This window comes from Lepisosteus platostomus, chromosome 5 (genome assembly GCF_059453375.1).
Source record: "Lepisosteus platostomus isolate fLepPlt1 chromosome 5, fLepPlt1.hap1, whole genome shotgun sequence".
In the NCBI taxonomy this organism is placed as follows: domain Eukaryota; kingdom Metazoa; phylum Chordata; class Actinopteri; order Semionotiformes; family Lepisosteidae; genus Lepisosteus; species Lepisosteus platostomus.
The window spans coordinates 36,528,240-36,600,328 of NC_142615.1; the positions used below are offsets into that span (position 1 = coordinate 36,528,240).

General features: G+C 43.3%; 1 protein-coding gene, 1 long non-coding RNA gene and 1 other non-coding gene across 5 annotated transcripts; 2 read left to right on the forward strand and 1 right to left on the reverse strand.

The window, feature by feature from the left end:
- Positions 1-12,833: 12,833 nt before the first annotated feature.
- On the forward strand, positions 12,834-22,427 carry LOC148666009 (uncharacterized). The gene is made up of 3 exons (XR_015936588.1): positions 12,834-12,973; positions 19,757-19,816; positions 20,418-22,427. It is a non-coding gene; the product is annotated as an uncharacterized LOC148666009 (long non-coding RNA).
- Positions 22,428-31,099: 8,672 nt separating this feature from the next.
- On the forward strand, positions 31,100-38,567 carry LOC148666010 (E3 ubiquitin-protein ligase TRIM16-like). Of its 3 annotated transcripts, none has more exons than XM_088631661.1 (6): positions 31,100-31,782; positions 34,004-34,087; positions 34,972-35,205; positions 35,356-35,515; positions 35,911-35,970; positions 37,531-38,567. In XM_088631661.1, the coding sequence occupies exons 1-6, from the start codon at positions 31,192-31,194 to the stop codon at positions 38,052-38,054; spliced, it is 1,653 nt and encodes a 550-aa protein (XP_088487787.1). In that variant the 5' UTR covers positions 31,100-31,191; the 3' UTR covers positions 38,055-38,567. The 3 variants fall into 3 exon arrangements, with proteins under 3 accessions (XP_088487787.1, XP_088487786.1, XP_088487788.1); XM_088631660.1 differs by having other exon boundaries at positions 31,101-31,782; positions 34,001-34,087; XM_088631662.1 differs by lacking the exon at positions 35,911-35,970 and having other exon boundaries at positions 31,101-31,782; positions 34,001-34,087.
- Positions 38,568-62,995: 24,428 nt separating this feature from the next.
- On the reverse strand, positions 62,996-63,068 carry trnaf-gaa (transfer RNA phenylalanine (anticodon GAA)). Its single transcript has one exon. It is a non-coding gene; the product is annotated as a tRNA-Phe (tRNA).
- Positions 63,069-72,089: the final 9,021 nt, after the last annotated feature.

Below are 72,089 nucleotides of genomic sequence, written 5' to 3' on the forward strand. Positions count from 1 at the left end.
CCTATCCTGTACAGAATTTGAGCTGTCGCCAGAAAACGCATGGTTTTAAATCCCTATCACTGCTGAAGGACAATCTTTTTCCAATTAAGAATTTATGTTGTGTACTCTTTAGACTTTTAATAATTTTAAACTGTGTATTACAGCATGTTAATCATTAAACATTAAAAAGTTGGTATATTTTATAAAAGCAAGGTTGCTCAGTTGGACAAAAGTACACAACATACCACCTTTATCATAAATATTTTAATTATGCAGAAATATTTTATGCATCAAAGTCTTTACAGAAGATATTACTAATAGTATTAATAACGAACGACCTTGGACAAGCTGTAAACTCAAAGTATTACAGTGGTCCACTTTCTTTGTAACTGTCTTTGTAAATGAAAAGACCTTATTTTACATTGACAAAAAGTAACACCACGATACTGTACACCACCATAAACGATATTAATTCAGGAACATAAACTTATAGTGTAAACTGTATATGGCTGGTATTGGTAGTTTAAAGAAAAAATACACACCAGTATTCCACTTTCTAAACATTTTAAGCATCAAAGTCTTACATGTGGTAAGATTTTACCACGTTTCGGAAACGTTTTTACATGCTCCTTCTGACCATATTAAGTTTCTATACTTTGTGAAAAGTCATAATATATTAACATTTTCTGTGAATGCCCTCGTTATCGGAGTAAACAAAAGCATACTTTTAGAATTTGATTAATAGGGAATATAATATGGAATCACGTACCTAAAGAAATTAATAACGATATAATTATATTTATGTACTGTAGCTCAAATAGTAGTATAATACACTTTCTATGGATACATGTGCTTCTACGCACCGCAGAAACACATCCACAAGTAACATTACCTAGCTAAGAGAGGACATTGGCTAGCCAATATGATAAATACAGTGGAAAAAAGCAATTGGGAAAATAAGACCTGCTGATCTGTTATACATACCAGGAAGAGAACAGAATATGATTTTTTTTCTGTTCGAAACATGTGTTGTCTTTATGAAATTCATGTATTTTAAACGTTTAATTAAGAAGAAAAAAACTTACAGAAAGATACTAAGCTGATCACGAGATAGAAAGATCACCCGTTTTTCCCGCATAAAAAGTGGCTATTAACTGGGTGAACTGTTATTAACTGGAGTGAACTGGGTGAAAACTCATAAAATGAACATGAAACAAAACAAAAAATAAAAATAAGATACAATCTACAGACATATTACAGACATTTACAACAAAGACATATCATAAAACATTTACATATACTGTTAATTTATTACTTTAAATATATACTTTAAATTATTGTAAATATATGACAAATATATTACTTTATTTTATATAGCATCTTTAAAAGTGGCATCTGAAAGCAATACAGATTCTGGCTGTCAAATTCTGAACATATTGGATATTGCTCAGTGTAGCTTTAATACCACAGTGAACAGGATAATTCTAGAAAAAAAGCCTTTCTTGATTTCTCTAATTCCTAGTTTCTCCAATTCCCTTTAAAAGAAACTATTATTCCACAATGCAGAGTACTACATGGCTGGTATTTACATATGATATTTTGTGATTTAAACAAATTAACACAAGCAGTTTTTGAGGATTTAAGTGTTGGCTGAGTTATTGCAGGATGTAAGACTAGAGATGTAGGTAGGGAAAATATAATTTGGGGGAAGGTTGAGGAATACACCGATAACAAGATCACCTCCTAATAGGGTTAGACATACTTTTGACAAAATTACAGTAGAAGTTATAGACTGCAGAGGAAGATGATGAAGTTAACAGACTGTATGTTTGCATAGATACTGAAACGAGGATTGTATTTTAGAATGTGTGTAGTTGCTAGCATTGAACTGTGTGTTGGATGCACATGAATTGAAGGAATGGGCAAACATAGCTGCTGCTGATCCACAGAGCCAGCATCTTAAGATGTTTATATATTAGAGGCAATTTGTTAAATAACTAACTAGGTATAGAAACTGATGTGCAAGAGAGGTGGAAATGCTTTTTCCTTAAGCCAGCAATATAAAATTATTTATCCTCAGTGAGATGCTGCCACCTCATAGTGGGTTTCTAACACTGTGTATAGTTCCATCCACACAGTGCCTTTACTTTCATCCATTTTCTAATCTCTTTGGATCCTATCCCAGCAAGCAACGGATGCAAGGCAGAATACACCCTGGACGTAGCGCCTGTCCATTACAGGAAAGTCAAACAGACACAAACACACACACGCCAGGGCCAGTTTTCCCATAAGCCAATTAACCTACCAGTATGTTTTGGACTGCAAGAGGAAATCATTTCACACATATGGAGAAAACCCACGGAAATCAGAGAGAGCATGCAAACTCCACACACACAGGATGGCAGGAATTGAACTTAGGGCCCCAGTGCTGCAAGATAGCAACACTAACCACATTACCACCATTAGAAATGGCTGCATGGCTAAGTTATCTTTCTAATTCACAGGTTTGCATGCATAATTTAATTTTGAAAACCACTGAGACATCTGGTACTATTGTTGTATTTATTGAAAAAAACATACAAAAAGCATGCTAACAACTGTGCCATCCTATTCCTTAGTTAATACATTTTATTTTTTATAAACAGTTAACATTGTTAGCAAAATATTTTGAATTATATTTTACCCTATTTTTTCTTTAATTTTGTATTTTAATTATTTTCTGATAGTCTGATTTAATGTATATTTGAACAATGAAAATATCTTTTTACAAGATGCAGGGAAAAATGCAACAATTTATTACAGTGCTAAATTTAATATTATTGATTACTAATAGTAAAACAACTTTCAACGTACACAAAGATCCCCAATTCAATTGCAGCCTAAATGTTAGGCATGTTTTTTGCCTTATCTGTCTGCTGCTAAATAATAATGCCCGGCTTTTCAATAGCAGCAGACAGCTCAGCTAAACAGGGAAACAAACAATTATCTGCTGTCTGCTGCTGAGGCTGGGAGAGAAAATCACACCTGGCCTTTCAATGGAATTGCATTAATTGTGTTAATTTTCAGTATTTTATATTGTGTTCGATTCAAGTGAAGAAACATTTCCTAGATATTAGCTCATCAGTATAGTAGAAGTTTATCTGTACGATTGTCGGGACAGACAACTTACTGCACTATAGCTTTGGTAAAGAAATGGACTATGGCCAAAATCAAGAAGACTCTCTCACACCAAATGAAAAGAAATGGGAAGTCAACAAGAGACATTGTAAAGCATTTTGCTTCCATGGACATCTTTGTTTGTGAAAGCGCAGTGAGACGACATTAAAAGGGGAAAGAAGGCAAAGGGAGCACTTTGGATCAAGGCACCGTTTCTTTCAGGACAATGATCCAAAACACAGCAGCAAAGGTGAGGATTAAAGCAAAGGGAGTAAAATGAGTGAACACTCCAGCTGAATCCCCAGATTTAAATCCAATAGAGATGGTATGGCATTCCCTGAAAGACTATATTTGGAAAAAGGCAAAACCTAGCAAAAACTGAGAACTGATCATTGAGATTTACAAGTTCTGGGAGGAAGAACTGACAGAACAAAGTTGCAACAATTTTATTGACAGACTGTTTCGTGTTCTTCCTAAGATTGTTGAGCACAGTGGGGGACATTCATGAATGTGATTTCACAGATGCTTTTGTACTGTCTTGCATTGGCAGATTGAGAATCAATAAAAGTATTTAATTAACATGTGTTTGCGATTTTAATCAAAATTTGGGTAATGGGGACTCTCTATTATAAACGTAAATTTTGGGTTTAAAGCCCAAAAATAAATATACAATAATAAATAACATGTTCTACCTTGACCTTTTTATTAAGCAAAAGACAAAAAGCAGGGCAATGACTTTCTCTGCAAGCTAGTTGAAGAAGTAAGTAGGCGACTCAACGCTCGAAGCCCAGCAGCAACAATAATTAATACAGTGTGTATTCTCCTGTCATGGCATAAAATAGTACAATGCAGAGTACATAACGTGGTTATGTATTGGGAATGTTTGCAAATGTTGAGATAATTGTGCACCATATGTTTTGGGGAGCACATTCGTTTTCGATCAGGTAATTGCACATTTCTGCTGCCGTAGAGTGTTTTGGAATCGATATGCTCTCCCCGCATCGTTATCGACAATGAAAATGTCTGTGGAATAGGCATACTGTATAAATGATAAATTGGAATATATGGATATAATTATATCGTTATCAGTTTCTTTAGATATACGATTCCATATTATATTCCCTATTAATCAAACTCTTATGCATTCTTTTACTGTGAAACGAGCATAAGCATTCGCAGAAAAGGTTAAAACATTATAACTTTTTACAAAGTATATAAACATAATAAAGTCAGAAGGAACACGTAAAAACTTTTCCAAAATAACCACAGTATGTAACTGAATGAAAGACTTTGATGATTAAAATGTTTAGGAAGAAAGTGGAATACTGGTGTGTATTTTTTATTTAAACTTCCAATACCAACCATATACAGTTTACATAATATTTTTATGTTCATAAATTAAAATTGTTTATGACCTTTAGATGCATTATGCTCCTCTTCTTTTTATGCTCAGCTACTAAAATGTCCCTTTAGTTGTAAAATTGCATATACATATTCAATACTATGTGGATTAAAACATGCACAGTAAAGAGATTAAATTATGAAATCGTTTCGCTAACAACCAATGCACCACAAGTGCCCCTGTTGGTCATTTTGGCCACCCAAATCACATACTGTGGGTAAATGTGGGTAATTACGGGCGGTACAAGGTTGTGCATTTTGAATGCCTGCATCTGTAGTGTTCCTGTCTTCTTTGGACAGCCATGACTCTTTGATTCCAATTTCAATGGCCATGCTGTGGTCACTGAGCCTGTCCTATCCAGGCAGTCACATCTCTCCGTGTCCAGTTTCTATGTCCATGCTGTGGTCACTGAGTTAGTCTTCTCTGGACATTCAGGTCTGTCTGTGTCCAGTTTCTTAGGCCACAATGTGGTCAATGAGCCTGTGTTCTCTGCACAGCCAAGTCTGTCTGTGTCCAGTCTCTATGGCCAGCCTGTGATCACTGAGCCTATCCTTTCTGGGCAGTCAGTTCTGTGTCCAGTTTGTATGGCCAGGCTGCTGTCACTGAGCCTGTCCTCTCTGCACAGCCATGTCTGTATGTATCTATTTTTATGTCCAGTTTGTGTTCTCTGAGTTTGTCCTGTCTGGACAGTCATGTCTCTCTGAGTCCAGTTTTTATGTCCAGGTCACTGAGTTTGTCCTCTCTGGACATTCTGGTTTATCTGTGTCCAGTCTCTATGGCCAGTCTGCTGTCACTGAGCCTATCCTCTCTGCACAGCCATTTCTGTTTGTGTCCAGTTTCTACGTCCAGTTTGTGTTCTCTGAGTTTGTCCTGTCTGGACAGTCAGGTCTGCCTGTGTCCAGGTTCAATGGCCAGACTGTGGTCACTGAGCCTGTCCTCTCTGGACAGTCATGTCTCTCTGTGTCCAGTTTCCATGTCCAGGCTGTGGTCACTGAGCCTGTACTCTCTGGACAGTCATGTCTCTCTGTGTCTAGTTTCTGAGACCAGACTGTGGTCAATGAGCCTGTCTTCTCTGCACAGCCAGGTCTGTCTCTGTCCAGTCTCTATGGCCAGGCTGTTGTCACTGAGCCTGTCCTCTCTGCACAGCCATGTCTGTTTGTGTCCAGTGTCTATGGAAAGGCTGTGGTCACTGAGCCTGTTCTATCTGAACAGCTAGGACTGTATGCGTCCAATTTCTACATCCAGTTTGTGGTCTCTGAGTTTGTCCTCTCTGGACAGTGAGGTCTGCCTGTGTCCAGTTTCTATGTCCAGGCTGTGTTCACTGAGCCTGTTCTTTTGGTGCACTCAGATCTGCCTGTGTCCATTTTCTATTTCCAGGCTGTGGTCACTGAGCCTGTCCTCTCTGGATAGCTGGATCTATCAGGTCTTGTCAGTGTCTGTTTCTCATTATTTTCTCTTTCACTGGTAATATATCTTAACTGTGACTTTTTCCTACACTGACAGGCTGAAGGAACTGAATCCCTGTCTTAAGGAATATTGTTCACTGACAGCCTAAATACGCTTAATCTCTTTAGACTTGAACAGAAAATACTATAAGTACATCTTATACAAGAACTTCAAAAGCACTGAGACAGTCAACTTCGTCAATTTCTTCACAACAAACAACGACACACAAACCTGAGGCTGCCTGCAACACATTTAAAACTAAGAGGAGGTAGGTTTTTTTAACGGCAATAGTTGGCACCATGACATGAATACAGTAAGAACGAAATGTCAAAATTTGACATGATCTGTTATCCTATTACTGCTTTGCATCCTATGTTAATTTATCATTAATGCTGATTAATTTACTGTGGGGTTTACCATATTTTACATTTCTACTGACATCACGTACAAATCTATCAGTGGATTTTGACCTTTAAATCTTTACTAAAAGATCTGGTTTTCTAAAACAGTGACCTTAACATTGAGATTTTTAAAAGCAAACAATGGTATCTGTCTGCCTTTTCACACCATAGCTAATTTTATAATCAAAAGAGTAGCTAAACTGAAACAAAAATTAAATGTAAAAGCACCATAAATTGAATGGTATAAAACTTAATGCATTTCTTGTATTTTAAAATAAGGAGTGATTCAATTGTCTTTGCACTTGTGCTGTAATAAGAAATAATGTTGAGATATTTTATGAGTGAAAATACTTACTAAATAAATATAATACATTGTATGTTATTTCCCATTCCAGGCATTACAGTAAATGCTCTGTAACCTGTTCTCTTCTGTTTTAAAGAAGAAATATTGTGTCTAGAAAGCTGCTAATAGTAATTAAAACAATGTTATAATTACTGATATACATTTAGTTCATATATAGTTGCTAATTATATATATATAATTAGTATTATCAGCAATAGCTACAAAATACTGTAAAAAGTATGATGATTAATTCTTATTTTATATGTAACACATACAGTTAAATTAAATACATTTGTGAATATAAAATGTATAGTTGCATGTTGTGTAATATTTTGATATCCTGCTATTAAGTTAAATTCGTATTATCTTTAAGTTTTGCAGTTGGAATTTAACACCTGAGTTCTTCTAGAGCTGCAACACACAAATCATTTCACAGACAATTTACTGAAACTGTACACATTCAAATATATTAAATCATTGTCTGCGTTAATTTAAATTCAGAACACTACACAAAGATCAAATTCTGCATTAACTGTATTAGTATCCGTAAATGAAAGCATAGCGAGTAGAACATCAGAATTTCCTAAAACTAGCAATATTCTAGCAATATGAGTCACACTCAGAAAATCAAAATGGAAATAAACAAAGTATGTCTTGAAACATACATAAAAGCAACATCTGTCTTATCTGCTGTCACTGTTTCATATAATGTGGACTTTCACCCTGATTCTCTATTTAATTTTACTTCAATAATTTAAGAGGCTTTACCCAAAAGCACACAGACAGTAATACATCAAATGTATCCTAAAAAAATGGAACACCAACCACCTATGACACAGCCTCTGGAGATCCTCATCCTGACTGCCTGTTACAGAATCAGTGCCTCCTTCTGACCAAGCTCAGAGGACAAATACTGTAGTAGTGGAACACTTACTGGAAAGACAGAAGATGGACAGGCAGCTCTCCATTGTCGTCAGGATAGAGCGCAGCTGAGACCCCTGTCTTCACCCTGAGCCCACAGGGCAACTGAGCTGCTGCTCCGTACCCCAGACCCCCAGTAACAACGCAGCCCCCCACCCCGCCAATCACACACAGCAGTTCCTTTTCAGATTGACAGCAGGAACCTCTCACACAGGCGGGACGCCAATCAGACAGGGCCCTTTCAATCTTCTCCATATATATCACAGCCACATCACTGTTTCCTCTCCCTGAAGACACTCCCAGCAGTGCTGAAGAGAGGAGAGGCAGGAGCAGCTCTGTGTCTCACTGGAGGAAACACAGATACAGATACAGACAGCAGGGCTGCAGGTGCTACAGGGGCAGGAAGAGCTCAGATATTAACACTGAAAAATCTTTGCAGTTGTAGACAAGTATTATAATTGTAAATCAGAATCAAGATAATCAATTATGTATATATGGTCCTGTGATTCTTGCTGTCTGTGTCTGGCAATGTCCAGTGACTGGTGTCCTGAATATAGTCCTGCGTCTCTTGCTGACTGTGTCTGGCAATGTCCAGTGACTGGTGTCCTGAATATAGTCCTGTGTCTCTTGCTGTCTATGTTAGGCAGTGTCCAATGAATGGTGTCCTGCAGTGAGTCTTCTGGTCCTGGTCAAGGACAGTGTGAGGAGAGCCTGTCCTCAAGATGGCAGTGAGGTCACTCAGGTTAGCACAGGAATACAGAGACAAGGTGGACTGAATAAGAACTGGCTATCCTGTGGCTATGAGCAGAGCCCAACAATTTAAATAAAAAAGAAAGAAAAGCCCAGCAGTGACTGTCCCCTCTATACGGAGCCTGGTGGACAGCAGCTCTTCCAGTTGAGTCCCTCAGACCCTGAGTCTGTCCCTGAGCAGCTCCAGTCCACACACATGTTCCAGCCCCTCCAGCTGTGGTCCCAGTGTCTCTCTCTGTGGAGCTGACTGTTTGATTGAGACTCTGTAACAGCACAGTGGAGCTGAACTGATACTGATACCCTGATACACCCACAGGCTGAAAACAGTGAGGACACAGCTCACCAACCTCCTTATTATTATTAGTGGTAGTAGCAGTAGTGTCATTGGCAGCAGTATTAGTAGCAGTAAGAGTCCTACTTCCAGCAGTAATAATAGTAGTACTAGAAGCTTTAGTAACATTAGTAGTTGCAGTAGGAGTAGCAGTAAAAGCTTATCAGTTGCTGTTGTATCAGTGGCAGTAGTAGTAGTAGCTGTAGTAGCAGTAGTAATAGCAGAAGCATTAGCAGTAGTAACAGTAGTAGTATTAGTAGTTATGCTGTATTTAAACTCTTTAGTTCAACAATTTAGTAGAGTTGTGTTGCAGCTTCGCTATAATAACTGCAGCAGCAGGGGCAGAAGAGCAGGAGTCAGTTTCAAAAGTCAGAGAAACAACAAAATGAGAAAATAGTCCTTGTTAATACACCCAGGCTGAACAGTGAGAACACAGTTCACCCCCTCCTTATTAATAGTAGCACTGACAGCAGTAGTAGAAGTTACAAGAAGGTACCTGCAGCAGTACCCACAGTAGTACTAGTAGCTTTATTAGCATTGGTAGTAGCACCAGTAGCAGCTGTCATAGGTGTAGTAGCAGTAGTAGCTGAAGTAATAGTAGCAGTACTAGCAGTAGTAGTAGTAATAGCAGCAGTAGTATTTGTTGCAGATTAACCATAATAACTGCAGAAGCAGTATTAAAGTATTAAAAAACAACAAAATGATTAACTAGAAACAATCAGTCCTTGTTAATACAGCCGAACAGCTGTGATTTAAGCCATCAATCCCTGTTAGGCCAGGATGAAATTCATATAATGAAATTTCATATAATGACATGACAACATAATTTTACAGAGGGACATATTATTTCAGTAAAACTGCACTATCTCTTCACTCCCCTGTCCTTAGGAAATGGGCCTGTTTCATCAGAGCTTTACTGGAACTGCTGGTCAGACTGCAGTGAGTCTGTGGTTTGTGCTCCTCTGAGCTCTTCCAGCACAGGAAGCCAGGCTGTACTGTGAGGCTGTGGGTGTCACTGTGATGTGGCAGCTGAGAGCTGAGCTGTACAGGAAGACACACACAGGAGAGCCCAGTGTTCAGAGCTCCAGTGCTGTACAGGGACACACAGGGAGCCCAATGTTCAGAGCTCCAGTGCTATACAGTGTGACACGTCCTCTCCCCACACAACTCTCTCGGTGTGTCTCTCAGGGTTGAACAGGAGGGGCTGTTCCTGTCAGAATGGAGGCTGACTCTCAGAGGCAGCTGAGAGCTGAGCAGGGAGACACACAGTGCAGCTCCTTATTAGTAGTAGTGGTAGTAGCAGTAGTGTCAGTGGCAGCAGTATTAGTAGCAGTAGCAGTACTACTAGTAGCTTTAGATACATTAGTAGTAGCTGTAAAATGTTATTAGTTGCAGTTGTATCAGTGGCAGCAGTACTAGTAGCTGTAGTAGCAGTAGTAGCACTAAACCATGAGCAATAGTAACAGTAGTAGTAGTTATGCTGTATTTAAAATCTTTAGTTCAACAATATAGTAGAGCTTTGTTGCAGCTTCACTATAATAATTGCAGCAGCAGGAGCAGAAGAGCAGGAGTTAGTTTCAAAGTCGGAAAAACAACAAAAAGAAAACATCAGTAATTGTTAATAGACCAAGGCTGAACAGTGAGCACACAGCTCACATCCTTCTTATTAATAGTAGTAGAAGTAGTAGCAGTGGCAGCAGTAGTAGCAGCAACAGTAGTACCTGCAGCAGTAGTAACAGTAGTACTAGTACCTTTAGAAGCATTAGTAGTGGCAGTAAAATATTACTAGTTGCCATTGTATCTGTAGCAGCAATGGTAGTACTGTAGCTGTCATAGTTGTAGTAGCAGTAGTAAGTGTAGTAATAGTAGCAGTATTTGCAGTAGTAGTAATAGCAGCAGTAGTATTTGTTGCAGCTTCACCATAATAACTACAGGAGCAGGAGTCTGTTTCAAAGTATTAAAAAACAACAAAATGATTAACTAGAAATAATCAGTCCTTGTTAATACAACCAAACAGCTGTGATTTAAGGCCACAATTCCTGCTGGGCTAGCATGAAAACTTTTCATATCATGACATGACAGCATATTTTTACAGAGGGACATATTATTTTCAGTAAAACTGCTCTTTCAGTAAAGACTCCCCTGTCTTTAGAAAATGGGCCTGTTTCATCAGAGCTTTACTGGAACTGCAGGTCAGCAATGAGTCTATGGTTTGTGCTGTGATGTGCAGTGCACTGTGATGAGGCGGCTGAGAGCTGTACAGGAAGACACACGGGGGAGACCAGTGTTCAGATCTTTAGTGCTGTACAGAGACACACAGGGAGTCCAGTCAGAGCTCTATTGCTGTACAGTGAGGCACACAGGGGAGTGCAGTGCTCAGAGCTCTACAGGGTGACAGGTCTTCTCCCCACACAGGTCTCTCAGTGTGTCTCTCAGGGCTGAACAGGAGGGGCTGTTGTTGTCAGAATGGAGGCTGACTCTCAGAGCTCCAGTGTCAGTATGAGGAGAAGCTCTCAGACCTGAGTGCTGCTAGAGCCTCTGAGTCTGAGTGGCCATGAGCACTGAGCTCCTCAGCAGCTGAGGAAAGCCTCCTGTCTCCTGTGGTCACAGTGTGGTTGAACACCTGCACTGTCTCTCTCGCTGTGTATGCTCTTATCTGTCTATCTCTCTCTCCTCTTCTCTCACTCTGACAGTCTGTGCAAAATATCTGAAGGGGATGTAACATCACATGACAAAGGATAAACATTCTCTGAGGTAGAATAAAAAAACAATCCCTTCTCAGTCAGATTCACAGCTCAGACTCACACACAGAACTCTGGGTCCCTCAGTACTTTACCCAAACTCCTCCGTACTGAACAGACAGTAGCTCATCTTCATACTTTTCTCTGTCCTGACAATCCAGAACCAGAGGACATTCAGACAATCAGTGCTGCTACATGAATAATATCAGATAGAACAGCCTGGACTCAAGTCACATCTTCCCCTTTTCTCCTTCCTCCCAGCCCTCTTAGAGACAGAGCAGAGCTCATGGTTCTCCTCTCTGTGAACTGGGCTGAAGGGTCACTCATCTGGCAGCTGTGGGCTCTGTTCCAGGTCAGAAGCTAGAAGCTTCTATTAACCCTTTCCAGGACCCCCAGCCCTTCAGTATTACTGTCTTGATTCATTGTCTTTACTGTAAGTCAGCCTCCAAACCTCTGTCAGAAGTGTTTGACTGACAATTGAGCAAAATGTGATTATCTCTTATTATTACTGTAACGCATACGGCCTCCATTGCAAGAGCTGAGCTGGCTTACTGCCCTTCCCTGTGAATAGCAGGGGCCGCAGCCGCTGGGCTGAAGGGAAATTTCTCTTTAGCTCAAGAGGCTGGGTCCCTGTTGAGTGACGCTGGAGGCCCAGGTTCGAGTCCCCCATGGTGGGGGGCCGACCTGATGGGGCAGTGGCGAGGGTGCACACGTGAATCCCGTAGTGTTACATTATTTTTACTTATTTAATGAACAGCAGTATTGCCACTCTTATCAGTGTATTATGATTCTCGGCAGCAACAGACCGATGGTCGTGTCTACAATAGTGACCAATTGACCAGTCTGTAGCTCTGAGCAGTGAGACTCAGATCACACAGAAGACCTATCTGTGTGTGATTCCTCACTAGCCCTGGGATTCAGCTGTTATCGCACGTCTCTCACAGAGAGTCTTATAAATATACAGTTAAAGAGAGTTTGATAAAAGTTATACAATTAATTAAATCATCAAACCGGCTGAGGAACTGAGAGCTCGAGTGGAAAAATAACCAGGAGATTTACTTAAACCTTCTGGATCAGGAGTCTGATCCTCCTGGCTTCTATTCTGTGGAGGTTCGTGTTAAACGCTTTAACGCGCTTATTACAGAGACTTGCGCTCTTTGTCTTTTACAGGAGTATGCTTTATAACGCGTTAGTCTGTAGTAAACTATTTTTTTCTGTTTTCATCAATTTGATTTCTCGGTTTGTCACTTCTCCTTCTACATCTCTTTTTTGGAGATGTTATATCTGTAAGAAAAGCCCCCCGGGCTCCGCACGGGAGTCTCCTCCAGCGGAGAAAGAGCCCTGTGACGTCACAGACACGAGCCAGAGCGCCGGGATCAGAGAGCGAGAACGTGGAAGGCGCGAGGAGCGCACGGAGGAGAGTTATTGATCACCTATCTATCGACAATCAATTAATTCAACTGAAGAACCATAGAATAAACGAATAATTTCGCCGATTGGTGAGTATTGATTCTTTTCCCGTTCTTGACCCTGTTTTAAATATCAAAAACAGTCAATACAGCTTGTATCAATCAATTACCACAGTGCGTTTAGTGTTAATAATGTTCAATCCGGAATTAAAGAATGATTATTCAAATTATTATTTAGGTAATTGTATCCTAGAGCTATAAAATTATATTCCAAGTTGATACATTTATGTAAATAACAGTTTAAATGCATGTTTCCGCTGTTTACAAATTATAAGTATGGTAACCACGGCGACAGGCGCCACGTCACTGTGCCCGGGTAGGTGTCTCACCTTCGTCTCAAAGAGTGTATTACTAATACTAATACTAGTGTCTTCATGTTAATATTAGTGAGAGTACAATCAGTAGTTTTAATATTAATGCTAGTGTTCATGTGAGTATTAATGGCGCTACTGAGTTTTAATGCCAGTATTCATCTTAATATTAGTGATAATTATAGTTACTGTTAGAGTACACTAGTTAGAATACACTAGTAGTCATGTTAGTTTTAGTAATAGCATTACTGTTATTATTAGTATTATTAGTGTAGTAGTAGTTTGTGTCAGTGTTAATGATAGTGTAAGTCATACTGGACAGTTCTTTCTGGGCCCTTTCCAGACGACACGATCAGGAGGAAACACTGGGGGAAAAGTCATGCAGGAGACGGGAATGGAGACGGGGGCGTGTCCTTGGTGTGCAGGTGTCCAGGGGTAGTGAGTCCGGGGTGAACAATCCATGAAGAAATCCAAATGGGTAATTCAAGACGGTCCACGGCCAGGCAATCCATCCGGGGGAAAAAGAACGGGACCCGGGTCGGAACCAGCGGGGGGGATCAGGAACAGAAAGTTCATCATCACGGAGCCAGACGCAGGAGGACCCGGGCTCTCACGAAACGGGATTCAATGAACAGCCTCGAATGACATCTGTGTCTGGCTTTTAAGGTGGAACTGAAGAGGGCGCGGAATAAGGAACAGGTGTGGGTAATGGGACAGAACGAGGAAGGGCTGGAGAGCCCTTAACAGGAGGAGTAGCGATCGTGACACATACTGATAGTACTACTGTTGTTATTAATGGAATTTGTGTTAGTGTTAGTGTTAGTGTTAGTTTTAGTGTATCTGTAGGTAAGAATGTATGTGGTGCCTGTCAGTGTGTGGGTGTGTGTATCTGTGAGTTTGTGGTGATTGTGTGGGTGTGTGTCTGTGCATGTGTGATGTCTGTGAACATATGGGTATGTGTGAGTGTGTGGTAATTGTTAGTGTGTGGGTGTGTGTCTGTGAGTATGCATAGTGTCTGTGTGTCTATGTGAGTATTAATGGCGATAGCACTACTGATAATTTTAGTTTTAATGCTAGTATTCATGTTAATATTAATGAGAAATAAGAGTATATCTATTAGTTTTACTAATAATACTAGTATTCATGTGAGAATTAGTGATGATAGAGGTACTTTTAATTTTAATTTTAACACTAGTATTCATGTTAGTGTCAGAATATTAACATTAGTTTTTGTGATATCATTACTGTTATTATTAGTATTATGTGTGTAGTAGTTTGTGTTATTTTTAGTAATAATGATAGTTTAAGTCTTAGTAATAGTGTTACTGTTGTAATATTAGCAGTTTTTATGTTAGGGTTATAGTTTAACTGTAGGTAAGAGTTCATGTGGTGTCTGTCAGTGTGTGGGTGTGTACTGTATCTTTGAGTATGTACAGATGCAGCCATTCAAAATGGGTGAGGTATTTCGCGGCATACCCCGGTGGGTGTGTCACAGTATCACGCGGTATCACGCATTTCACGTGTATCACGTGACTAACCGCCAGGGGGAGCTTAACCTCTCATGTACAGCATTTGAGCCTTTAATTTTGAACTGTGTATTACAGCATGTTAATCATCAGTCATTAAAATGTTGGTATATTTTATGAAAGCAAGATTGCTCAGTTGGACAAAAGTACACAACCTACCTTTATCAGAAATATTTATGCATCAAAGCCTTTACTGAAGATATTACTAATAGTATTAATAATGGATGACTTTGGACAAGCTGTATACTCAAAGTATAATTTCTTTAGCACATTTGTACAAGCACTTGGAATCTGTCCAAGCCATACTTTGTCAGGCATTTTGTTTTACTTCAACGGGGCATAAAAACTTCCTTGCTTTTAACAGGGCGTTTCATAATTTCTAGCTACGAAAATGATTTAAAATGCGACACCTATCATTCAACTAGAGCTTAAAATATCACAAGGAAAAATACACACCGGTATTCCATTTCTCCCTAAACATTGTAAGCTTCGAAGTCTTTAACTAACGTGATACCGGAGTCAACAAGCATACTTTTAGAATTTGATTAAAAGGGAATATAATATGGAATCGCGTATCTAAAGAATTTAATAACGGTATGATTATATCCGTGTACTGCGGCAGGGCTGTGTAGGGCTGTTTCGCCTGCCTGATCATGCGAGCTCTCTTGTAGCCTACTGGTCTAGGTGCGTGACTACCAACTGGCAGGTTGTGTGTTTGAATCCAGCTGGTGCTGGACTTTTATTTTAACAAACATTTCTTCGAAAAAATAGGTAAGCGATATTATGGACAATCAATTGACTTTTATATTTCAAAATATCGCAACATGATCGATATTTGCGATATTTTGAACATATCTTCCCTTCTGACAGCGGTTCCTGCTTCTATTGTGTGTGTGTGTGCAACAGTAAATTTTTATAGAGAAATGGAGGCTGGACAGTATGCGTTACAATATAAACATTTATATTGATTTAAATCATGTTCTGATTTAAATCGCAAACGCGTGTTTAATTATATGTTTTTTAATCATGATCAGGCTAATGCATTTCTACATTTTCTGTATGAACCAGCTTAGAGGTTCATACAGAAAGACAGCTTGTGTTTAAATTGAGTGTAAGGTAATTTATGCTTCTAAAGTCATGGTCAGTATTGTTGTACTGTGCTGTACTGTGTCACTATTTTATAGCGTTTTTATTGCGTTATTAAATCCGGTGGCGCTGTGTTAGTTTCCTGACTCACATTATTTAAACTGCGACACTGATCATTCATCTCTAAATAAACTTTATTTTATATAGCGTTTTAAGCGAATAGGTAATTAGATTGCTCATAAACCTAATCACTTTTTTTACATAAACACAGCGTGATTGCTCTCTGAAAATGCTTTTCCTTTATTTTTAAAGTAGGCTCAGATTTCAACTATAGATCGTATTATTATAAACTTTCTTGGAAAAATGTATTTTATGTAAACCATGTTTGCTATTAATTCATTTAGGGCTAAAATACGTTCATTGTCTTCTAATCGAGTTGAGTTGACATTGGAAGCCTGCCACACCCGGACCGTTAAACCAACGCATTAGCACGTCAAAGCCCATTGAGCCAGTATTGGCTTTAGTATCCCCCCCTTCTCCCCTCAATTCAATTCAATTCAAGGTGTTTTATTTGCATGACAGATGGGTACAAGCAGTGTTGGGTACTGTATGTATATTGTAACGCTTACGGCAGACAGGCACTGTGTAGGAGCCGACGCACCAGAGCAGCGCCTGCAATTTTTATATTTATAACTTAGTTTTTAAAATTAGTCAAGCAATACGAAGCATCTCCTTTTACTTAGTGCCTGAGCATACTGCAACGCGTGTGAAGCCCATAAACGATATTAATTTTGGAACTTAAACATACAGTATATGGCTGGTCTCGGTACTTTAAAGAAAAACATACACACCAGTATTCCATTTCTCCCTAAACATTGTAAGCTTCGAAGTCTTTAACTAACGTGATACCGGAGTCAACAAGCATACTTTTAGAATTTGATCAAAAGGGAATATAATATGGAATCGCGTATCTCCAGAATTTAAAGACCAGACAATCGCAAACTCGTTTTCAATAAAATTATTTTATTCATTCAGCAGTTTGTGAGAGGGACATCCAGCAGGGAGAGACACACACACCGGTTTTCATTGACAACATTGTTTTTTTTTCAATTCCTCTTGTCTAACAGGAATGTTTTGTTTGTGGACAGACTGTTAGACAAGAGGAAAAGACCGCCTCCTTCTACGAAGCATTTCGTTGATCCGATCACGAATTCTTTTCCAGTCGTACGCAGCAAGGGTTGAGAATCTCCGATTCACCATCGTACTAATGGTTTCCCAGAGATTGCAAGGCAAGGCACTTTTGCCTCTGGACCCATCGAAATTTACAGACGTGGTCCACCCCCAGTAAATTTCAAAAGTCACAAGATTTCGAAACACGAGGGCGGCGTAGCGGTCGGCTCTTGCTTTCCCGTCTATGCCGATGCACTGCAAGTACAACCCCCCCTCCATCTCCTGGGTGATGGGTAGCAGTTGGACATCTGGGAGAATTATTCGTCCCACTGGCGTCTGTGAATTCCGCTGTGCTTCCTGGGGGGAGATAGCCGGCGGGGACAGCATCAACAGATTCCTGCGCGGTGGTGAACTGAGAGGCTGGGATGGAGTGTCCTGAGGCGGTGTGTGCTCTGCGGGGGGCAAATGACTTGTATGTACTTGATATCTCTAATCAATCCACGGGTCCCAGCACAAAACAAAAGTAAAACGCATACCGTTTCGCGCTTCTTATTAGTTGCTCAAAAGTAATTTGACCGTATGAAATGCATAATATAAACCTAGAAACATATACGTGAGCAGTACTTAAGCACTGTAGTATCGGTGTTAAGACATACCTCTCAAATACTGTAAATCAAGTTAAAAATATCTCAAGACCGATTCTGGTCATAATGAAACCATGCAAGGGAGTTTTTATGTCCGTTGCAGTTCTTTTGCAACATGAATATAATTATATCGTTATTAATTTCTTGAGATACGCGATTCCATATTATATTCCCTTTTAATCAAATTCTAAAAGTATGCTTGTTGACTCCGGTATCACGTTAGTTAAAGACTTCGAAGCTTACAATGTTTAGGGAGAAATGGAATACCGGTGTGTATTTTTTTCTTTAATGTACCGAGACCAGCCATATACTGTATGTTTATGTTAAGATTTCCCTTCAGTGGTAAAATTAGATTTGAATATTCAATACTTAAATGGGCACAGTTAAGACATTAAATATACATATTGTATACAGTACAGTTTGCATACGGTAATATGTTTATGTTACGCGATTAAAAAATAAATAAATAAAACTGGAAGGCCCAGCACCACCATTATGTTTATATGGTTGTTTTTGTTGGTTGGTTGTTATTATGGCTATTAATAATACGATCTATAGTTGAAATCTGAGCCTAAATAAAAAGAAAAAGCAAGTGATTAGGTTCATGAGCAATCTAATTACTTATTCGTTTATAACGCTATATAAAATAAAGTTTATTATTAATTTGCTGGACAGAGCGGTGAACATTATAATGCATAAGACAAAGATAACGATCCTGATCAGTTTAGAAATCTGTGTACGCTGTAAGGTTTTTACTTCTTAAACTTTTAAAATACACGTTTTGAATAGAAAGAAATCCTCTTCCTGGTAGTGTGTATAGCACACCAGCACGTCTTTTTTCTCCAATCAGAGGGGTGTCAGATAGTGTCAGCCAATCACCATTCTGCGTTGGGTAGCAACGGGTGACTGTTCTCAGGCGGAAGATGTAAACAGCTTAATGTTCGTGTTAAATCATTTTTTTTTAATTCAATTAAACGGGCACAGTTAAGACATTAAATATACATATACATACTGTATACAGTACAGTTTGCATACGGTAATATGTTTATGTTACGCGATTAAAAAATAAATAAAAATGAAAAGTCCAGCACCAGCTGGATTCAAACACACAACCTGCCAGTTGGTAGTCATGCACCTAGACCAGTAGGCTACAAGACAGCTTGCATGGTCAGGTAGGCGAAACAGCCCTACACAGCCCTGCCGCAGTACACGGATATAATCATACCGTTATTAAATTCTTTAGATACGCGATTCCATATTATATTCCCTTTTGATCAAATTCTAAAAGTATGCTTGTTGACTCCGGTATCACGTTAGTTAAAGACTTCGAAGCTTACAATGTTTAGGGAGAAATGGAATACTGGTGTGTATTTTTTTCTTTAAAGTACCAAGACCAGCTATATACTGTATGTTTACGTTCCAAAATTAATATCGTTTATGGCCTTCACACGCGTTACAGTATGCTCCTATTCTTTTTATGCTCAGCTACTAAGATTTCCCTTCAGTGGTAAAATTCAATATCTACAACGGGCACAGTAAAGACGTTTACAGTAAGTCTTTCTACAACAGACCAACGGACCACGAGTGCCCCTGTCGGTCAACCAATCATGCACCGCGGTATCGCGTGTCATCATACCTACGGTATCTGTACCGTGGAGTCTGTACCGCGCACTTTGAATGGCTGCATCTGTACAGGGTCTATGTGTGTGTCTGTGAATGTGTGTGTGCACGTGTGTGGGTGTGTGTATGAGTGTCTGATTGTGTGTATAAATGTGTATGATGTCCGTGAGTGTGTGTAGTGTATCTGTGCGTGGATGTGTGTAAGTGTGTGGGTGTATATCTGTCAGTATTTGTGAATGTGTGTGGAAGTGGACTTGGACTCCAATGTTGTGTCTGACAAAAACCCATCGCAGTAGCAGGGCTCTGCCGTCCTTTCTTGGGGAAGAGAAGACTGTATCTGACAGTGTGTACATCTGTGTGTGTGTTAGTGTGTGGGAATGTGTGTCTGTGAGTCTGTGTGCTTTTGAGTCTGGTGCAGACCGTGTTTGTAACAGAACTGTGTCTGTTGTCCCCACTTCAGGAGGTAACAGGTGACTCAGCCAACACAGGTTGCGGAGCCAGACCCAAGACCCCAAGAGCAGTGAGTCTGCATTATTATTCTTATTTTTCTTATTATTATTATTAGAAGTGAGAGGGTGTGTGTGTGTGAGTGAGTGAGTGTGTGAGACAAGGGGTCTCAAACTCCATTCCTGAGGGTCTGGTGTTTCTCTTGGTTTCCTGTCCAGAGGTCTTGGTTACAAAGTTGATCTAACTGTTTCATTAAACAAAAATGATTCTAATACCTTTATCCAGGCCTAAATATTAAACTGTACCTTGAATGTTTTGAGTTAAGTTTTCAACAGTGTGAGACATTAAAATATATTATTGAACACATTATTTCCACCTCTTAATAAGAACATAATTAGCTTAATTGGTTAATTGGCTAGCCCAAGTTCGAAAGAAATCCTGAATATGGCCCTCCCTGGACTGGAACTGGGCTTGAGACTCCTGTACTAGCAGACCTGGCCTCTCGTCAGGTCTTGGCAGGGATGTTGGGGATCATGAAGACAGATAGCTGAAGGCTGGACACTGCTTCTGGATCGAAGACGAGAGGCCACTGTGTAGGGTCATTTTGGCACATGATGATGATGATGAAGGTGTGTTTGTGTGACTGGCTGGTAACTGTGTTTCCTGCTCCCCAGCACTGCCGAGAGAAACTCACTCAAGGTGAGAGAGGAATGGTTGAGCAGAGAGAGGAGTGTCGCACTGAGGCCTGGGGCAGATTCCAGAGGAACATGAGGATTGGCTTCAACAACATGGCTAGTCAGCTTGTTTCACACCCACACTCTCCTCTGTGTAAAATAGTGCCTCCTGCCCTTTAGTTTTAAATGCTCTTCAGTTCAAGTTGTTGTGCTCACAACATGTGTTAAGGAGCATGTAACAGGTTTATTCCATGCTGAAAAGAGAAGAAAGAAAACAATGTTTCGACCGTGGAGCCTTAAGGAGATTGACCTCCTCCCAGTAGGCCCTCATCATTCCCTGTGATCTGACCTGCAACTGTGGTGTCATCGTCAAACTTGATGATGGAGTTGGTGTTGTGTTTGGCCTTACAGTCATGGGTGTAGAGGAAGGACTAAGTAATGGACTAAGCACACACCCCTCGGGGACCCCAGTGTTTGGAGTTAGTGTACTGGAGGTGTGATTTCCAAGCCTGACAATCTGTGGATCTGTTGGGCCAGTAGGCAAATTGGAATGGGTCCACTGTGTCTGGAATTGTGTCCTCAATGTGCCCCATGACCAGCCTCTCAAAGCACTTCATCATAACAGGGGTTAGTGTCACCGGGCAGTAGATGATGGTGGTTGTCTTGTAGCAAGTGGGGACTACAGCTTGGGCCAGGGACATGTTGAAAATGTTTGTGAATGCACCTGCCAGTTGATTGGCGCCTGCTCTGAGGACACGACTGGGTATGCTGTCAGGTCCTGCAGCCTTGCGTGTGTTCACTTTTAGCAGAGATCTCCTCACCTCATCTGCAGACAGCGAAAGCAGCTGGTCAGCCGTGGAGGGTGAAGCTCTGTTGAATGGTTCTGTGTTGCTGGCTTCAAACCGAGCCTGAAAGGTGTTGAGTTCGTTAGGCAGGGAGGCATCAGATGGGCAGATGCACAGATGTTCTTCCTTTTGTAGTTTGTGAGGGCCTGTATATCTTGCCACATGCACCGTGGGTCATTAGTGCTGAAGTGTTCCTTTAATTCCTGTTTGAGTGTGTTTTTTGCAATACTCTTCTTTAGATTAATCAGAATCAGTTTGCTGGTTGCTTGCTTGTATATAAGGTTGATTAACCCTGTATCCGGGGCTCAGCATTGTCAGATTTGTAACATCTCCAGTGTCAGCTTGTACAGTCGGACCTGCTCCAGCACTTAAGCTTTCGGTTTCTTGGTTGTGGATCTTTGGCATAGACTCTTGGGTTTTCCTGGTTCCAGATGTCTTCATGAATCCTATTCCATGTTCCTAGGTTCAAAGTTCCTGGTATTCCGGATCCTGGTTTACCCAGTGGGAATGGCCATGTATCCAGTTCCTGGTGACAGGTGCCTTCGTATGGAGAAGCTTGGACTCTGTATTTGGCTTATGTCATAATCGCACAAGTATGGTTTTGGAGCGACTCAGTGTTTTGTCTTATGCCTGTGTAGCGGCGAGGCTTAATAATAAGGCAGAATTAAGTGTTTCTGAGCTTCCCAAATGAGGCCCCATTTCTCTGTTCATCTCTGTGGTGCAGCCACAGAGAAACTATTCATGCAAGATGTTTTCTTTTGATAAGGACAGCTCCCACAGGGGGATGCACTTAGCTAAGCCTGGCTATCATGATCAATGGTCATCCATTGGCGCCTATCTGTTTAGGGAGTGCCAGTTGGACATCTGGACTGCATTACTAAGTGTCAGGACTAAGTGACTCATATCTCACCTTGATCAACCAATCAGGGACCGGTAGGGCCGAGTAACCCACGTGGGACTCTGATGCCCATGGAACTTTCAGCCAATCAATGAGCTGAAGTTCCTCCAGGTAAAAACAGGCAACACAGAGAGCCTGAGAGATTCAGATTCAGATTCAGATTCAGATTCAACAATTCTAAAGGGAATTCAAAGGAGAATTCCAGGGCAGGACGGCCCAGGAGCAGAAGGCTCCCAAGGGCAGGACATTCTCGCAGCACGCCTCCTGACCATCCTGAGACTCAGCCCGGAGAACCACGGAACGACCAGTGTGTCCGAGTGCCAGAACTTTCCTTTGTTCTAAGAGTCTAGAGTGGAGGTTGCCAGAGAGTAACACGCAGCAGGCCTCGTGAACAGGTCGGAACTGTGGACAGCTGAATCACTATTCAGAACTAGCTCTTCATCAGGAACGAACCGGTCCTCTTCTTGACTTGCTGGGACCCACAGTCATCTTTTCTCCTGTGCACAAACTTAACTAGCAGGCCAGTGAGCATCAGCAGCACACCGTCGCAAGCCGCACAGCACAGCCTGGCACCGAGCCAGAGAGCGCGGATTGGACAGCAACAGCCTGCAACTGTTTCTTTGTGCCCGCAGGAGATCTGAATCCCCAAAGATTGGATGAGTATTCAACTTCAATGCAGCTCGAGAATTCAATTGTTATCCAAACCAGTTGATATCAATTTAATTCCTAAGAGTTATGTACTTGTTTGAGTATCTAATGTAGAAGTTGTAACCAAGTTCACTTTACGAAACGGTCTTAATGAATGATATACTGAACGTATGTCCTCTTGATATATGTAACTCTTTGTAACTGATCGAATATACCTTTTGTATTCTGATAACCCTCTCGATAAGATCTGTTAGATTTACATGCATATTTTATGTATTAATAAATGTATCCTCGTGTATTAGTACCTGTGTGTGCGCGTTGTTTGAGTTATGTCGCATGGTTGGATTCTAAAGCCATCAAAAGAATCAACTTTGTGATTTACTGCTACAATTAATAATTGTCTCAGTAAATGCCCAAACCCTACAAAACTGGTGCCTTCAGAGAGCCACTATGATTACATATTTGGCGTCCCTGAACCGGTTTTCCCTACATTATTTGGCGTCCCTGGGTGGGCTTCATCTACATTATTTGGCGTCCCTGGCACGGGCGTGGCAAGACTGAAATGAGTCAACCAAGCGGAATAATTCAATATAAAACGCCGCGGGTTTCATACACGACAATACAGTGTGCTGAAAGCCGAAAGGAAAAAAGTTCCCCTTGCTCTTTAAGCAGTGCTTGATTGTTTTGTGATCTTTTGCGATCTACAGGGTTGATTGCATACTTGATCTTGTGGTTTTCTGTGGTAAAACTGTGATTTCGTACTTAAAAGTAATACTCTTTAAGTTTAACGATGGTTGCTAAAAGGTCTGAATTCGAGTCGCTATTAAGCACTCTCTCTAGCAACGACAAGTCTGACCACGATCTCTTCCATATCTCCGTCAGCGGAGAAGCTAGGAGAATAAATCTCCATTCTCTGAGAGAGCTAGCGAAGGACATAGAGAGATTTGACCCCGCAGTGTCAGAGAATAATATCGAGAGTTATATTCAAGACCTCAGGTATAACCTGCAGTACCTGCCAAACGCCACAGAACAGGAGAAAGTGTTTCTGGTCAGGAAAAATACCAGCAGAGCCGTACATGAGTGGATGGCTAGGCAGATGAAAGAAGTCTGTAATGATTTTGAGGAGCTGTGTCAAGCACTTATCGAAGAATACAGTGCGTTTATTGACCCGACTGCTGCGATAGCCGCCGCTCTTAACATTAAGCACGAGAGAGCAGAGTCCCCTCGCGAATATTACGAGAGACTTAGACGAACTTATTTTGCAGGGCGAAATGATGAGGGTTGCGAAGAGAACACACATTTCAAGGGTTTATTCATTGCGAATCTCCACCCATCAGTCAGAAAGATGATCTTAATGCATACAGATGCACAGACCATGAAAATGACTGATTTTAAGAGATTCGTGCAGAAAGCCTGGGAGTATGATGTCCAAAGTCGCTCTGAGCAAAAAGCTGCTAAAGCGACTGTGTTCGCCGTCAGAGCCAGCAGGGTTAATTCCCCCCTGCTCGAAGGAGCACAGGCTCCTGAGCTGGCTAAGCCCCGTTCCAAAGCACTCACACAGGACCGCACCCAGCGTCCTAAGTGCCATGAGAACACCGGGGGAGGGAAAGGGCTAGAAAAAGCTGAACAAAAGGATTCAGTAGCCGCCCGCCTGGCCAGGCTTGAACAAGCTTTATTAGGACAGAGACAACCGCTCCCCAAGGCTGCCGGAAGCGTGAATGAGCTGATACTCTCCACTGGAGGAGGCGGAGATCCGCCCCCTCTCCCTCCCTCAGTCTATCTGATTGAGCGGAAGGGTTCCTGCCTGGATGAGGTCAGCCACTCCCAAGTGAGTGCTGACTCCACCCCTGAAGTCACAGAGCAGGCAGTAAAACGCAGAGGAAAAGCAAGAAGCTTTTACCTCAAGGCTGCCATGGGAGATGTCTTACCCAGTGAGACACTGATTGACACTGAGGTTGAAAGGTGTTTGATGTCACACGGCAAGCTCAAACGGGTAGAAAAAGAAAAGGGCATGCGACTCAGAGAGGAACCTTTGGTGGATCACCAGAAAGGCAAGGTGTGGAAACAGGTCAAGGCTCCTAAGCCTTCTGTACAGAAGGAAAGGGGGGCCAAGAGGCAGACTGTGCTCACACAGTGTCCACCAAACACAGAAGCCTATGTGGAGATTCCTTCTGTTCCCTCTGGACAAGAAATAAAAATATTTTCTTGTTCCCCGGATATACAGGGAAGTCGTGTCCCGGCTGAGGTCACAACAGCCTCCATGCCACAGGAGCGGTGCTCCAAGCAGCTGCCTGATCCACCAGGTAAAGCACACACCTTTTACATCCCTAAAGAGGAGCAGATCTCCCCACCTGGCGATGAAAAGGAGCTTTCCCTGTGCACCCTGGCACCCAAGAGGGGTCAGGACCACCACCCCGCAATGGTGGAAGGGATCCAGATGGAAGGAGAGCAGGTTGGTGATGTAGCCCTCACCCTTAGCCCTGAGAGGTCCTCTATTAGTGAGGATCTGCTTGAGCAGCTGTCACAGGGCCACCGCCAGGTGCCCCTGGTGCAACATTCACAGGTTAGACAGGAGGTCCAGCTGGACGCTGAGACTACTGCGCTGTGGACACACCTGATCCCAGATCCGATTCCCTCTGCTGTGACCCAGGGAACCTGCAGTCAGGTAACATTATTTCTCACAACTACCAGGTACTGAGTGAGACTGACCTGATTGTTCCTGCCTCAACGGCAGGGTTACCAACACACCCAGTCCCCCAGAAGGGACAGGGAATGAAAGCCGAGACGGTTTTCTTACAGCCACCAGCTCAGTCTGTCAGTCTGAGTCTGACGCACAGTGGTTCACCCAGACTGGAGCTGGATGGTCAAGCCACCCGCCTGCCAGTGCAGGACATCGCAAAGAGGGGTGTCAGAACCCCAGCCTGCAGTGACATGGGCCTGGTGAGTGATAGTAAGTTCAAAGACAGTGAACTAGCTATCTCACTGCTGGGGCAGCTCCCTGAACCCCTAGTGAGGGAAGGGGGGAGCGAGCAGGTGTCCTACACCCACGCCCAGCGAACGATTGTAAACATGCCGATAGAAGGATTCCTCAATCAGGAAGTGTGCAGGGTGGACCTGAACAGTGAGAATAGGGTAACAATCCCTGATCACTCAGGTGCTCCAGATGACCACTCAGCCGAGGCTCAGGCATGCTCCACCGCTGCACCGCTCCCTGCAGGGTTCTTAGAGCACAGGCATGGACAAATCGAAAAAGCAGATGCCCTGGAAACGGAGGAGCAGAATCAGCAGCTGCGTCAGATCTCCCCAGATTTCCAGGATGTTGGTGCCCAAGATGCCACAGGGCATACTGAGAAAGACACCATGTACACGCTGCGCCAGCTTAGAAAGGCAACAGTCACTCAGAAGGAGATGACTGGGATCAGCCACCCGAAAAGACTTTTGGGAGGACTGATTGCTGCCGCCACTGTTGCACGTTTGCTATTTCTGGTAGGTTTGTGTGCTACTGGCACTCTCACCCTGACTGCCCCAAGAAGGCAGGTGTCAGAGATGCCAGAGGGTAGTGACAGACTGTATCAACAGCAGCAAAAGTTGGAAAGCTTAGGGAAAACCCTAAAGGCAATTTCCTATGCAACAGGGTTAAACCTTATTCCCCAACCAGTGGACATGATTCTTGGTGTTATACAGTGGGTTTATGCTTGTGTGCAACAGTCCAGAATGTTGACACAAGACCTGTTAAGGGAGTTTAGTGCCACTGTAGCCAGTCTAACCACGGCACAAATCCCAACCCACTTGATTCCACTCTTCTCAGTAGAGGAGTATGTGACATTAACCCCATCGCTCATAGCTCACCCAGAAGGCAATCCAAGATTGAATTCGGTTCCAAATCTTGAGATGGGTATGGCTACCAAAGCTATCCATTGGCTGTGTCTAAACGATTCACTAATGAAGGGTGTAAAGCTACTAATGAGCAGAGGAAGGTTAATGAACCCCACGAAGAGCAGGTGGAAAGTAAATGGCTGGTCAGCACACCACATTTAACAGACACTGTGACTTGTGACAGGTATGATACAGCTACCACAATGCAGCTACCTAACCAATAGTTTTCCTGTAAGTTCCTGAGGAGGCCATAATACAGCATGGTAACTTAACACTGTACGGTCTGGAACCAGACAATATAAGACCAAACTTGAGGTCTTGGATGCCTTCAGGTGCCACACTATTGAATTGGATAGAAAGCCAAGAAACAGTAAGCCCTGAAGAGGTACAGGTAGTTTAGTTTGCTTTAATGGAACAAACCTCCAAACCACCCTAGCAGATACCCAACACAGGTGTTGTGGTTTATCGGGGGCTGGGAACAGGAACTGTTGTTATTGTAACACTACTGCCAGGTAGCTGGATCATGACTCACAGTGTACTCTGAATGATGTAGTCTCACATCAAGATGTACTCCGGGTAGCACGAATGAGTCAAAGGTAGCATGTCAAAAGAAAGGAAGTGACTTCTCCCCAAATATCTACTACAGAGGTATCAGATATTGACAGTGAACTTCCTCATGTGTAATTCCTAGACTGAGATAATGTCTCCTACCGTGTTTATACATACTCCAGATGTTATTCATCCTGTTTGTATCCAATGCTGGTTCCGGTATGAATTCTCGAGGAGTAATGTAGACATTTAAGATTAATGTTCTAATGGCAAGGGACATCACTTAACTCTGTTTTGTTTTGAAGGCAACAATGCCTCGGGACCTCGTGGCCTTCAAAAAGGGGGGATATGTAGCGGCGAGGCTTAATAATAAGGCAGAATTAAGTGTTTCTGAGCTTCCCAAATGAGGCCCCATTTCTCTGTTCATCTCTGTGGTGCAGCCACAGAGAAACTATTCATGCAAGATGTTTTCTTTTGATAAGGACAGCTCCCACAGGGGGATGCACTTAGCTAAGCCTGGCTATCATGATCAATGGTCATCCATTGGCGCCTATCTGTTTAGGGAGTGCCAGTTGGACATCTGGACTGCATTACTAAGTGTCAGGACTATGTGACTCATATCTCACCTTGATCAACCAATCGGGGACCGGTAGGGCCGAGTAACCCACGTGGGACTCTGATGCCCATGGAACTTTCAGCCAATCAATGAGCTGAAGTTCCTCCAGGTAAAAACAGGCAACACAGAGAGCCTGAGAGATTCAGATTCAGATTCAGATTTCAACAATTCTAAAGGGAATTCAAAGGAGAATTCCAGGGCAGGACGGCCCAGGAGCAGAAGGCTCCCAAGGGCAGGACATTCTCGCAGCGCGCCTCCTGACCATCCTGAGACTCAGCCCGGACAACCACGGAACGGCCAGTGTGTCCGAGTGCCAGAACTTTCCTTTGTTCTAAGAGTCTAGAGTGGAGGTTGCCAGAGAGTAACCAGCAGCAGGCCTCGTGAACAGGTCGGAACTGTGGACAGCTGAATCACTATTCAGAACTAGCTCTTCATCAGGAACGAACCGGTCCTCTTCCTGACTTGCTGGGACCCACAGTCATCTTTTCTCCTGTGCACAAACTTAACTAGCAGGCCAGTGAGCATCAGCAGCACACCATCGCAAGCCGCATAGCACAGCCTGGCACCGAGCCAGAGAGCGCGGATTGGACAGCAACAGCCTGCAACTGTTTCTTTGTGCCCGCAGGAGATCTGAATCCCCAAAGATTGGATGAGTATTCAACTTCAATGCATTACAGCTCGAGAATTCAATTGTTATCCAAACCAGTTGATATCAATTTAATTCCTAAGAGTTATGTACTTGTTTGAGTATCTAATGTAGAAGTTGTAACCAAGTTCACTTTACGAAACGGTCTTAATGAATGATATACTGAACGTATGTCCTCTTGATATATGTAACTCTTTGTAACTGATCGAATATACCTTTTGTATTCTGATAACCCTCTCGATAAGATCTGTTAGATTTACATGCATATTTTATGTATTAATAAATGTATCCTCGTGTATTAGTACCTGTGTGTGCGCGTTGTTTGAGTTATGTCACATGGTTGGATTCTAAAGCCATCAAAAGAATCAACTTTGTGATTTACTGCTACAATTAATAATTGTCTCAGTAAATGCCCAAACCCTACAAAACTGGTGCCTTCAGAGAGCCACTATGATTACATATTTGGCGTCCCTGAACCGGTTTTCCCTACACCTGTATTTGGACTTGTAAATCCTAATATCCTTAGACTGTGTTATAGACAATGTTATATTGTAATTTCCCATGGATTTCTTATTAAAACTTTGTATTGAAATGTATGTCCAGACTGTAGTTTTGTTTTTTTGCCCTTTAAGGGCTTCCACTGTGCCCTGCAGGGTCTGTTTAAGTTCTTTAGTGGTTTCTAATAATTTGGAAACCATAACAGTGACACTGCCAGCCCAGCTCAATCAGGGCCACCCTGTCTCACCGGTGTGCTGGATTAATATGATGCTGACTTTCACACACAACACTGTTCCAGGGCTCCAGACAGGAGGTCTGACTGCTTCATGTGCTCTAGCAGTTGCACTGTATTTCTGTGCTGAAATCCTTGTCAAAGCCAGAGAGAATCACAGAGACAGGGGTGTGACACTCTCTAGATAGAGGTGTCAGGAATAAGAGTGTTTACAGGCACAAGTGAGAGTCACACAAAGCAACTGTAAGACAGACTCAGTGGAGTTTTATTCACAACATGAGAGAAAATAACCAACGTACAAAAACCGTTTCACACAACAAAAATCGATATTTTCTCTGTTTTTCACTCTCATTTTCTGACAGAGGATATTTTCTCTGTCTCCAGACAGAAGGAAAAGACAAAGCCAGAAAGAGTCAAATGGGTTTTAAACCTGTACACAGAAAACCAGGATTGACTGCAGGAATCAGCAATAACCTGTTAATGAATTAATGAATTAACCAAGTTAATGAATCACAAATGAATTGTTAATGTTCCTTCATTAATAATAAAGAGGGATGTTTTAACTGCATAATATTGCAGTTTTGAAGCCAGCAAATGCTATTTCGTCAGTCACAGGCTGTTGGACTCTGCTGTATCACACATTTAAAATCTCCATGAAGATGTGGATTTCTGGTGCAACCTTGCAGGTTCTTGGGAGGAGCCACAGCAAACACTGGTAAAAGTCAATGCCTTGCTTGAGGCACCACTGTGAGCTTAGTAAAAAGGAAAAACAAGGAAAAAGAAAGAAAAAAGTGCACCGCTTGGAGCAGTAGAATCTAGGTTGGACTGTTCCTATTTTGCAGCATCATGACTAGAGATAAAGGAGAGCGAGGCCTAAAAACTCAACCTGTCCTGGTGAGGATACACTGTCACTGTAATTAACTTGAACTTTATTGCCATATGTAACCGGTACATGTACTGGTACAATGGATTTCTTACTGACAGAAAGTCTCTCAATTATTAAAAATGTGTAAAACACAAAGTGCATACAGGGCTTCAAGACAATATACAAACAAACAGCAGACAATGTACAAGTAAACAAGTAAACAGTTCGAATGTAAACAATGCAGACATGTAAACAACGACTGCAGTTGTGCAATAAATAAAATTACAGTGAGGTAGGTGGTGTTGATGTGGTCTGAGGGGCATGGCCAAATGTGTTCGCCAATAGCAGTGCTTGTGGATAGAAGCTATTGAAGAATCTAGTGGTAAGTGTCTGTATGCTCTTGTATCTCTTGCCTGAGGGCAGTGGGGTAAAGAGCTCATGCCCGGGGTGGTGACTGTCCTCTGTGATGGCCAGAATTCTACCACGGCAGCGGTCCTTGTCTCCCCTTGAGGGAGTCTGTTAGTTGAAGCCTTGAATTCGTCTTCTCTCAGCTGCAACTAAACCAGGCAACTAACCTGGTCCCTCTGGGGAAGTGTTCAGTGTGTGACTAAAGAGCTCCCACAGCTGTGGCTCATCCAAAATTAACTTCCCCAGCTGTGGTTGTCAAGGTAACCCATCACCCTTAGACAAGGGCTCTGCCTTGACACAGAACCTGCTACTGCTTAATGCCAAACTGGAGAGAACACTGGGGTGTAGTTGAGAATGACCTGTGAGAATACAGAAACCAGCCAGCAGACAGCTGGCTGATCCTGTAGTCATCCTCTGCAGGGCACTGAGACTCTCAGCTCATCTGCAAGTATAATCTGACCACAGGGAGAGCCAGGCAGGGACAGAAGCACACTTTCTCTTCATGGATCTAAATACCATCACCATAGTGGAGTGCTGGGTGCTGGTTTCAAAACCACACCCCTTTCTAAGCCACATCCTTTACAAAGGACACACCCCTTGCATCTCCAGGAAGAGAGCTCAGACACAAACTTCAATTTCACCTCTGCTGAAACAGCTCTCTAGTTCCTTGTGGTATTTGTGCTGAATGACAAAATGGCAACAGCAGGAGATTTCCTGGATCAAGACCAGTTCAGCTGCTCTGTGTGTCTGGATTTGCTGAAGGATCCAGTGGCTCTTCCCTGTGGGCACAGCTACTGTATGGGCTGTATTAAGGCACACTGGGATCTGGATGATCATACTGGCATCTACAGATGCCCCCAGTGCAGAGAGACCTTCACTCCAAGACCTGTTCTGCGAAGGAACACCATGCTGGCTGAACTGATGGAGAAACTGAAGCAGACAGGGCTCAGTGCTCTTCTTCCTGCTCACAGTCCTGCTGGCCCTGGAGATGTGCTGTGTGCTGTCTGCAGTGGGAGTCAAGGGAGAGCTGTGAAATCCTGCCTGATGTGTCTGGCCTCTTACTGCCAGACACACCTCCAACCTCACCATGAAGTTGCCCGTTTGAAGAGACACACGCTGGTTGATGCTACTGGACATCTGGATGAACTTGTATGCCCAAATCACGACAAACCCCTGGAGTTCTATTGTCGTACTGATCAAAAATGTGTCTGTTATTTGTGCACAATGGATGAACACAGAGGTCATGATAGTGTCTCTCCTGCAGCAGGAAGGACTGAGAAACAGGTGAGGACTTTTTTTTTTTACTGAGGGCTTTCAGGTACAGGGGAAACAGGGGTGTTAGGAGTGTGTGATGATAAGGTGTGTGTGAGTTGATCTTTACACACCATGTGTTCTGGAGATTAAAAAAAAACAGGTTTTCACTGTAATAGTTCATAGAGGAACAAGGAAGTATTTCTCAGTTTCAGAGTCCATAGAATACTAGCAGTACAGCAGTGACTGACTGCTTTGTAGACACGCCTCACCTGCTCATTATTCTTTTGGAATGAATGGAATGCAACACACCTGGTTCAGCTCTGTACTCCTGTGAACTCGACTAGACTGAACAGTGAACACAGCAGTGACTGACAGTTCTGTACTCACCCCTAACTCCCATTCATTTACTGAACTGTCCATTTAACACAGCAGTAACTGAGAGCTCTGTACTCACCTTTCACTCCTATAAATGCACTAGAAATTAAGTGACACAATGGATGAAGACACATCATCACAAGATGTAGAATCAACATTCGTATTCATTTACATGTTTTTTTATCCTTAATTATCTACATTAGTAACAGAGATGACTAGAAGGTTAATATATACTGTATTTCCACATACTGTTTAACAATTAGGGAATGTCTGTACAACTCTCAACTATGTCATATCGTTTTGTTTTGTCCAAAGTTATCCAGGTGTTTCTTAGCTCAATCCATGTCCACAGAGATCTGAAATTCTTACACAGACAGGCTCATCACAATAACCTCTGACTGGAACAACTAGGGCAGCTCTTCATGAATTCCTTATGGTCTAAAGTCACAGATCAGCAGATCAGTGCTCTGCCAATTATTCAGATTATTGTGTCACTGAAGAGATTAATGGATGGCAAATTTCATCCTCCTCTCTGTGGAACCTGGACAGTGAGTGATCTGGGGTTAGTATCCACAGGTTGGTGTGAGGACAAACTGTTCTGTCCTGCTTGGATTCCTGTTGCCTTCATATGCCAAAAACTGGGCTCTGATTGCCACATCCTAAATAGCAGAACAGAGGAAGATGAACCACCTGGAATGTCTCAGCTGCTGTTCCGATGGTCAAAGGCTGTAGCTGAAAGAGACCTCCAGTCTACTGGTCTCCATGCCACATGATCATGGTGTTGTTACATAAACAGGTGAGGAAGCTGGTCTCTCTACCACAGAAGATGTCACACAGACCTCTTCCACCCCCAACACATCCTCCACATCCTTCAGGGATCAGAACAGTGATATCTGGAAGCTCGTGGTCCTGGTCAGGTTTTAGGGTTGTCAGGTATCTGGGCAGAGACAGAATGTATTTTTTATGTTTAACAATGTTTAACAATGCTCACCCCTGTTGAAGAAGGAAAAAAGAGCCCAGTAAGATCTTACTGTGAACGAAAAACACAGAAGCATCAATCGGAATGTGAGACTTGGAACATCAAGACCCTCATGAGCTGTCCATACAGTGACAACCCATAACAGTAAACTGCATTTGTGACCATGGAATAGAGGACAGGATATAGGACATCAATATCACCACTCTGAGAGTAACACTACAAGCTTGAGATAAGCCGCTTCAGGAGTGCTGAATCAGAGGCAGAACATCAGACTGATGGAGCTGAATTCACAATTAAGAACAAAATCCTCAACCACCTTCATGAGCTTCAGCTGGGGCCAAAGAGCTCCTCATCTCACAATAGCAGGGAAACAACAGGCTTGCAGAACTTTGAAGAAAGACAGATTCACTGTCCTTAGAAATTCGGCATAGGAGCTGCGAGAGATGGAGTTATTCACTAGGGTGCATCTGGAAATGTCAGCTCCAAGAATCATTTCCTCTCTTTTCCAAATGCTCAGAGGACGGATCAACAGGATAGCCATGCATCAATAATCTTGAGGACATTCCAGTCAATCTTGTGTTAATGGACTGTTTGCTTTAATTGTTTCAGGGTAAATCCATCTTCTCGCTTGTGTTTTGAGAAATGTAATATATGAAAGTACATTAGATATAAATCAATATGTGTTTAGGAAAAAAAAAAGTAATTGTGATCTGAAAAATCATGATTTTTCAATCATATACATTGATCCGGCCTGAAAATGTATGTACTACGGTAACAATATCTCAGGACTGTGCAGTTGTATTTTACTCATTACACTGTTCAGTTTCTTGTAGACAATGTATCTGTGCTGAGAGTGGGGAGAGAAATGTCCTGAGAATCTGCATTTCTCCACAGAAGCAGCTACTGACACAAACCCAGCAGAGTCTCCAGGAGAGAGAGAGGGAGCTGCAGGAGCTGAACCAGGCTGTGGAGTCACTCAGAGTGGGTATTGACAAGATTGAAGCTCATTTCCATAGCTGGCCACTGGACAAACCAGTACTCCTGGGAAACACAGTGGCATCATGTTACAATATTGTCATGTCATTTGCCAAACTGCTTTATACCCTATGGTGTCGCGGGAAGCCAGAGCCTATCCAGCAAAAACAAGCATAAGGCAGGGTGCCAGTCCATTTCAGGGCAAGTGGGATCCAATTACACATGGGGACAATTTGGAGGCCACGGTAAAGGCCAAGGGAGGGAAATTTGGCCATGACACTAGGATAACACCCTACTCTTATCAAGAAATGCCCGGGGATCTTTAATGACCACTGAGAGTCAGGACCTTGATTTAGAGTCTCATCTGAAAGACGGCGCCCACTACAGTATAGTGTCCCCGCAGACCACAGTGTGGGCACCCCCCGTTGGCAACCATAGCTTCTCAGGAGGTCTCCAATCCAGGTACTGACCCAGCTCAGCCCTGCTGAGCTTCAGTGGGCTGCCAGTTGAGAGCTGCAAGGTGATATAGCTACTGGTGACATGTGATAATATTATATCTCTTAATACACCCAACAAATATAATTTAGAACATCTAGTATAGAGGTGATGTAGAGATGGAATCCAGTCAACCAGCGACTGGAACAAGTTTTAGTTCTGAGGAGCCTAATTCACACTGATACCTAAATGTGAGGACATACTGATGTTCTCCATTCGGCCTGAAACTCTGACACTGCATCAGTATCTTACCTCAATGACTATCGGGACTGTGAGTGTGACATGAGAAGTTTAAATTCTTCCTGTGATCAGGGATAGAGGGACATCTTTTCTGTCTTCAGTTGGAGTATTTTCCTCTGTAATAATGCTAACAATTCCTGTGTCTCCTCATTCAGAGCTCTGCACACACAGCAGTGCTGGACACTGACAGGATCTTCACTGAGCTGATCCGCTCCATTGAGAGAACTCGCTCTGAGGTCACACAGCTGATCAGAGCTCAGGAGAGGGCTGCAGTGAGTCAGGCTGAAAGACTCCGAGAGCAGCTGGAGCTGGAGATCGCTGAGCTGAGGACCAGAGACACTGAGCTGAACCAGCTCTCACACACAGAGGATCACATCCTTTTTCTCCAGGTAACATCACTGCTCTAGGACTCTGCAGTAAAGAAAGATGTCTTTGGCACAGAGCTCTCCAATGGAGCTACTTCTGGCTTCTCCTCCAGAATGTGTGTCATAGCCCATTGAGGTTTGACTGGAAACTCCTCTCTATCTTCCCTGCTGTAGGCTGTCCAGTCTCTCTGTGTCTCTCCTGGAGCTGGAGACTCCCCCATCATTCCTGTCAGTCCACACTTCTGTACTGAGGCTGTGAGGAGAGCTGTCTCAGGACTGAAAGAGCAACTGGAAGACATCTGCAAAAAGGAATTAGTCAAGATCTCCAGAACAGGTTAGTGATGAAACATAATCTAATAATAGGAGCTATAGTCCCAGTACTGTAGAACATTTCTGTTACAATAGGTTATAATAGCTACAGTCCCAGTAGAAAAGTCCAGTTACAATAGTAGCTACAGTCAGAGTACAGTAGAACAATTCAGATACATTAGGATCCACTGACCCAATACTACAAAAGGACCCACTGAAGTACTAGAGGACTCAAATCTCCATGAATTCTCAACTACAGTATGTATTCTGGAATCAAAGCTTTAGACACTGAAAGAGATGGAAAACATATCCACGACTGATAAATGTAAAATCAACACTCCAATACAGATGAAAGAACCAGCTGGTTTAATTCTACAACAGATCTGCCCTGATGAGAAATGTCTATCTGTGTCTCCCCAGTGAGTGATGTCTATAGTCTGCAGACTCCAGAACCCCGGAGCAGAGCAGAGCTTTTACACTGTGAGTCTGTTGTCACTGAGATCTCCTAGTGACAGATATCTGGAGCTCTGACACACAGCAGAGATACACCAAAACACTCTGTGGCTAATATACACTCTTACACTCAAACACTGATACACACCGATGCACACTCAGAAAGACTAATACACACTATATTACACATACATTGATACTGTTCCATATGGGGAGTAAGGAAATGGTGAAAATCAGGATTTAGTCAAAAAATGAAATAATTATTCAACTTGTAAGTGATTTCTAGCAATATACCCAAGTGGCTGGTATAATTAGAGGCATGTGTATTCTTTGTCCTCTGACACAGCTTTGTTGAGAGGAGTAATAATCCAGGCACACTTGGTTAAAACAAATATTTATTACAATGACACAAGACACAAACTACACTACACACAACAAAACATACAGCACACACGCTGCTGTACGTACAGTATTTACAAAAAAATTGTTTCAGAGGCCTAACATTCTCGTCACCCAGAAAGCCCTAGACTGCTACTAAACATTAAATTCTTAATATGCCTACAGAGGCCACATAAGAGATGAGTTGCCTTCTAACTAAATACAAAGCAACCTGCAGTTAAATCTCTCTCTCATTGCACCCTGGAAACCACCAAATAAATGGGAGCCTATATCCCTATCCATAAACATGCACCGTAAGCAAAAAAGACGTTTCTAATTGAAGTATCCTTTACCCAGGAAACCCAAGTTCCCTAAAAACACAGAACAGTGTGCTCTCTCTAACAAGGTTCAAATTCTCAGCTCCAGTCAGGTTTGGTTTGGATGATCATGAAATAGGGGCTCTCGCCTGGCGCAAGTTTCAAGTCCCAACTCCTGCGGACTCCTCTATCTTCTCCTTGTTTCTCCCCCCCTTTTTTCTGTGATCTTAATGTCATCTTATATTGTGCTCTATACTGCTCCTTGACAATCGTTAATCCAGCCTTTAACTAGGTACTAAGGTAAATTTTAAAATTGTTTCTACTCCAGACCTCAGCAAACATCCTCTCTACTTTGAAGTTAGAAGTGTTTATTGTTCCAAGTGTCGCAAACCTTATCTAAAATCTAAAATCTTCTCAGTCAACTAACGTTGAAAGAATACACACACTGATACATACTCTGACAGACTGATACACACAATGATACACACACATTGATACACACACTGATACACATTTTGTAACACACACTGATGCACACTCTCACATACACTCTGACACACAGTATGACTCACACACTGATACAAACGGATGCATTGACACACATCTTATTTGAGACAGTGCAGTTTGCTGAAATTGTGTGTGGTACTATTATTTTCCAAGTGTGAGAGAAAAAGCTTGTGAAAAACAACCCAAAACAGTCACAGGGTTCAGGAACTCAGCATTTACTCATGAGTCTCAGGAGATGTATGTCTGTTCTGCCTGTCTATCCTCTGACCGTCTTCTTCTTTCCAATCAAAAACCCCAGGGTGTGGGGGCTGGACTTTAGATGAGATCTGCTCAGAGATTCTGTTCTGCCTGTGTGTCCTCTGACTCTCCTCTTCTGTCCAATTAGATTCCTCCCAGCTCACGCTGGACCCCAACACAGTCAATACACATCTCTATCTGTCTGATGGGAGCAGGAAGGTGACCTGGAGTGACAAGGGCCAGAAATATCCTGATCACCCCGAGAGATTTGACAGCTGGAGACAAGTGCTGTGCAGAGAAGGGCTGTTTGGGACTCGCTGTTACTGGGAGGTGGAGTGGAGAGGGACAGGGGCTTTTATAGGCGTCACCTACAAAGGAATCAATAGGAAAGGGGGCTTTGACTGTGTTCTTGGGCGCAATGACCAGTCTTGGAGTTTGTGCTGCTCTGGCTCCAGTTGCTCTTTCTGGCACAACAATGTGAGAACCGCAGTAACTGACCCTCCCTCCTCCAGAATAGGAGTGTATGTGCATCACAGGGCAGGAACTCTGTCATTTTATAGCATCTCTGGAGACACAGTGACCCTCCTGCACAGAGTCCAGACCTCATTCTCTGAACCCCTCTATCCTGGGTTTGTGGTGACAAGCTCTGTGACCCTGTGTCAGCTGGAATAGACCCTGTCCTAATGTCACCCAGAGCTCTGAAACGCTGTCTGATCAATTAACAATAAATCTTATCCTGCTGTATCTGTCAGGGATCCGGCAGGTAGTTCTCCTAAGAACCTGTGCATAGCCGAAAGGTGAGATCAAAAGTGAAAAATTATGTGATGGGTTCAGTTAGGAATGAGAGCATGAAACAATGGGTTTGGGAATGTAATGGGGTTTGCGAGGGTGAGGGCGAGTGCAGGACGTGACAGTATCGGTGCCATGACCTGACAGGAATGACTTTCTGGGTGTCTGTGTGGCGAAGAGGCCCCTATGATGCAGCAACACTGGGACAGTGCCTCCTGAACATCTGCTCCATCCAGCAGTCCTGAACCTGGGGGTCAGTTCAGAGCTGCAGACTCAGTTTCTAGTCTTATTTTCACATTCTGCCCAGTCAGTAAGACCTGCGAGGAGGACATTGTGTTGTAAACATATCTATAAATGTTGGTATGGGTGATAAATAAATTGATTAATTGATTGTAACTGACATGGTGGATTGAGATTTATTGAACTTTAGGGGTCAATCAAATTGTAACCCTACAGTGCAGAAACCACTGCTCCAGTCTGGGCTGTGTCATATTGTAACCCTACAGTCCAGAGATCACTGGTCCATTCTGGATGGTGTAAGTTTGTAATCATACAGTATAGAGACTGCTGGTCCAGCCACGGCTGTGTTGTATTATGAGCTTATAGTGCAAAGATCACTGGTTCATTGTTCATTAACATCACACATAAAAAACATAATATTAATATATTATTAACTGATTTGTGTGTACCCAAGGACTGTTTTAATGTAACTGAATTGTGCCATTTATTCTCTCATTCATCTGGTCTGTGGGTGAAATGGAGCAGACTTTTAATGTCTAGCAAACTGCAGAGAACTGTGTTAACCTTTACATGTTAAAAGAACACAAAGGTACTCACGTTCAGCATATTCACAATGCTTATTTAAATAAATGGGAGTAAAATATGTCAAAATGCCACAATTATTTCAATTCAGTTATTATTTGGAAAGTAACAAAACAAATACCTCATTCACAGATTCACATCCAGAACTCAATGGCAACATTGCACATTTCAACATTCTCCTTGAGTCTTTCAATAATTGCATTATGGATCCATTAATCCTGATTTGACCTAAAGTCAAAATTAATTCTGCATTTCCAGTGTTATGTCATTTGTGTCACCATCCTATTGCTTTCACTCTGCACACAAATTCAGCAGTAATTGTTGGAATCCATGCTGATATGATATGCTCCCAAAATTGGCAAACGACTGAAAAGGAAATGTTAGCAAGCATCTGTACAGAAAGTAGTGACTGACAGTAGTGAGAATGTAAATAGAGTACATACAGTATGAATTAATGAATGAAGTCAAGAGGCCTCTATTAGAGAGCATGTTGTATCTTGCTTTATAAGGATCGTCATTGACTAAAATTTGGGGCATTACGAAACTTGCAAATATACATCAGAGCATTTTTAACAATAAATATATTTCATGAAGACAATTTCAATTAAACATGAGACAAAATCAATTTCAATAAATTATAAAACCTGCCAATTTTTCAAAATCGCAAGACATTCCAGGCCAGTAGTATTTGTCAAGATTCTGATTATACAATTATGCTTTTGAGAGAACGATGCAAATCCCCATAATCGCTTCCATCAAACCAGCTAAATTCTAACTTGTAGTTTCCGGTAACAATTTTATTGTTCTCTTCGGTGTGGAGCCAGCAGTCAAACATTTATTTCTTCACCTTCTTGAATACTGTGCTAACATCCCCGGATGTGTAAAAATCAGACCAAAATGCACATTTTGATTAAATAAAATGGAAATCTAATTAATACACCTTGAAGACGATAATTTCTGCTAACAAAAAAAAAGTATCTTCGGCGCAATAGGTTAGCCCACGCTCGACTGTTAACTGAAAGGTTGTGGTTTGAGCCCACCCAGGGATGTGAATTTGTTTTTTTCAATATAGTGTCACAATTCCATATGATAATTGCTTACATTCACCTATGGCAATACTCATCTTTACTCACCCCTGATGTGGAGCACACCCAATGGTGACACACTGCAAGTCCCACTGCAAATCAAATCGGGGCTGGAAGAGAGCAATTTCTTCACCAGGTTTGTGATGTAAGCCAAATTGTACAAGATTAGAGGGTTATGTAGCCAGATCACTGAGGCTAGCTCTTATGAACTGCAAAATCCAAACTTATTTGGACAGATGCAGCCATTCAAAGTGCGCGACACAGACACGTACCGGAGGTAATTGGCTACGGCCTCGCACGTCACGATGCAAAATACCGCGGTACTTGATTGGTTTACCAACAGGGGTACTCGTGGTGCGTTGGTCGGATGTAGAAAGATTTAAATGTCTTTACTGTGCCCGTTTTAGTATTGAATATTTATATGGAATTTTACCACTGAAGGGAAATCTTAGTAGCTGAGCATAAAAAGAATAGGAGCATAATGTAATGCGTGTGAAGGCCATAAACGATATTAATTTTGGAACATAAAAATACAGTATATGGCTTCCTCGGCACTTTAAAGAAAAAATATACACCAGTATTCCATTTCTCCCTAAACATTTTTAGCATCGAAGTCTTTAACTAACCTGATACCGGAGTCAACAAGCATACTTTTAGAATGTGATTAAAGGGAAATATAATATGGAATCGCGTATCTAAAGAAATTAATAACGATATAATTATATTCATGTACCGCAACACAAGAATAGTACACGCTGTACGATGTCTGTTGATAATGTTTGTAGGGCTTTTTCAGCACTCTGCATGCGACCTTACTGGTGGTGCTGTGGGTTAGGTTCCTGTCTCCCATGGCACACGCTCTGTGTTTGAATCCCACTGGAACCATGACTTCCTTTTTAACAAACATTTCTTTGAAAAAATAAAACGTTTCCCTGGGTCAGAGATTAAATAAAACTTCACTCGCACTAAACAAATTTATATTTCTAAATATCACAACATGATCGAATTTAAGTCATTTTAATAACAATGAATAGTTACCTTTGTGTCACAATATAAACATTTATATTGATTTAAATCGCGTTTAAATCGCCTTTATTTAAAACCCATAAATAAAGCTGATACTGTTTAGACTTTTAATTATTTAAAACTGTATTACAGCAGCACAATGCACAATGCAACGGAAATCGCTATCTTTGTCTTCTGCGTAATAATGTTCACCTCTCTGTCCAGCAAATGAACAATAGTAATAATAATTAACTTTATTGTAAATGGCGCCTTTAAAGGTGCTTCCTCAAAGCGCTTTACAGGATAAAAACAATAACAACAATACTGTTAGGCTGGGCAAATGATTTTTTTTTTAAAGAAATACAAAATTAGATGTGTTCCGGCTTAGACATTAACGAAGAGCATAACACGTGGGCAGCATAGCGGTCGGCTCTGGCTTTCCCATCTATACCGATGCACTGCAAGTACAACCCCCCTCTCTGCGGGAGTGCTGGGTGTGACAATTTAAACCGGTTTCACAGGTATTTTCAAAGTAGAAGGGGGTGAGATTTCCAGCAAAAGACACCTCCCCCCTCCAAAACCCAGTAAGTACAGTACTTACTAGTTAAGAAACCTAGGCTCCTCAATGCTTTAACATGCTAATGCACTGGTGTAACAGTCTGTGCGTGGCAAGCTTCTAATGTCTCCTGACTACGGCGAAAGGAACCCTTCTTTCATTGGAAGACAATGAACATATTCTAGCCCTAAATGAATGAATAGCAAACATGGTTTACATAAAAGACATTTTTCCAAGAAAGTTGAGCCTTTGTCACTAATGAAACCACTAAATAAAGACATAAATATAGAAATCTTAAGATTTTTAAAATACATTACTTTGCTAATATTTAGACTGGTCTAGGTGCGTGACTGCCAACTGTCAGGTTGTGTGTTTGAATCCAGCTGGTACTGGACTTTTCATTTTTATTTATTTATTTTTAACATATTTAACATATATTACCGTATGCAAACTGTACTGTATACAGTATGTATATGTATATTTAATGTCTTAACTGTGCCCGTTTAAGTATTGAATATTCATATCTAATTATTTTTAACTTGATTTACAGTATTTGAGAGGTATGTCTTAACACCGATACTACAGTGCTTAAGTACTGCTCAAGTATATGTTTCTAGGTTTATATTATGCATTTCATACGGTCAAATTACTTTTGAGCAACTAATAAGAAGCGGTGTGGTGTGACGCAGTGGTGCCCTGGTACGGTGAGGTGCGCTGGCAGCTGTGTGGTGTGACGCAGTGGTGCCCTGGTACGGTGAGGTGCGCTGGCAGCTGTGTGATGCAGTGGTGGTCGGGTATGTAGAGGTGCACTGGCAGCTGTGTGTTGTGACGCAGTGGTGGCCTGGTACGGTGAGGTGCGCTGCCAGCTGTGTGGTGTGACGCAGTGGTGCCCTGGTACGGTGAGGTGCGCTGGCAGCTGTGTGATGCAGTGGTGGTCGGGTATGTAGAGGTGCACTGGCAGCTGTGTGTTGTGACGCAGTGGTGGCCTGGCACGGTGAGGTGCGCTGGCAGCTGTGTGGTGTGACGCAGTGGTGCCCTGGTACGGTGAGGTGCGCTGGCAGCTGTGTGGTGTGACGCAGTGGTGGCCTGGCACGGTGAGGTGCGCTGGCAGCTGTGTGATGCAGTGGTGGTCGGGTATGTAGAGGTGCACTGGCAGCTGTGTGTTGTGACGCAGTGGTGGCCTGGCACGGTGAGGTGCGCTGGCAGCTGTGTGATGCAGTGGTGGCCGGGCACGGTGAGGTGCGCTGACAGCTGTGTGGTGTGACGCAGTGGTGGCCTGGCACGGTGAGGTGCGCTGGCAGCTGTGTGATGCAGTGGTGGTCGGGTATGTAGAGGTGCACTGGCAGCTGTGTGGTGTGACTCAGTGGTGGCCTGGTACGGTGAGGTGCGCTGGCAGCTGTGTGACGCAGTGGTGGCCTGGCACGGTGAGGTGCGCTTGCAGCTATGTGACGCAGTGGTGGCCTGGCACGGTGAGGTTCGCTGGCAGCTGTGTGATGCAGTGGTGGTCGGGTACCAGGCCACAACTGCGCCACACCACACAGCTGTCAGCGCACCTCACTGTGCCAGGCCACCACTGCGTCACATAGCTGCAAGCGCACCTCACCGTGCCAGGCCACCACTGCATCATACAGCTGCCAGCGCACCTCACCGTGCCAGGCCACCACTGCATCATACAGCTGCCAGCACACCTCACCGTGCCAGGCCACCACTGCATCATACAGCTGCCAGCGCACCTCACCGTGCCAGGCCACCACTGCATCATACGGCTGCCAGGGCACCTCACCGTTTCAGGCCACCACTGCGTAACACCACATAGCTGCCAGCGCACCTCACCGTACCAGGCCACCACTGCTTCACACCACACAGCTGCCAGCGCACCTCACCGTGCCAGGGCACCACTGCGTCACACCACACAGCTGCCAGCGCACCTCACCGTGCCAGGCCACCACTGCGTCACAACACACAGCTGCCAGTGCACCTCTACATACCCGACCACCACTGCATCACACAGCTGCCAGGGCACCTCACCGTGTCAGGCCACCACTGCGTCACACATATTTCAGCGCCATATATTTCATGGATATTATGGAATATAACGGATGGATATCTTAGTTATCTTTCTAGTTCACAGGTTTGCATGCATAATTTAATTTTGAAAGCCACTGAGACATCAGGTACTACTGTTGTATTTATGAAAAAGAAACAAAACAAAAACATACTAACAACTGTGCCATCCTACTCCTTAGTTATTACATTTTATTATTCATAAACAGTTTACATTGTTAGCAAAATATTTTGAATTATATTTAACCCTATTTTTTCTTTAGTTTTGTATTTAACTTATTATATGATAGTCAGACTTAATGTATATTTGAACAATGAAAATATATTTTTACAAGATTTTACATTAAGCACTTAAAATTAATATGGTTAATAATAGTAAACTGTAACATGCTGTAACAAGATCGGTTAAACTGCGAAGAAAATGCTTTCAGAGAAAATGTTTCAGGTGTGAAGAACATAGATCTCCAATGCAATTTCAACCAAACCTGTTCCCACACACCCTGCCCCCACTACCATTAGAATATACACAAACATTTTAGCGTTTCATTCTGAGCAGAAGATCCTCACACCTGAAGAGTGCTGGCTGTGACGAATTAAACCGGTTTTACAGGTTTCAATCACAGACCATGTGACATGGGACTCACTAAACTACAGTAACACCGTATTTGATAACGCTATAAAAACGCTATAAAATAATGTGACTTGGCAAAGAACAAGTTTACAGCACAGTACAAAAATAAATGCTGACCATGACTTTAGAAGCATAAATTGCCTTACACTCAATTTAAACACAAGCTGTCTTTAGCCCTCTAAGCTGGTTCATACAGAAATGTAGAGATCATGGCTCAGAACACATAGCTTCATTAGCAAATACATATGCAGGACAACTAGAGAAGACGTTTTACAGAGGATGGATTTTTAGAAACATCCCATCAGACATCCCATCATATTCACAACGTGAAATCTAGAAAATAATATTACGTAACCAAAATCCGCAATATGGAAACAGAACCTGTGTAATTGTTGATAGATGATGTACTCGTAACATTTTTTCAAGACGAACTACAACATTTAAAAAATGACTTGTATGTACTTGATATCTCTAATCAAGCACAAAACGAACCTAAAACGCATACCGTTTCGCACTTCTCATTAGTTGCTCAAAAGTAATTTGACCGTATGAAATGCATAATATAAACCTAGAAACATATACGTGAGCAGTACTTAAGCACTGTAGTATCGGTGTTAAGACATACCTCTCAAATACTGTAAATCAAGTTAAAAATAATTAGATATGAATATTCAATACCTAAACGGGCACAGTTAAGACATTAAATATACATATACATACTGTATACAGTACAGTTTGCATACGGTAATATGTTTATGTTACGCGATTAAAAAATAAATAAATAAAAATGAAAAGTCCAGCACCAGCTGGATTCAAACACACAACCTGCCAGTTGGTAGTCATGCACCTAGACCAGTAGGCTACAAGACAGCTCGCATGAACAGGCAGGCAAAACAGCCCTACACAGCCCTGCCGCAGTACACGGATATAATCATACCGTTATTAAATTCTTGAGATACGCGATTCCATATTATATTCCCTTTTAATCAAATTCTAAAAGTATGCTTGTTGACTCCGGTATCACGTTAGTTAAAGACTTCGAAGCTTACAATGTTTAGGGAGAAATGGAATACTGGTGTGTATTTTTTTCTTTAAAGTACCAAGACCAGCTATATACTGTATGTTTACGTTCCAAAATTAAAATCGTTTATTGCCTTCACACGCGTTACAGTATGCTCCTATTCTTTTTATGCTCAGCTACTAAGATTTCCCTTCAGTGGTAAAATTCAATATCTACAACGTGCACAGTAAAGACGTTTACAGTAAGTCTTTCTACGACAGACCAACGGACCACGAGTGCCCCTGTCGGTCAACCAATCACGTACCGCGGTATTTTGCGTCATCGCGCATCAGGATGCACGACGCCGTAGCCAATTACCTCCGGTACGTGTCTGAATGGCTGCATCTGTAGATAAAACATCAACTTTATTTAAACTCCAACGAAAGTATGAATGGTTTTTAATTACCATTCTCTTATGGAACATGCCATCAGCCATCTGCATTGAACGATTAAAAATAAAAACGATTACGATTGGCACTCCTGTAGCTTTTTCACGAAACTTCCAAAAGAGCTGTTCAACCGTTTTTTATCGGGCACCTCTTATGTCAGGCGTAAGCGATAAATATACAGTATTTAGCTGAAAAGCTGTACAACACAAGACATTTAGTTAGTCTAGGAGGTTTCGAGAAAAGGCACATTGTGCTGCTGTTTTAAAAAAATAGTTTAAAAAAAAGTCTAAACAGTATCTGCTTATTTATGAGTTGCAATTTTTTAAAAACTCAAAATTTTTTGCACTCAAAATGCAATTAAGCACTTTCTGGCAAGAGGAGACCCCCAAATTAATAATGTAACATGCCGTTGTTTGTGCATGAACATAGTTACTGTATACTGTTATTTCTTTAGATGCGCGATTCCATGTTATTTTTTAATCCCTGGCAGGACCGGGAGTCCATAAGAATCGAGTAATAGGTTTCATTGCGCTTTGACAGATCGTCTTTAAATCAATTGTTGATTTAAAGGTTGACAGTAAATGTTTATATTGTAACGCATACTGTACAACCTCTATTTCTCTATAAAATAAGAGGGGGGCGAATGCACTACAACAGATTAGCATACTGTAGAGGAAAACAGTATAGGCATCATTGATATGAGGTGTTTGAAACCAAATTTCCCAAATTTAATATGTGCTTTTCTATATTTATTGTCAATGGATTGTCCATAATATTGCTATTCTAAGCAAGGAGCGCTTCACCCTGCCTCCTGTGGGAAGAGTTGGCTTATTCCTTCCCTGCCACTGAAGGCAGACCCCCCTTGAGTGTTTCACCCTCGCAGCCCCAAAGTGCATGGTGAGCACCCTGGGGGTCCGGCTGCCTTGGATACCAGGCCGTAGCAGGGTGATGGTCGAACCGGTGTCGACGAGGGCCTGGCAGGGTCTGCCCTCGATGAGGCAGGGAAGAAATAAGCCCCGGCTGTGGCCAACCCTTCCCACGGCAGCAGGTGGGGTGAAGCGCTCCTTCTGGCTTTCCGGAGTGGGGGTAGAGTCAAGGGCAGCCTTCCCCTCTTTAGGCCACCCCTCTCCCGTTTCCCGATGGCCTTCGGAGTCCCCGGGGCTCCAGCGCCCGGTACTCCCATGCGATGTGGCCCCTCTCCCCACAGCTGTGGCAGATGACCAGCCGGTATCGCTCCCCCAGCATCCCCGCGCTGGCGGTCTCCTCCTCCCCATCTGATTCCCCGTGCGCCCCTCCGTTGGTGCCCACCGGTCTCCTCGAATACGACATCAGCCTGCTCAGCCAGAGCCAGGGCCTGCTCCAAGAGGACCGGCACGGCCAGCATCACGTGGCACTGCACCTCAGTCGGCGCCAGGGCCCAGAGGAACTCCTGGAGTGCTATCTCCAGGTGGGCCTCCTCCGGGAGAGTAGGGTAACCCTGGCGGGCTAAGTAGGCCATGTCTGCGGCTGTTACCTTCCCTGTTACCTGGATACCTCTTTATTTAGAACTCTTCCCCCTGCCTGTCTGGCTTCTTTTAATCCTTCTGTGCCCGGATTGCAGCGGGTAAGATATTTTTCCAAGAATAAAAGAGAATTTAAAAAAAGAGAAATTTCACCAGAGCCCCTTCTCGTGTCTAATTTTTAGTTTAGAAGGATTCAAGCAGGATTTTGGATGAAAGGTAGCAACCTTAATCAAGCCCAAATCATAATTGAACCCATTCAGAGCCTACATTACATTTTAGCGTTTCATTCTGAGCAGAAGACCCTTACACCTGAAGAAGGCTTGCGTTTTCTCCTCTTTTAAGCATGTGTACAATGCTGTAATAAAATTTAAAATAATTTAAAGTTTAAACAGTATCAACTAAACTCCATTAATATAAGTATCAAGTGGTATTAAATAAATACAGCTTTTTAGTATAGATTACACTTTTCAAAAATGTATTTAAAAATTAAAAATGATTATTAATCTAATCTTTCCACGTTTGATCCCAAAATCCCAAGAAAAATAAATCTAAACGGGTTGAAAGCTATGCTGAAAGTTTATTAATATACTTAGAAGACAAAGATAACAATTTATGTTGCATTTGTCTGATTGTGAATCAAAAAATACATTTAATTAACTGCTCTCAGTGACAGCTGACAATCCTCCATACACTCAAGTGAAAAATTAGTAATGCCAATGTAAACATCGTATTTACAATTTGTTGATAATAGAAATGTTAAGTTCTCTAAAGCTTTGTGAGGCAGCAAAAGGCAGCAAAAGATTTGAACACCATATATTATAATGAGCTGCTGTGCTGAGAATGGGTTATGTTCCTGCTGTCAGAGGGGGTGGAAATTGCCCGCAGTCATTTAATTAGTATTACAATTCGCACTGATTCCCTTGCGAAGATATGGACATAAGAATATTCGTGCGTGGTCAAAAAATGGCATTAAGCACTTAAAATTAATATGGTTAATAAGAGTAAACAGTAACATGCTGTAACAAGATCGGCTAAACTGGGATCTATCACTTACGCCTGAAATTGGAGTCGCAGTGAATAGCGACTAATAAGTCTGTTTTTCTGTGGGGGGAAGGGAATCTGATCTGATCTGCAAACCTCCAACAGAGCTGTTCAACCGGTTTTTGTCAGGCACCTCAAGTGTAAGGTGTAAGCGATAAATATATTTAGCTGAAAAGCTGTACAACGAAAGACATTTCATTACTCTAGGTTTTGTGAAAAAGCACATTGTGCTGCTGTAATACAGTTTAAAATAATTAAAAGTCTAAACAGTATCAGCTTATGTATGGGTTGTAATTTTAAAAAAGTCAAAAACCGCACTCAAAATGCAATTTAGCGCTTTCTGCCAAGAGGAGACACCCAAATTAATAATGTAACATGCTACTGTTTGTGCATGAACATAGTTACAGTATACTGTTATTTCTTTAGATACGCAATTCCATGTTTTTCTTCAATTCCTGGCGGGACCAGGCGTCCATAAGAATCAAGTTATAGGTTTCATTGCACTTTGACAGAAACCAAATTATATCATTATTAATTTCTTTAGATACATGATTCCACATTATATTCCCTATTAATCAAATTCTAAAAGTATGCTTGTTGACTCCGGTATCGAGCATATTCGCAGAAAAGCTTAAAACTACCACTTTTTATACACATGTTATTTCACGTTAGTTAAAGACCGCGATGCTTAAAATGTTTAGGGAGAAATGGAATACCGGTGTGTATTTTTTCTTTAAAGTGCCGAGACCAGCCATATACAGTTTACATACTGTAGGTTTATGTTCCAAAACCAATATCGTTTATGGATTTCACACACGTTATGGTAAAATTCCATATAAATATTCAATACTTAAACGGGCACAGTAAAGACATTAAATATACATATACATACTGTATACATGTTCCTAAATCAATATCTTCTATGAGCATGTGAAAGGCATGGTGAATGAGGACCAGGGCAATACTTTGAGTTTCCAGCTTGTCCAAGGTCATTCATTATACTGTAAATACTATTAGTAATATCTTCGGTAAAGACTTTGATGGCGAGAGCTCAAACATGAGAGGTCGAGCTTTATTAGCTCCACCTTGCGGAAATTCAGGATACTATTATTTTATTTGTGGTATCATTCAGCCCTATGCGAGAATATACGGTATTAATACCGTAACTTGCGGAATACTGCATCAAGCGCACCGGAAAATAATGCGGTATCGCCCGCTTGTTTTGAATGGCATCTGTATGTCCCTCACTTTGACTTGAAATATTGACTATAGATTGTGTACTGTCATCTGGTTTGGAATCCTTAACAATACTCACCCCCTTCTGTGCCCTTAGCACTTGGGTTCTTACTTTTTTTCTATATTCATGCCAAATCACTGATAACCATTTCCTGTTGCTGGAGCAATCCTCTCCAAGTTTGACAGTGTTGATCACATATAGTCATGCCACCTAATTTTTTTTCTAGCTTAGAAAACTTCAGAAATTCTTTGATCTCATTCCCTACTCCACCAGCCCTTGACCACAGGTCTGATCTCCTACTCCTCTGTCCTTCTTTAACATGTGGCATTGCCAACAATTTGAAAAATAGAGAACATATCTGAATGAAGTGGAAACATAATTGAAATTCAACTCCCAATGGATGTTAATAGTGTAGGAGTGCGACAGATGTACAAGTCAATTAAATGTTTTTATTTCTGTGCTTAATTTTACAGGACCTATATTTTGATATAGCATCAATCACAAAACAGCATTCTGTCACTGTCACCACCATCGGGGATCAACTCACAAAAGAACTAACCAGTACCAGCAGCGGGTTAATACTAACATGTGTTAATCCATCAGCACACGCTCTGCTGTGCGGCAAGCAGCACTATTTTAACCATCCAAAACCCACTTCCCGCTACTCGGTATTGAGTCTTCTCTTTGAGAGCTATACCTCGCGTTTACTCTGAATCTCGCTTACTGGTTACTGAACTCCCTTTTGCCTCTCGACCTTGGACCTCACCTGACGTTCTGGATTGTTCGCCTGTCTCAATAACTACTTGCTCCTGCATCTGCACCGTATCTGCATACCTTTTCACTGAGGATTTCTGATTTCTGAGTTTCACTGTAACGTTGCCATAGCCGGCCCAGGGACGCCAAATTAAATGTATTGTGCTCTCTGAAGGCACCAGTTCTGTAGGGTTTGGGCATTTACTGGGACAATTATTAATTGTAGCAGTAAATCACAAAATTGATTCTTTTGATGGCTTTAGAATCCAACCATGCGATATAACTCAAACAACGCACACACACAGGTACTAATACACGAGGATACATTTATTAATACATAAAATATGCATATAAACCTAACAGATCTTATCGAGAGGGTTATCAGAATACAAAAGGTATATATTCAATCAGTTACAAAGTGTTACATATATCAAGAGGACATACATTCAGTATATCATTCATTAAGACCGTCTCGTAAATGAACTTGGTTATAACTTCTACATTAGATACTCAAAACAAGTACAGAACTCTTAGGAATTAAATTGATATCAACTGGTTTGGATAACAATTGAATTCTCAAGCTGTAATGCATTGAAGTTGAATACTCATCCAATCTCTGGGGATTCAGATCTCCTGCGGGCACAAAGAAACAGTTGCAGGCTGTTGCTGTCCAATCCGCGCTCTCTGGCTCGGTGCCAGGCTGTGCTGTGCGGCTTGCGACGGTGCGCTGCTGATGTTCACTGACCGGCTAGTTAGCAAAGTTTGTGCACAGGAGAAAAGATGACTGTGGGTCCCAGCAAGTCAGGAAGAGGACAGGTTCGTTCCTGGTGAAGAGCTAGTTCTGAATAGTGATTCAGCTGTCCACAGTTCCGACCTGTTCACGAGGCTTGCTGCTGGTGCTAACCTCGGTGTGGATCCTCTTGTTACTCTCTGGCAACCTCCGCTCTAGACTCTTAGAACAAAGGAAAGTTCTGGCACTCGGACACACTGGCCGTTCCGTGGTTGTCCGGACTGAGTCTCAGGATGGTCAGGAGGCGCTCTGCAAGAATGTCCTGCCCTTGGGAGCCTTCTGCTCCTGGGCCGTCTTGCCCTGGAATTCTCCTTTGAATTCCCTTTAGAATAGTCCACAGAATTCTCCACTGAATCTTACCGAATCCCTCAGGCTCTCTGTGTTGCCTGTTTTTACCTGGAGGGACTTCAGCTCGTTGATTGGCTGAAAGTTCCATGGGCATCAGAGTCCCATGTGGGTTACTCGGCCCTACCAGTCCCTGATTGGTTGATCAAGGTGAGATATGAGTCACTTACTCCTGACACTTAGGAATGCAGTCCAGATGTCCACCTGGCACTCCCTAGACAGATAGGCGCCAATGGATGACCATTGATCATGATAGCCAGGCTTAGCTAAGTGCATCCCCCTTTGGGAGCTGTCCTAGGAAACCTTATCAAAGGAAACCTTAAATCAGCCTGCATGAATAGTTTCTCTGTGGCTGCACCACAGAGATGAACAGAGAGATGAGGCCTAATTTGGGAAAGCTCAGAAACACTTAATTCTTTCTTATTAATAAGCCTCGCCGCTACATATCCCCCCTTTTTGAAGGTCACGAGGTCCTGAGGCGTTGTTGCCTTCAAACGAAACAGAGTTAAGTGATGTCCCTTGCCATTAGAACATTAATCTTAAATGTCTACATTACTCCTCGAGAATTCATACCGGAACCAGCATTGGATACAAACAGGATGAATAACATCTGGAGTATGTATATACACGGTAGGAGACATTGTCTAAGTCTAGGAATTACACATCAGGAAGTTCACTGTCAATATCTGATACCTCTGTAGTAGATATTTGGGGAGAAGTCACTTCCTTTCTTTTGACATGCTACCTTTGACTTATTCGTGCTACCCGGAGTACATCTTGATGTGAGAGTACAGCATTCAGAGTACATTGTCAGTCATGATCCAGCTACCCGGCAGTAGTGTTACAATAACAACGGTTCCTGTTCCCAGCCCCCCCGATAAACCACAACACCTGTGTTTGGCACCTGCTAGGGTAATTTGGAGGCTCGTTCCATTAAAGCAAACTAACTCTTCAGGGCTTACTGTTTCTTGGATTTCTATCCAATTCAATAGTGTGGCACCTGAAGGCATCCATGACCTCAAGTTTGGTCTTATGTTGTCTGGTTCTAGACAGTACAGTGTTAAGTTCAAGCTGTACTATGGCCTTCTCGGGAACTTGCAGGAAAACTGTTAAGTTAGGTAGCTGCATTGCGGTAGCTGTATCATGCCTGTCACAAGTCATAGTGTCAGTTAAATGTGGTGTGTTGACCAGCCATTTACTTCCCACCTGCTCTTCATGGGGTTCATTAACCTCCCTCTACTCGTTAGTAGCTTTACACCCTTCATTGGTGAGTCGTTTAGACACAGCCAATGAATAGCTTTGGTAGCCATACCCATCTCAAGATTTGGAACCAAATTCAATCTTGGATTGCCTTCTGGGTGAGCTATGAGAGATGGGGTGGTTAATGTCACATACTCCTCTACTGAGAAGAGTGGAATCAAGTGGGTTGGGAATTGAGCCGTGGTTAGACTGGCTACAGTGGCACTAAACTCCCTTAACAGGTCTTGTGTCAACATTCTGGACTGTTGCACACAAGCATAAACCCACTGTATAACACTGGCAATCATGTCCACTGGTTGGGGAATAAGGTTTAACCCTGTTGCATAGGAAGTTGCCTTTTGGGTTTTCCCTAAGCTTTCCAACTTTTGCTGCTGTCGATACAGTCTGTCACTACCCTCTGGCATTTCTGACACCTGCCTTCTTGGGGCAGTCAGGGGGAGAGTGCCAGTAGCACACAAACCTACCAGAAATAGCAAACGCGCAACAGTGGTGGCAGCAATCAGTTCTCCCAAAAGTCTTTTCGGGTGGCTGACCCCAGTCATCTCCTTCTGAGTGACTGTTGCCTTTCTAAGCTGGCGCAGCATGTACATGGTGTCTTTCTCAGTATGCCATGTGGCATCTTGGGCACCAACATCCTGGAAATCTGGGGAGATCTGACACAGCTGCTGATGCTGCTCCTCCTTTTCCAGGGCATCTGCTTTTTCGATTTCTTCATGGCTGTGCTCTAGGAACCCCGCTGGGGATGGTGCAGTGGTGGAGCATGCCTGACCCTCGGCTGAGTGGTCATCTGGAGCACCCGAGTGATCTGGGACTGTTACCCCATTCTCACTGTTCAGGTCCACCCTGCACACTTCCTGATTGAGGAATCCCTCTATTGGCATGTTTACAAACGTTCACTGGGGGTAGGTGTAGGACACCTGCTCGCTCCCCCCTTCCCTCGCTAGGGGTTCAGGGAGCTGCCCCAGCAGTGGGATAGCTAGTTCACTGTCTTTGAACTTACTATCACTCACCAGGCCCATGTCAGTACAGGCAGGGATTCTGACACCCCTCTTTGCGATGTCCTGCACTGGCAGGCGGGTGGCTTGACCATCCAGCTCCAGTCTGGCTGAACCACTGTTGGTCAGACTCAGACTGACAAACTGAGCTGGTGGCTGTAAGAAAACCGGCTCGGCTTTCATTCCCTGTCCCTTCCTGGGGACTGGGTGTGTTGGCAACCCTGCCGTTGAGGCAGGAACAATCAGGTCAGTCTCACTCACTACCTGGTAGTTGTGAGAAATAATGTTACCTGACTGCAGGTTCCCTGGGTCACAGCAGAGGGAATCGGCATCTGGGATCAGGTGTGTCCACAGCGCAGTAGTCTCAGTAACCCAATAATAGCAGTAACCTGTCCTTCAGCTCTCAGACTGAGAGGAAAAATAAGTAGGTGGTGCTTTGACCTGTTTCCACACCTTGCCTTTCTGGCGATCCACCATAGGTTCCACTCTGAGTCGCATGCCCTTTTCTTTTTCTACGTGTTTGAGCTTGCTGTGTGACATCAAACACCTTTCAACCTCAGTGTCAATCAGTGTCTCACTGTGTAAGACATCTCCCATGGCAGCCTTGAGGTAAAAGCTTCTTGCTTTTCCTCTCTGTTTTACTGCCTGCTCTGTGACTTCAGGGTTGGAGTCAGCACTCACTTGGGAGTGGCTGAATTCATCCAGGCAGGAACGCTTCTGCTCAATCAGATGGACTGAGGGAGGGAGAGAGGGCAGGTCTCCGCCTGTTCCAGTGGAGAGTATCAGCTCATTCACGCTTCCGGCAGCCTTGGGGAGCGGTTGTCCCTGTCCTAATAAAGCTTGTTCAAGCCTGGCCAGGCGGGCGGCTACTGAATCCTTTTGTTCAGCCTTTTCTAGCTCTTTCCGTCCCCCGGTGTTCTCATGGCACTTAGGACGCTGGGTGCGGTCCTGTGTGCCTGCTTTGGAACGGGGCTTAGCCAGCTCAGGAGCCTGTGCTCCATCGAGCAGGAGGGAGTTAACCCTGCTGGCTCTGATGGCGAAAACAGTCGCTTTAGCAGCTTTTTGCTCAGAGCGACTTTGGACATCATACTCCCAGGCTTTCTGCACGAATCTCTTAATATCAGTCATTTTCATGGTCTGTGCATCTGTATGCATTAAGATCATCTTTCTGGCTGACGGTTGGAGATTTGCAATTAATAAACCCTTGAAATGTGTGTTCTCTTCGCAACACTCATCATTTCGCCCTGCAAAATAAGTTCGTCTAAGTCTCTCGTAATATTCGCAAGGGGACTCTGCTCTCTCGTGCTTAATGTTAAGAGCGGCGGCTATTGCGACAGTCGGGTCAATAAACGCACTGTATTCTTGGATAAGTGCTTGACATAGCTCTTCAAAGTCATTACAGACCTCTTTCATCTGCCTAGCCATCCACTCATGTACAGCTCTGCTGGTAGTTTTCCTGACCAGAAACACTTTCTCCTGTTCTGTGGCGTTTGGTAGGTACTGCAGGGTATACCTGAGGTCTTGAATATACCTCTCGATATTATTCTCTGACACTGCGGGGTCAAATCTCTCTATGTACTTCGCTAGCTCTCTCAGAGAATGGAGGTTTATTCTCCTAGCTTCTCCGCTGACGGAGATATGGAAGAGATCGTGGTCAGACTTGTCGCTGCTAGAGAGAGTGCTTAATAGCGACTCGAATTCAGACCTTTTAGCAACCATCGTTAAACTTAAAGAGTATTACGAGTAGTACGAAATCACAGTTTTACCACAGAAAACCACAAGATCAAGTATGCAATCAACCCGGTAGATCGCAAGAGATCACAAAACAATCAAGCACTGCTTAAAGAGCAAGGGGAACTTTTTTCCTTTCGGTTTTCAGCACACTGTATTGTCGTGTATGAAACCCGCGGCGTTTTATATTGAATTATTCCGCTTGGTTGACTCATTTCAGTCTTACCAGCCCACCCAGGGACGCCAATAAAAATGTAGTGTGCTCTCTGAAGGCACCAGTTCTGTAGGGTTTGGGCATTTACTGGGACAATTATTAATTGTAGCAGTAAATCATAAAATGATTCTTTTGATGGCCTTAGAATCCAACCATGCGATATAACTCAAACAACGCACACACACAGGTACCAATACATGAGTATACATTTATTAATACATTGAATATGCATGTAAACCTAACAGATCTTATCGAGAGGGTTATCAGAATACAAAAGGTATATATTCAGTCATTTACAAAGAGTTACATATATCAAGAGGACATATGTTCAGTATATCATTCATTTAGACCGTTTCATAAATGAACTTGGTTATAACTTCTACATTAGATACTCAAAACAAGTACATAACTCTTAGGAATTAAATTGATATCAACTGGTTTGGATAACAATTGAATTCTCGAGCAGTAATGCAGTGAAGTTGAATACTCATCCAATCTCTGGGGATTCAGATCTCCTGCGGGCACAAAGAAACAGTTGCAGGCTGTTGCTGTCCAATCCGCGCTCTCTGGCTCGGTGCCAGGCTGTGCTGTGCGGCTTGCAACGGTGCGCTGCTGATGCTCACTGACAGGCTAGTTAGTGTTGGCTTTAACTAGCAAAGTTTGTGCACAGGAGAAAAGATGATTGTGGGTCCCAGCAGGTCAGGAAGAGGACCAGTTCGTTCCTGGTGAAGCTAGTTCTGAATAGTGATTCAGCTGTCCACAGTTCCGACCTGTTCACGAGGCTTGCTGCTGGTGCTAACCTCGGGTGGATCCTCTGGTTACTCTCTGGCAACCTCCGCTCTCGACTCTTAGAACAAAGGAAAGTCCTGGCACTCGGACACACTGGCCATTCTGTTGCTGTCCGGGCTGAGTCTCAGGATGGTCAGGAGGCGCGCTGCGAGAATGTCCTGCCCTTGGGAGCCTTCTGCTCCTGGGCCGTCTTGCCCTGGAATTCTCCTTTGAATTCCCTTTAGAAAAGTCCACAGAATTCTACAGAATTCTCCTGAATCTCTCAGGCTCTCTGTGTTGCCTGTTTTTACCTGGAGGGACTTCAGCTCATTGATTGGCTGAAAGGTCCATGGGCATCAGAGTCCCGCGTGGGTTACTCTGCCCTACCAGTCCCTGATTGGTTGATCAAGGTGAGATATGAGTCACTTACTCCTGACACTTAGGAATGCAGTCCAGATGTCCATCTGGCACTCCATAGACAGATAGGCACCAATGGATGACCATTGATCATGATAGCCAGGCTTAGCTAAGTGCATCCCCCTTTGGGAGCTGTCCCTTATCAAAGGAAACCTTAAATCAGTCTGCATGAATAGTTTCTCTGTGGCTGCACCACAGAGATGAACAGAGATGGGGCCTCATTTGGGAAAGCTCGCAACACTTAATTCTGTCTTATTAATAAGTCTCGCCGCTACATATGTATAGTTATACGAAAAACAAGTGGTTTATCGACTCATCGTCATTTGCAGATTTAGAGGCAGCTTCGATATTTGTTTTACAAACTGTTTTTTTTTTTATATGGGTCACACACATGCCATAGCAACAAAACATCTCTAGAGATGAGGCTATAGATCACCTTTCCATCCTCCAGGTTTTCCTCCCAAAGCCTACGGCACCAACGGCGACTACTGCTGGCCGAGGGAGCAAAAGCTTGCAGCACCTGGTATTCCCAGGAGGTCTCTCATCCAAGTACTAACCAGGCCCAAACCTACTTAGCTTCCAAGATCAGTCGCGTTCAGGGTGGTGTGGCCACAAACGAAAGCAGGAGCGCCTGACTTGCTACTTGAAGCTGTGTGTGGCTGGGGCTCCGTGCCCCCCGAGCGGGAGTGAAGGATCGTTCGTGTGCAACTCTTTGGAAAGGAGCTGCTTTCCAAATCGCATTGCATACCTGGATGTTGGCGAATGTGCTCCCTTGTGTTGGCTTGTCCCGCACTGGAGGAGAACAAACAAACTGCACGGAGGAGCACAAGGCAAGTCTTCACAAGACAAAAACCTCCAGTGCACAGCACTCTGAAAACATTTCTGGGCTGTCGCATTTTTATTTCAGCACATAAAGCGCACCAGTCCAACACGTCGGCCGGGGGCACGGCGCCTCCGCCCTCTTGTGGCCTTGCGCCGTCAGAGCAAGAGGCTCCTTTTCGCTGCCTTTCCGCTGTGTTGCAGAGCCCCGAGAGAGAACCTGGAGCGCACACTTTGTGGGGGGCGGGGGACCGCGTTCACGCTCTGCCCCCGGTCTCTTGCGCGAGTACTAAATCTCACGGTGCCAGCCAGCGGCCAGGAGACAAGTACAATATCGCGGGACAGGGGGGCCTCGTCATTGATTGTTACATATGAGACGGGGATTAGGAGGAGACCCCGACTGATTGGTAAAGGGGAACACTAACACCAGAGTGACACCCCCGGAGTCTCTTTTTGAGAGACGCCCTGGGATTTCTTAATGGCCAAGGAGGGTCGGGACTTCGTTTTTATGCCTCCCCCGAAGGACGGCGCCTGTTTGTGCAGCAGAGTTTCGCCATCAGGATGCTGGGGCATAAGAAAGCCACACAGACCGCAGGGTGAGCGCTCCCTACTGGTCCCAGTCACACCTCTTGCAGGAGCAGCAGCAACCTGAGCTTTTCCAGGGGGAATCTCCCATCCGGGTGCCGGCTAGGCTCACACCTGCTGGGCTGCCGTGGGTGAGCCCAGTCGAGAGTCGCAGGGTGAGATGTAGTCACCGGGGAGAAACGATACAAGCGAAGGATTACTCGGCTCCCAGCACTTGAAAAGACCGACAAATGACTCGTTCCCGCCGGAGCTGAATGTACCTGCAAGTGTCGTGTCGTCTACTTCCCTGTGTTTGCTGTATTGTCTTTGAAGCCGGCCCCCGAGACGAGACGGGCTGTTCCTGTGCCCCAATTAACACTTTACAGGTGCCATTCCCCGGCATTGTGGCCATTGTCGGTGGTCACACGCAATAAGATAAGGTGGAGGAGACGGAGCCTTGTGGGCAGGCGAGCAGGCCCGTTTTTTGGAAATTGCTGAAAAGGCGTTTTTTCGGTGTGTGGCAGGCGCACGACGCGAGCTTGCGTAGCGATCTGCCGGTCTGGTGTTATGCAAATGAGGCCAAATTGCGTCCCGGGACATGCTGCGAATGCGCATTGGCGACTGCAGATGTGTAGGAAACAGCACGCTCGTTTTCTCGTTTTGCCCACCCTTTTGAGTGATAGTGTAGCGTGTGAGTGTGCGAAAGAGTGGGCCCAGCAGGAGGCGGTGGCGTGCGGGGCGAGGAGCTGGCCTAGGCTGCGCGCTTTGTGCTGTGGGTGTGGGCCGCTTGTACAGCTCATACTTACCTGGCAGGGGAGATACCTTGATCAGCCTGTAGGTGGAGTAGTTGGATTGTTTTCTTGTTTTGTGGAAGCAGTGTTTGTTTTGCAGTTTACGAAATGGCAACTTTTGGATCCCGCAAGAATGCTGTGCGTTTTGAGCTTTTGGATGATCTCTTCATGGATCGTATGCAGTTCAGCAGAAAAGTGTTGCAGAAGGAACTTGGCTTTGAACCTCGGCACTTGGATTTCATCTTCGCTCTCCCAGGTCAGAAAGCATTTGAGGTTGTTTTTGCTACCTATTCTCTGTTTGAACAATGTGTGGATGTGTTTGAGGCAAAAAGAGGGAAAGTTCCTGCCCTTGAGAAGATCAACTTGCAGCCTCTGACACAGAGAGAGAGGAAAACGGTGCATGTTGTTATGTTCTCGGAACTGGCAAAGACGGAGGACATTCACACCTGGCTTAACCAGTACTGCACCGTCCACCATGGAACTGAAGTTAGAGATGTTGACGGTATAAAAACAGGAGCAAGGAAATTCGAGGTTCGCTTGCTACCGGACAATGTAAATGGAGGCTTAAGGCACCTGCCCTCTACAATCCGGCTGGGCGCCTGCAATGGCTATGTTTTTTATGTGGGACAACCAAAGGTGTGTCGGCGCTGTGGTGCTGTGGGACACCTGGCATCGTCCTGCACTGTGAAATGCTGCAAGACCTGTGGCAAACAGGGACATTTAGCCTCTGACTGTTCAATGCTGTCAAAGTGCAATTTATGTTGCTCGGAAGGACACGTTTTTAAAAACTGCCCTCACGCCTACGCCAATAAACTCAAAATGAGAAAATGAGGCAGTGCTTGTTTCAGCCAAACCGGCCCGAAAATCCAAAGCAAGCAACAAGTCAAACAAAGAACCCTTGTTGGACAAAGACTCTCAGCCTCCAGCCAGGATCTGTCCTGCTGAGGCTCAGGGGCCGGTGGAAGAGAAATCCACTACGCCCCCACAACTGCAGACTGCACCAGACAAGCACGAGGGTTTGAAAACCCCCGAGAACAGCGAGGACCCCTCCCCCACTCCTGCTCCTCAGAACTAGGGCCAGTGTGGGGCCCCCCGGTGGAGCGGGTCCTGCGATGATACCCAGGATTCAGCGGAGCTGCTTTTCTCAGACTCTGCAAGTGCTACAGATGCCCTCCTCTCCTCCATCCAGTCCATCACGGAGGATCTGCAGCAGCTGGTGGGTGAGGGGGAAGAGGAGACTGGTGCATCGGCTGCACCCCTTTCCCCTCAGTGCTCCCAGGAGCTGGACTTGAGGAAAAGGAAAAATGACTCTGTTTTCTCCCCGAGCGAGGAGGAAGGAGATGGGGACAGCTGGAACCCCTCCACCCCTCCCTCTACCCCCTTCCTTGAAATGGACTCCGTGAACGCTTTTACTGCTACCACCCTGATGAAGGCTCATTCAGAGGATGGCTGGCAGGAAATTGGTAAGAAGAAAAAGAAAAAGAAGAAGGTAACAGGTGAGACAGAAGAGAAATGTGTTTTGTAAAGACTGGTTCCACTTTCTTATGTAATATGGCTCTAAACACAATTTCTCTTAACACCAGAGGTATCAATGACAGAGTTAAATGCCAGTCTGTCTTTGATTACCTCCAGCAGAGAGAGGGAGATGTGTTGATGTTGCAGGAGTGTGCTTTAGCCTATCAAGAGAGGTATAAAAGCTTTGAAGATAGGTGGGATAAAGAGCCTTCTGTTTGGTCAGGGGACAATAACAACAGAGCCTCTGGCGTGGCCATTCTTTTCAAAGGATGGGCATTCAAATTGAAAAGTATTCAGAGGGTCATAGATGGCAGGTTGCTGTGTGTGGATGTGGAATGGGGGACCGTTAACCTGCGGCTAATCAATGTGTATTGCCCTACTAACGTGGGAGGAAGGGTGGAGCTACTCAAGGCACTCTCTCCCCTATTGTTATGTAGCACAGACGTGATAGTGGGAGGGGATTTTAATTGTATCTTAAAGCATACAGACAGGCAGTCTAGCTCTCCGATAAAATTGGATTCCAGCTCACTGGCCCTGCAAAACTTAGTTCAAGACTTTAAACTCTCAGACACATATAGATGTATATATCCCACAACAGCAGGATATACATGGTCAGGGAGGAATAGCAGCTCCAGAATTGACTATTGCTTTGTCTCAGAGAGAGTGAAAGTTTTTGGGGTCGCTCTTCAGCCTGTCTTCTTCTCAGATCATCAGGCTTTAGGGTGTAGAGTGGAACTCCAGGGCGGGACTGTCTTTGGCCCAGGCCTCTGGAAACTCAACACAAAGCTGCTAGAGAACGAGGGGGTAGTATCCCACTACAAGGAGAAACTATCACAGTGGCTGTCCTTGCAGTGTCTGTACAGGTCAGTAGGAGAGTGGTGGGAGGAGGTGAAGGTGAGGACAAAGGCCTTTTTCATGGCTGAGGGAAGGAAGGCTGCTGCCAGACGGAGAGGAGTGCTAGCCAGGAAACAGAGGCAGCTGCAGCGTCTCTACACGATGCTGCACAGTGGCTTCGATGTGCTCGAGGATATCACCCTTTTAAAAAAGGACATCCGGAGCATAGCCGAAGAAAGTAGTCGAGGAGTGCTGTTAAGAAGCAGAGTGCAGTTCTTGGAAGAAAATGAGAAGTGTACTCGCTTCTTTTTCAGGAAAGTGGTAGGCTCCAAGTCTGTCATGGAAAGTGTAGTTGATGAGGAGGGAAGAGAGAGTACAGAGCTGAGTGCTATCCTCTCCTGCATCGAGGCCTTCTTGTCACGGACGTCCAAAGGGACTAACCGTGGGGAGCAGGAGTGCGGAAAAAGACCCATATGCGTAGCGGCGAGACGGGAAAAAGGCCCGGGCTCATTAGCGCAAAGAGTTCAGGAATGCCGTATAGAAACCTATGCCCTCAGGGAGCGGACGTGGGGCGCCCTGGTGCTAGGCGGGTCTCAGGACATCCGAACGTCAATGCTGAGCGAGGACAGAGTGCAAGACCCGGAAATATATAGCCCAAGGGAAAGAGAGGGACAGGAAGGACAGCAGACCACAAACTAGGGACAGGACAGAGAAGCTCTACAGAGGTAAAGGATGAAGAAATTCATTTTTTTACCTCAAAGCTAGAAAATGTTTTGAGTGTAGAAGATAGGGAAGTACTTGAGGGGGATTTGACAGTAGAAGAGCTGAGAGGCTATGGAGAGCTTACAGAAGGGGAAAACAACGGGTGCTGACAGGCTCCCTAAAGGGGCGTCTGCTTTTACTACTTGCACGAATGAAGGCAAAAAAAAGTCAATCGATGTGAACGAACGGCGCTTTACAGAAGAGTACTGCCTGACTGGATCGTTGATGAACGACAGAGGCCACTCCGACCTCTTCTCGGTTTTCTTCAATTACTTACTAAGGATCTTCTTCACATTCGCCCATGCAGGGGAAGCCATTTACACCAAAGCAAACGCAGGAAAGTGCAATTCAAGCAGAGACCAAGAGGGACTTGTTTACACCAAGAGTGGTCGGAGAATGGAACAATGCGCCCAGCCCTGTTGCTGGAGCCGATTCTTGATGAGATCTTGGGCTCACTAAGAGGCCCCCGCTGGATGCTAATCTTTATGTTGTTCTTGCAGGTCCTGCGCTGCTTTTGAGCCGACAGAGCTCGTCCTGGTCTGTCGGCACAGCCCAATTGCAAATGATCGGCTCCGCGTACAGAAGGAACGTGCGTTTGGTACAAGAGTGCACGAAGGCACCGGAAATACATTGGGAACAAATGACCGGTCGCTCAAGGCCTCTGTGAAGTACAGGAGCGTGCAAAACGAGGCTGTTTCCGCCCGGTCTCGAACCGGGGACCTTTCGCGTGTTAGGCAAACGTGATAGCCGCTACACTACGGAAACCTGCAGGGACCGCTGCTGGTGTCTCGCTTGTGTTTCAGGCTGAGAAAGGGACGCGTCACTTTAGGAATGGGGCGCTGGAGAGAGGAACAAAGGGCGCGATGAAACAAAATGCCGAAACCCAGGATCGAACCAGGGACCTTTAGATCTTCAGTCTAACGCTCTCCCAACTGAGCTATTTCGGCGGTGTGCAAAGCCCACAGCCACCTGCTCCAGCCTTCCTGTGTGGTGGCATGAGCGCACCAAGAGTAGCGGGAGAGTGTTGCAGGAACGTCACTCAGAAGGAAAGCCACCCAGCTGCGCCCTCTGAGCTCTGTCCAGCGCATCTTCCTCGCATGGACTCCTGCCTGCGACGGGCAGGAAACAATTAGCAAGAACAGAACGACACCCCATGGGTGTCTCATGACCGCACCTTAGGTTGTGACACGTGCAGGTGTGAGGGGTTGCCGGGCTACTTTGGAGCAGAGCTTGGGCGGAGGGGGGCGGGAAAGCAGACAAAGAGGTGACACCTCAAGGTCTGCACGATCACAGCTCTCCGCCGCCCCAGGCTTCCGCTCGATAAGCTACTGGACACACCCGCCCCTCCTCACACAGACCGTGGAAAAGCCCCCGAGTGGGAGGGCTCTCTCTTCCTCCCAGGAGCTCTTGGACACGACGCCCAGACAGGGAGCGGGGAGCCGCCGCCTGCAAACACGGCTCCAGGCAGGACTCCACTCCGCAGGAGCCGCAGAGCAGAGGAGATGAGGGCAGCTTAGCTCCTGTGCAGAGACCTGAGCTGTTGTTGCTGTGGATGCTGTCTTTTCTGTTCTCGGGGTAGGACATCAGGAAGCACATTGAAGCGTTGCGACATGCACTGTACAGATCCCGCCACTACTGGGCCCGATATCCCCGGATCGAAACCGGGCGGAAACAGGCCCGTTTCGTTTGTTGCCACGCACACTGTTTGGGGATTCGCCTAGCGCTGTGATCGAACAGACCCACTCACCTCTTAGTGTGGCGGGATCTGCACAGTGGATGTCGCAGCGCATCCTGCTTTCACTTCAATGCATGTCCTGATGTACCCTGGTCTCCCGCGTGACAGGTGGGGATACTTGCCACTATACTAACGAGGAAGACATCGCTCTCTGCTTAGTGTGCAAAACACTTACTTGCAGCATTGTGGGTGCTGTGGTTTAAATGATATTGGTTTGTGAACAGAATACCCCTATCCCAGTACATTGTGCCACATTAAATAAACACACGAGAAAAAGAGATTCAGAACGCAAAGGTGTGTCAGTGTTCTGTGTAAAAAATCGGTTTGAACATCATGGGAGCTGTTTTTAATAAGCTGCTGAGTAAAGAATATTTTAATCTTCCTGCTGTCAGTAGTATTGTGCATATAGTTGACTCTTACCTGAATGAAAACAGGACGTAAAGGAAGGGTTTCAGAATTCAGACAAAGCTTTTTTCCCGTGCTTACAGTCTGAGTAATTGGAGACTGCGCTATTCTGTTGCCTATGGTCATATACGGGTTTTTCGCATGAAGCCGTATTGAACAGTATTTCTCGCGTTGTGAACTTGTGTATACAGCGGTCCCCCGGGTTCCAGTTAGTGCGTAATTACGCATCGATGAAAAACCGGAGGTTTAAAAAAAGATAATTAGCTCACTGATACTTTGATGTAGAGGCTGTGGAAATATCCACGTCGTGGTCTTTAAAATGCATTTGGTTTGAAGGCGTTCTGTGCTTCCGTTGCGAAGATATGGACAAAAGAATATTCGTGCTTGGTCCAAGAAATGTCATATAAACGAAAAAGTAAAGGCTGAGAAAGCATTCACAATGTATTTTATGCACAAAGCAAGTATTCTCGCGATTCTAAGAGGTTTCGTGTAAACGCTACAGGCGTGGCAAAATCGTTTTCGAACTTCAAGCTAACTTTACCCCGGTGTTTTACGCTGCTCCTTTCTACACTGAACTGGTCATTTGGACACCGTAAGACAAGAGAGACACATTTCTATGTAATCAGGAAACCAGGAATCCTAACCGTTAGCCCGTTAGTGCCACAGAAAAAAAAAACGTTTCAGCAAGATAAAATTGCAGGATAAACACATTTTTTCTTTTTCGTAGCGCTTGTGTTTTGTTTGATTTAGCGAATTTTATACACTTTATTTCTGACACATGACTTAAAAGGCTGGTAGAGTATATTTAATACAAGAGCGCTGAACAACAATTTTTATCTACCGTATTGTCATGTTTTTTTAAAAAAGCAAGTTAAATGCATATATAGTAAATGTTTTTCTTTTTCATATAATAGTGTTTATGGTCTGATAAACGTAATTCATTATTTAACGGACATTTGGTATAATTAAAAAAAATACTCATTCACGAATGTAAACATTTTTTACAATAACGTGTTCTATTGTGATCTTGCGCCCCATGCAGCAATATCACCAGACAGTTTAATGGTCTGTCGTCCTTTTACAGTTCTGGGTTTTATTCTGTCTTCAGATGCACCAGATGTATTTTTAAAATACGCAAATAACAATTCTGGTGCTGCGAGGCATTCTGATTAATTCAGATTCACTATTCACGTGTGTTATAGATATCATATAATGTTTTTGTATCCACGCAAAACCTCGCATGAAGTTGATAAACTTTGCTTGTAACATATTTAACAAGGTACAGTGCCAAACAATTAAAATACATTAGAAAAGAACCCGAACTCATCTAATTTATGTATTTGAAACGAACGGATGGGAGACTTTAATATGGCTTTCTGGAAATTCACTTTTAGGAGTTTTCGGAAGTCTGGACCCAGATATACAGTGAGGGAGGAGTGCTTTGACTTCCTGCTTTCAGCTCGTGCATTGTTTCTACTTGTGACCACCAACAGAGAGAGCTTTACCGGTTCACAGAAACGTCCCAGGAGTTTTCTGGGTTAAGATGGAAGAATAAATGTAATAAATGGAGATGTTATTGCCGCTGGGGAGTATGAAGGCGGTTTAGCGAGGCGGTGGAGTGTGGAGGGAGGAGACGCGCATTCCGCACGGGCAGCGCAGAGCAATGAGACCTGCTGCGCGCTGAGTCCTGTCCTATATAACCGTTGAGCCCGGACACACACAGCCTCTTCAGCCAGTGCTGGTGTTTTTTTTTTTTAAAATAATACTTCAGAAGGTGCAGAAACGGACTCTTTTGCTCAGTTGAGGCTATAGGAATCTGTGTTTCTTTTCAGGCTGTCGGGAATAGCGCTTATTATATTTTTTTTTCTCAGACTAAGCAGTATCATTGGGCTGAATTTCAGTTAAACGCCTAGTTTAGGAAGATCAAGAATGAGTTAGGGAAGACAGAGGTGGAGACTAATGGAAGTTATGAAAGCCATTAATGGATTGTCTCTGCTTGAGCTTGATTTACACCTTCGTAGTGCAAAGTCTAGGGGTTAATTGCAACAAACTGAAAGTGAAGTACTAACAGGCGTTCAACCCGTGTTTAGTACGCAGCTGTGGTCTGAAGTTGTGCTCCACCTTAAGTCCAATTGCAACGAACGTTGCTGCTGTGCTTAGTCCACAGCACTGTACTAAACCTGTTCTCAGTTACAACGAACACAAATTAATAGTTGTTGCCCCCTAGAAGTGACTAAACTAGTGAATTATTTTAAACCACCTATTAATATGGCTTGAGCAACTTAGTACCATACTTGGTGTAACGAAGAATCGCATTAGAAAGCTCCAGAATATAGGGGAAATAATATCGTTACCACGTACTGAATTTATGCATCCGTCGCTTGGAAACATTGTAATATTTAATTAAAATTGCTTAACACGAGCCCTTGGAACCGGATTAAGCACAAGTTGAGCTGAGCTCCATCTTTGTTCCACATGTTTTTGCTGCAATTGAACTCGGAGCGGGAGATGATCTTCAGAATGTACCGTACTAACTTAGCACGCAGCTGTGTTTTAACTTGGGATGTCCATTGCAATTGACCCTGTGGGTTTGTATACATGGGTTTCTCTGCATACACTACCATAAAGGAGGAATGGTGAGTTGGAGGGAGGGCACCAGCTTGGTTTATCAAGAATACACCAAACTGAGTAGAACTACAGATCCAACCATTCAAAATGTGCAGTAAATAGCAGTGCTTGTTCTGCAAAGAACTGTAGGATACCGCATGATGTATCAAAGTAGGGTGAAATATCTTGTAAAACCGCCAGGCGGAGCTATGAAAGCTTCATGTCTCATGTGCAGCATTTGCGCTGTTGCTAGAAAATGTTTGGTTTTGAATCCCTGTCAATACTGAGGGACAATCCTTTGTCAATTACAGAATTTAACAGTCTAAACGGTACATACAATTTAATAATTTTAAGCTTTGTATAACATTGATAAAAATTAAACTGATTAAAAAGTACACTGAAGTGTTATAGAGGACACGCGTTGTGTATTCTCTTACATTTAAAAAAAAACATTCATTTTAATGTGATATGAAAGATTAATAAAGAATAATATTGGATAGGCTGTAAGCTCAAAATATTACCATAGTCCACTTTCTTTCTAAATATCTGCATCAATTTGTCTCATTCACCCATGATTACTTAAACATTTTGCCTGCCCTTTTCAGCTTTAGCTTTGTTTGAACCCAGCTCCTGGCATGAGTTTTCCTTTAACAAAAAAATTTCTTTGAAAAACTAAAATAGTAAATTATATTGATTTGTTGCTATTTCTAAATATCACAACATGCTCAAAGTTAAGTGATTTATTAATAACTAATAATTTCAAACTGCTTGTATTCTAAAATTGTATTTTGTTTGGTGGTGATTTGTCACTGTTTTCACAAACTTCAATTTATTAAACATCTGAGATATGGTGTTCCAGACCTCTGTTTACTTTCTGAAACTCCATCGATATTTCCTGTTTTCACACAGATAAGAATAAACTGCACGTGCAAATCTTTTCACAAGTGTAAAGATGTTCTGTGCTCAATAGCTCTTTAACACAGTACGCATTATGTCATATCTTTAAGCATCAGTTGAAGCATTCTGAAGTCTGACAATCGTAAAAAGTTACCAAATAATTTTGGTGAAACTGTTACCTGTCCTGGATAAAGCGATTAGAAAATAGTTGGATTTACACTTGTAAGAAACTTTCTGATTTTAATGGGATATGGAAGATATTAATAATAAATGATTGGATGGTCTAAATGGAAGATGTATAGTGGAGACATGTTGAGTCTTTTCTTTTCAGCTTGAAATTAACTTTTGCCTACTATGTATATTCCACTGCAGCCATTTTAATGCAACGCAGCTCCATACTTCTCACAAAGTCTAGGCTAGGTGTTACACCCCACTGTGTTTATGTAGATTAGACAGTTCTACTTGGGGAGGGGAAGGAACTTTCAGTTTTCTGGTGTCATTGTTGGCCTTTAACATAAGGCAATCAGCAATCAAATGTCCTGTTTTTTCTTAAGTTGAACAAAGATGTGCCACATGCATACAGTGTCATGTTGTATACTTTTAATGCTACTACAGTACAGGTGGTGGGAAATATATTTGTCCTGTATCAAAGTTTAACTTACCCTACACCCTACATTACAAACTGAGTGAATTCAACAGAATCGACGGCTAAAAGCAACATGTCATAATGTTCCCAAAATAACAAAAAGTGAACGAGTTGAGGATTCGATAATAGAGTAATCATAACAATAACTCCCGAGTTGTTTAATGCAATCCAAACTAAAGAAGGACACTTAAATAAACATGAAAAGACTATTTTTTCATTGACGAAAAGTAATGTCGCACTCTCTCTTGTTTAATCTGATTGTTTTATTGCTGCACAGACTAAAACCAGAGGAAAAATAGCACCTCTTTCTTTGAAGCATTTTGTTTATCCTATCATGTATCGGTTTCCAATCATACAAAGTAAGTTCTGAGAATCTCCAATTCACCATTCCTATGTTTCCCTGGAGAATGCAAAGCCCTTTTGCCTCTGGACCAGTCAAAATTTATGGATGTGGTTCACCCCCAGTCCCAAAATTGCGAAACGGAAGAGCAGCGTAGCGGTCGGCTCTGGCTGTCCCCTCTGTGCCGACACACTGCACATTCAATCCCTCCTTCTCTTGACTGATGGGCAAAAGGTGACATCTGGGAGAACTGTATGTGGCATTGGTATCTGTGAGTTCTGCTGTGTAGATGGTGCTTCCTGAGGGGAGAGAGACAGTGGGGACGGCACCAGCCAATTCATTAGTGGTGGTGAGCAGAGAGGACAGGATGGAGTGTCCTGAGGGGGTGTGCTCTGCTGGGGGTGGAGGGTTGTATGGAGATACGCATTGCATCAGGTACAGCAACCTGTGTGGCAGGGAGGGGCCTTTTCAGGAGATGAAGGTCTGTTTGGAGACGGCTGACACCCTAGTGTTTGACTGCTGGAACATACAGATGCAGCCATTCAAAATGCGTGGGCGATACCGCATTATTTTCTGGTACGCTGTACGCAGTCTACCGCGAGTTACCGGTAAATACCACTAGTTACCGTAAATTCTCCTATAATACGGCAAGCAAAATAATAGTATCCGGAATTTCCGCAAGGTGGAGCTAATAAAGCTCAACCTCTCATGTTTGAGCTGTCGCCATCAAAGTCTTTAACGAAGATATTACTAATAGTAGTAATAATGAATGACCTTGGACGAGCTGTAAGTGTAAACTCAAAGTATTGCCCTGGTCAACATTCTTTTTTTCATTGACCCTCTTTGTAAAAGTAACACCACAGCATTTCGCAATCATGCATTTGTTTCCAATCATGCAAAGTACAGTAATTTTTGAGAATCAATTCACCATGCCTTTCACATGCTCATAAAAGAGATTGACTTAGGAACATAAACATATTACCGTATGCAAACTGTACTGTATACAGTATGTATATGTATATTTAATGTCTTAACTGTGCCCTTTAAGTATTGAATATTTATATGGAATTTTACCACTGAAGGGAAATCTTAGTGCCTGAGCATAAAAAGAATAGGAGCATACTGCAACGCGTGTGAAGGCCATAAACGATATTAATTTTGGAACTTAAACATACAGTATATGGCTGGTCTCGGTACTTTAAAGAAAACATACACACCAGTATTCCATTTCTCCCTAAACATTTTAAGCATCGAAGTCTTTAACTAACGTGATACCGGAGTCAACAAGCGTACTTTTAGAATTTGATTAAAAGGGAATATAATATGGAATCGCGTATCTCAAGAAATTAATAACGATATGAGTATAGTCGTGTACTGCGACAGGGCTGTGTAGGGCTGTTTCGCCTCTCTCTTCATGCACCTTCCCTTGTAGCCCACTGGTCTATGTGCCCGATTACCAACTCACGGGTTGTGTGTTCAAATCCAGCTGGTGCTGGACTTTTCTTTTAACAAACATTTCTTCGAAAAAATAGAATAGCAATATTATGGACAATCAATTGACTTTTATATTTCAAAATATCACAACATGATCGATTCTAAGTCATTTTTGATAACAATGAATAGTCACCTTCTTCCCTTCTGACAACGGTCCCTGCTTCTGCTTCCTGCTTCTATTGTGTGTGTGTGTAATAGAGTAAATTTTTATAGAGAAATGGAGGCTGGACAGTATGCGTTACAACATAAACATTTATATTGATTTAAATCGTGTTTTGATTTAAATCGCAAACGCATGTTTAATTATATGTGTTTTTGTAATCATAATCAGACTAATGCAACATAAATTGATACAGTATCTTTGTCTTCTAAGTATCTTAATAAACTTTCAGCATAGCTTTCTACCCGTTTAGATTTATTTTTCTTGGGATTTTGGGATCAAACGTGGAAGGATTAGATTGTAATCGTTTTTATTTTTCAAATACGTTTTAGAAAAGTGTAATCTATACCTGCCCAGACTGTACGCCTTCCTAAACCCCGCCCTGACCACTTTCACTCCTGTCCTGCTCTTCCCCGCGCACCCCAGCCGGGCACTCTTCGGCCTCTGCCCGGGACGAATGTATATTTTGATCTTTACACCCGGCATGGCACCGAGGGAGTGTCTGCATTTATAACTTAGTTTTTAAAATTAGTCAAGCAATATGAAGCATCTCCTTTTACTTTTAAGTCCCTTAAATACATTGAGCACAGCTTTCTCACCACTTAAGATTACTTTTTGATACCATCCTTACACAAAGCAGAAACTTTCCGATGACATACAGTACAAGTGGAAAGATTACAGATTTTAATCGTCTTTAATTTTGTTACGTTATACGTTTTAGGAACATTTCATCTAAACAAACACCACAAAACTATTCTCGATTGTATTTCTGAATGTTATGTTACATCTACAGTAGTTCACTGCTTTAAATACATTGAATTAAGAAAGTTAGATGTGGCACTTTAGATCTTTTTTTCTGAACCAGGGAAAACCTGATCATGTTTCTCTATAACAATAATAAAAAACATTATTTTACATATCACCTTTAAAAGTGGCATCTCAAAGCAAAAAAGTAGATGGGAAAAACAGTTAAAAGGGACCAAAGTAAATACCAGACAAACACAAACGCGTTTTTAATAAAAAAGCTTTTATTCATCCAGCAGAGAGAGACACACACACACAGGTTTCCATTGACAAAAGTAATTGTTTTTTTACATTCCTCTTGTCTAACAGGAATGTTTTGTTTGTGGACAGACTGTTAGACGAGAGGAAAAGAGCACCTCCTTCTACAAAGCATTTCATTGATCCGATCACGAATTATTTTCCAGTCGCACAAAGTAAGGGTTGAGAATCTCCGATTCACCATGCTACTAATGGTTTCCCGGAGATTGCAAGGCAAGGCTCTTTTGCCTCTGGACCCATCGAAATTTACAGACGTGGTCCACCCCCAGTAAATTTCAAAAGTCACAAGATTTCGAAACATGAGGGCGGCGTAGCAGTCGGCTCTTGCTTTCCCGTCTATGCCGATGCACTGCAAGTACAACCCCCCCTCCATCTCCTGAGTGATGGGTAGCAGTTGGACATCTGGGAGAATTATTCGTCCCACTGGCGTCTGTGAATTCCGCTGTGCTTCCTGGGGGGAGATAGACGGCGGGGACAGCATCAACCAATTCCCATGCGGTGGTGAACGGAGAGGCCGGGATGGAGTGTCCTGAGGCGGTGTGTGCTCTGCGGGGGGCAGAGCTTTCGCCAGGCATTGCAACCTGCGCGGCGGGGAGAGGCACTTTTCGGGAGACAGCTGCTC

Bases quoted from the DNA above. Each gene is read 5' to 3' on its own strand.
- LOC148666010 (XM_088631660.1), top strand. From the start codon at position 31,192: ATGGCAACAGCAGGAGATTTCCTGGATCAAGACCAGTTCAGCTGCTCT. The intron at 34,088-34,971 runs GTGGGTATTGAC...CTCCTCATTCAG, and splicing joins AGGCTGTGGAGTCACTCAGA to AGCTCTGCACACACAGCAGT. The intron at 35,971-37,530 runs GTGAGTCTGTTG...CTGTCCAATTAG, and splicing joins CAGAGCAGAGCTTTTACACT to ATTCCTCCCAGCTCACGCTG.